Here is a 57811-nt window from a genome sequence, read left to right as displayed (position 1 = left end):
AAGGAACCTTAAAATGAAACATTTGGATTAAAATGCAAGTGAATAAAATTTTACAAAGAAGCTAGATTGACTAGAATTTATTTAATTCATTTTGAAATAATATGAGAATTATTTTAAATTAATTGACTAACCTTTTTGAGAAATTGACTAAGTAAGTAAATTTTATTTATTTACACTATTAGATTAACTTTGAAAAAATAGTTAAACAAATAGCAAATTTTTATTTTTTAAGAAAATGGGACCTTAATTGAGACAATTGAATTAGAGGCAAGTACTTAGAATTTTAACGAAACTAAATTAATGGATTTTTATTTGAGTCATTTTTTGGTTCATGAAAAAAAACTATTTTAAACTAATAAATTTTATTATTATTATTTTTTATTTTTTATTTTTTTTGACTAAAGATTATAAATGAAAAATACAAGAATTGATAAAATAAGTTTTGTTAGAAAACAAAACAACTCAGATGAATAGTTCGTCTTTTGGGGAATTCAACTAAGTTAATCAAAAATTCTAAAGTTAGAGTTAAACAACAAATAATAAGTAATCGCAATTAAATAATTAAAGCGTAAGGGAGAAATTGAATTTGGGCCTTTCTTGGGCCAAATTCGCTACTTTTTTGGGGTTTAAACAAAAACCCGTTTTTGGTATACAGCTGATGTATATCCGTGTATATGAGCATGTATATCAGCTTTTTTCGTGTATCTCCTGCTTCCGAACACCTATATTTCACCTTAGCCCTGTATTTTTGCATTTTTGACCTGTATATATTGACGTATATTGAATATATATAATGTATACATGCTGTATCTCAGCCTGTTTCAGCTTTCTGAGACTTTTGTGTCTGCGTATTGTTTTGTGGAAGCTTCTGAAGCTCGAACAAAGATGAAGGCCGACTCAATAAAAGAGGAGTGAAGGAGAGAGTCCCGATTGAACTCCGCCAATATCACATGTAGAGCAAGCAAGGGAAAAGATTAATATGGATGATTCAATATTATCCGCAAATAAAGAGCAGTTGCGGACATGAACTTATCAACTTTATACATGTACAATAGTAACACATAGAGGGAGATATGAATTAATTAAATCAACTACTAAGACAATCCACAAAAACAGAAAAAAGACTCCACGTTAGAGACTTCAATGGGAGTAGCATTATGAATATATAGACAGAGATTAATTATAAACATGCTAATTCTTAAACATAAAACAGGGCTATTTTATATGCAATGGATCACTTACTGCAATGAGGAGATAAAAATTGTTACATGAACTTTTGATATAAATAANGGGAGGGGGTGGTTTGAGGGTAGAGACAAAATAAATTGATTTTTTCAACAAAAAAATAATTGTAATTTGAAGTTGGAAGAGAGTTTTGGAAAATGTTTTTCTTAAATTTTGAAGAGAAGTCATTTTTCCTAATTGGTTTTTGGCAATAAAAACAGACCTTCACGCGCATTATGTGTGTGTTCACAAACATAATGAGAAAATGGGTCAAAATGGTCCTTTTATAAAAATATTCAATACTTTGTGGGGTAATAGGACACCCTCAAAGTTAAGACGTCTTTTTGAAAATCCGGGAAAACTTTAATGGTGATTTTATGTCTTTCTCATTAGTTTATAATAAATATAATCATGTTTAATTTATATAAAAAATAATAGAAAATATGGAGGGACTAATACAATATAACTTGCCTAAAGTAATAGAAAGTATACATTGACTATACAATATAATTTATATATACATGAGCTATACGTTTGAAAATTTGAATATAGTTTAATGAAGTATACAACGACTATTTAATTTTAATCAATTCAAAATTACCTCTAAATAGTCCCAAAATTTAGAATTGAAATTATCTTGATATTTCGAGTCTTGTGATCTATAATTCGCTCGAAACAACAGAAAGTAGAAACTGACACGACGATAACGGAGGTGGAGAAAAAATTGGCTGTTTTTATGTAATCAAATTGACCTTATGAGTTATGGGCCTCCACTAAAAGCTTTAGTACCATTTCTTCTTTGAAAAAATTATCATCTTGTCTAGGTGATAATTATTCATGATCTTTTCTACAACCAATCACAATATTTTTTGGTACATTGAAAATAAATAAAATTTATAATTTTTTTCTTTGATAAGCTACCTGACTTAAGTTTAGGAGGAAAATAAATTTCACACGTCTGCTCAAATTAACATATCTAAAATTTCAAGATGATTTGACTCCCTTAGATGTGTATGTTTCGGTAAATATTTATCATCTTAAATAATAATTTTAAGAAAATGACACTATAGGTCCTCTTTGATAAGCTACCTGACTTAAGTTTAGTAGGAAAATAAATTTCACACGTCTTTTCAAATTAACATACCTAAATTTTCGTAATGATTTGCCTGTATGTTTCAGAAATATTTATCGTCTTAAATAATAATTCTAAGAAGATGACACTATATGTCCTCCTCTTTGATAAGCTAGATAACCGATAGACAATGTCTCTACTTTAAATTCTTTTTAACACCTTATTTTTACTATTTTGAAACTTTGTTTGATACTTCATAGTTCCATGATGAGACTTGAAGCAAACTTCATCTTACTTTGAATATTTCAATAGCCACTTTCTTGCATTGTCAAACTAAGGTTTTTTTAAAAGAGATAATTCGTAGCTTTTAGGTATTCGATACTTAGTAGTCTGATTAGTTCGAGTTCAAATCTTGTAAAGAAAGAAATATTTCTTGTTTTAATATTAATTTTTTTCAATTTCAAAACTTAAATTTGCGACCTTCAATTAAGAACGAAAGAATCTAACTATTCTATTAATCTCACCTCAAGAAAGTTCTACTAACACAATTTCAAGATGGTCCTAACTCCTACCTACTTTGGACAAAGTAGTTAAGTCACATCAATTCTCCCTCTTTGTCAAATTTATCACATTACTGGCTAGAGTCTACTAGACCAGTATATTACTCCCTATGTCTTACTTTATATGACATTTTTCATTTTTAAAGAGTCAAACAATTTAAATTTGATCGGAAATTTGTGCATGAAATTTTTATTTTTTTTGAAAAGAAATTTATATATTTATAAACTATATAAAAAATACTATAACTCACAATAATTGATAATTTAAAATGTTTAAAAAGTTTATAAAAAATTTATGATAAAAAATAGACTTGTTTGAATCTCAAAATCCAAAAAATATCACATAAAATAAAACTGAGGGAGTATGTTATTATTGCTTCCACTCCATACATGAAAATTAAAGATAGATTAATAATGGAGATATTTGTGTGTTTTGAGTGCTTGGTGAGTGGTCACTAGTCACACCAAGCACCCAAATTACTTCCACCACGGGGAGCGGTAAATCATCGAGGAATATGATAAGATGAATTAAATCACTTTAACTTTAATCAAAGATTTCAAAGTCGAATTTTAGTAATAAAAAAGTTTCTAACATAGAATGCTTTCCTCTTAATACACCTTGTTTGTGTGACTCAAAATTTATCGAGCCAGTAAATTATGAATATCAATTGATTTAAGTCAACAAAAAGATTTGCATAAGGACTAATATGTACTCTATTATTCCCTCACACATGATCATTACCAAACAATTACCCCTCTTTTAACACAGGCCAAATACATTGACATCCCTTAAACTTATCAGTAGATTTCATTTAGACACTCGAATTATGATATGTTACAAATTTGAATGTGGCCACATGATAAAGTGGTCCTATTATACACTTTCGACTCAAATTTTGAGAAAAGTTTTACGAGTGTTTTCAAGCGTCCATTATTACATAAGTTAAAGTTTAACCATCTAAAATACATTAGCGTATATGAATGACACATATGTTGGGACATATACTATTAACTATATGTTAAGTTATAATATTTAGGCATAATACATATATTGGCCCCTAAACTTGGCTTCAAATTTTAACTTTGACCTCCAACTTTCATAATGCACAAATAGACACTTTAACTATCCTACCTTTAAATAAATAAACACGCGATTTTTGGAGCCAAAAACGTGAAATGCAAGCGCTGCCACGTGTATTAGTGACCCACTCAATGGCTGCCAACTATTCAATGCATGTGGGCTCGTTTTCCTGTCTATTTGACACTTTTTCAATTTGCCATGCATTTATTTTAATGGATATGGACCCCACCTCACTAATTCCATTCCCTTCTCTTTATTTTTGCCTCACAACTTCTTCCTTCACTTTCATTTTGTGGTAAATTAATATTTGAAAATGTCAATTATTCAATTTATAATTTATTTGTCTTATTTCTTTTTTTAATTTATGTGTATTCAAAGATTACATTTAAGATACTATAAATTATTAGACTTAATATTTAAAAAAATTTATTACAAATTTGAAAATTACGTAATATACACTATTAATTACAATAATTACTAATTTAAAATATTTTTTCAATCTAATAAGAGCCTACAAACACACTATACGTTATATTTAAAAGTACTATAAATCATAATTAAAATATATTTTTTTTAGAAAATTTTTTGTTGACTCTTGAAATTCTATCGGTGACACATGAATTTGAATAGATGGAACAATATATATTATTGAAAGTTAACAATACTATAAGTTATTCGAAAATGACGTTAATGATTTTTATAAATTATAACAAATTAGCAACTAAAATATTTTTGAAAAAACATACAAAAAATTAGTTGATGAATCAGCCACCACACCGTGGACATGTATGCTTTTTTGTGATTAAAATTGAGTTTAAGGGTTATTTTGGTCATTTAAGGATTTTTCTTTAAACTTCAAGCTTTATTAATAGTGATGTATTCATTTTAGAGTTAACATGAACATTTACTACCATATAAATATATAAAATTTATTCAAATTTAAAATTTAAAACTATTTATTTAACGTCAATTAAAAATTAACTTTTAAATTAATTATTAGCACGGGCTCTTCATCACTAGTATATAATATAATAAGCGGGAATAGAAAGGACGTTGGGGTCGACACGTGTTCCTTTTTCCTTCTGGACAAAAAAAGACTATACAGGCAGGAGGTCAACCTGTAAAAAAAAAGGGGGACCCTATATTGAAGGATGCGTGTTTCTTTTAAATTTCTTTTACCATACTAAATAATTGTATAAAATATTATAAATCACGATAATTAATTAACTTAAATATTTAAAAGATATAAAAATATATAAAAGATCTGATTGACTCTTCAAATTTTACCGGTGACGCATAAATTCGGACAAATGAAATAATATATATTATTTGAAAATTTCTTAGAAAGTACTATAAATTACAGTAATTAACAACTAGAAATATTTCAAAGACAAAAAAAATTGATTGAATCTCAAAAAAAAAATTTAGTACTACATGTGTTCCTTTTTCCTTCTTGCCAAAAAAAAACTTCATTATAATTTTTTTCATAATAACAAATTTTTTTATTAAATGTCACTTGCATTTTGCAGTAAACAACAAATAATGCAAAAAAGAGGGGGAAATTGTTGAAAAAAATATAAAAAGGGTTTAATTGTCCTTTCAATACTTTTTTTACTGTTGACCCCCTGAATTTTTACATTTGACGCGCCTAATTTGAGTGTATTTCATGCATTTTGCCAGGTAGGATCCGAGTGTTTTCTTGTTTAAGTTTTGGATAGTTAAAGTGCCTATTTGTGCATTATGAAACTTGAAGGTCAAAGTTAAAATTTAAAGCCAAGTTTAGGGGTCAATATATGTATTATGCCTAATATTTATTATGGAATAAATATTTGATCAGTTTTAATAGATCATATATTTTTTTATGGTGTCTGTTTACTTATATAGTAGATGATTTAGTGTGTAGAGTTTTAGCTTATACACAAATGATTAAATCACCGGTTCTTATAAGTATAAAGTTTTTTGTTCACAATCTAGGATGGAAATTGGACATGCCATCGGTACGATTGTAGCACAAGATTAGATGTAATTTATCTTGACTATGGGAATGGTATAGTTCCAACTTCTTGTGCTAGTGCATTTTGTATGTATTGAACGAGACCAAGTAGAGATAGTTGTTTAAGACTGACTGACAAAAATATATTCTCTAAACTATTAAATGTACTTATATTCTTAATTCTAATATAACTATTATGATCTGTATATATTAATTATCGTTTTGATTTATTAAAAGGAGAGATTCTGAGATGGGTCAATATGCCTAGTAGATTGGATGATAATAATGTATATTGCTGAAATAATAAGTTAGTATATGAAATTCATGTCTCGTTATAGAGATTGATTGATATGCCTTTTTGAGAAACTTATAACTTTTCATCGTGTCAAACCTTGTAAGTGGATTTATGAATTCGACAAATGATATAAGTTAAATAGTGCTCTAAAGGAAATTAATCATTGAATTAAATTCGTTAGTAATTTAATTTATTGATTAGTATCTGTAATCTTAACATGGGGAATCACATAAGTGTTTGATGGGGAATTTTGAAATATAAATAGACGAGTGCAATTACAAATTTCTAGTAGAATGATTTGTAATTTATTATGGTATGAATAAATTCAAATTAATTATTTGGAATTATTTCCATAATAGGAAGCCTCAATAATTAATTACTAGAACTCAGAATTTTTAAAAAAAAACAGATTGCGTTTTGTTCTCCTCTTTGGATTGGGAAGAAATTTCTATAAATATGGATTCTCCTAACCTAACAAAAAGATGAATGTTTTCTATTCATACTTACCCACCCAAGTATTGAGAGTGTTTGGATGTGAACTTGAGATCACTGTAGAGGACCATAGTTGTTGTCTAACTAGTGAATTCGCTTGAAGGTATCTGCTCACGTTTCAAGAGGTATTTATCAAATTAAATTTCAGCAAGTTTATGTGTTCTAGCATGATTATGTGTTCTAGCATAAACAGATTTGGTTATCTATTATTTATGTAAGCAGTAAAGATTCTGGTATGCTTCCGCTGTGCATATAGTTTTCCAACAACATATTATATAAACAAAGTATTATAGTAAGTGAAAGTGTTCCAAAACATCCAACACAAAACAGAGTTACAAACTTGTTAAAAGATGGCTACTCCTCATCAACCTCTCTTAACAAAAACACACAAACAAAATCCCATAATCAGCTTGAAGATCCTCACTTTTGTCATAACTTTCTTTGTTGCTCTCTTCTTAGTTGTGTTTCTTGTTGTTCCATATCAAGTTGAGATTAAACATTCTAATCTATGTAAGGCTGCACAAGATTCCCAACTCTGCCTTAGTTATGTCTCTGATTTAATGTCCAATGAAATTGTCACATCAAATTCAGATGGACTAAGTATTCTGAAGAAATTCTTAGTTAAATATGTTCGTCAAATGAACAGTGCAATTCCAGTGGTGCGCAAAATAAAGAATCAGATCAATGACATTCGTCAACTAGGGGCTTTAACTGATTGTCTTGAGCTTCTTGATCTGTCAGTTGATTTAGTATTTNNGCACAAGATTCCCAACTCTGCCTTAGTTATGTCTCTGATTTAATGTCCAATGAAATTGTCACATCAAATTCAGATGGACTAAGTATTCTGAAGAAATTCTTAGTTAAATATGTTCATCAAATGAACAGTGCAATTCCAGTGGTTCGTAAAATAAAGAATCAGATCAATGACATTCGTCAACAAGGGGCTTTAACTGATTGTCTTGAGCTTCTTGATCTGTCAGTTGATTTAGTATTTGATTCAATTGCAGCAATTGATAAAACAAGTGGGTCGGGGAATGCCAATGCGCAAAGTTGGCTAAGTGGTGTGCTTACTAACCACGTTACGTGCTTGGATGAGCTTGATTCGTTTACTAAAACTATGATAAATGGAACAAATGCTGATGAGTTGATCTCGAGAGCTAAGGTAGCATTGGCGATGCTCGCGTCTGTAACAGCTCACGATGAGGATGTTTTCAGGACGGTTTTAGGAAGAATGCCATCTTGGGTGAGTTCGAGGGATAGGAAGCTGATGGAGAGTTTGGGTAAGGACATTAAAGCAAATGCAGTGGTGGCACAAGATGAAACAGGGGATTATCAAACACTTGCTGAAGCAGTTGCTGCAGCACCAGATAAGAGTAAGAAGCGTTATGTAATTTATGTGAAGATGGGAATTTATAAAGAGAATGTTGAGGTGACTAACAATAAAATGAACTTGATGATTGTTGGTGATGGAATGAATGCTACCATTATTACTGGTAGCCTTAATGTTGTCGATGGATCAACAACCTTCCGCTCTGCCACTCTTGGTAAGTTTTCAACTTATCAGTTTATTTGTATAACTGTGGTGTTCGTGTCAGCTTGCACTCAACCTAGGTACATATATTATCAATCAGACTAAAGCTTAGACCCCTTCATGATTTACCGATATTGGTCCTCCATCTTATATTGGGATGTAGTGTATTTGCCTCTTTAGTTGATCTTGAACATCTTCACATGGGGCGGAGCTAGCAAGGATCAAGGGAGTTCATTTGGTGGAAAATTACACTGTTTATACATGGTTAAAATATATTTTATGTATATATAGTAGATGTTGAACCCCTTTAGCCTCTTCATATGTATACTTTTGATATTTCGAACCCCTTACTGAAAATCCTGGCTCTACCATCATGAGCTAGTTTTAATGAACAAATGTAACATATACTAGTGCATTTTCATCATATTGCAGCTGCAGTTGGCCAAGGATTTATACTACAGGACATATGTATACAGAACACAGCAGGACCAGATAAACACCAAGCTGTTGCACTTCGAGTTGGAGCTGATATGTCTGTCATAAACCGTTGTCGTATCGATGCTTATCAAGACACCCTTTATGCATTTTCTCTAAGGCAATTCTATCGAGACTCCTATGTGACAGGTACTCGTGAAGTAGATTACCCCAAATGTGCTATGCTTTCTATTGAACTCAGTATTAAAAAGTTTAAATCTTGAATCCGTCTATGCAGGGACTGTTGATTTCATATTTGGTAATGCAGCAGTTGTATTCCAGAATTGTCAGCTCGTAGCTAGAAAACAGAATAAAAATCAGCAAAACATGGTGACTGCACAAGGCAGGACGGACCCAAATCAGGCTACAGGGACATCAATTCAGTTATGTGACATAATAGCAAGTCCGGACCTTGAACCAGTTGTGAACGAATTCAAAACATATCTTGGTAGGCCATGGAAAAAATATTCAAGAACTGTAGTGATGCAATCATACTTAGGTGGTCTCATTGATCCAGCGGGTTGGGCTGAGTGGGACGGAGATTTTGCGTTGAAGACATTGTATTATGGTGAATTTTTGAACAATGGACCTGGTGCTGGTACAAGTAAGCGTGTCAAATGGCCTGGTTATCATGTCATTACTGATCCCGCTGAAGCTATGCCGTTCACTGTGGCTGAGCTGATTCAGGGCGGATCATGGTTGAGTTCTACTGGCGTGGCGTATGTGGATGGATTATATGATTAGAGTATTATAAAATTCTTCTTTGTTTATGTAGAAGACATTTCTAAAAAGCTCAAAATAAGTAGTAGTAATATATATATATATATGATGTGCCACATGAACAAGGCAGAGCCGGGATTAAGAGTTTAAAGCATGAAAATAAAGAACACACAACTCTAGTGTGACAAGCATTTACATGGCTGATTCCTTACACTGAGCTGTCAATCAGCTTAGTTAAGGGGTTCATAAGTTTATATACATATATATTTATATAATGAGCTTATGTTGGCGATGAAGCTGAAACTGGTGATGCTTGAATGTAATTATAGTTTTCTAAAAAAGGATATGAGTAATATTAGTTTTTTCCTATACGAGTATGGTTGTGGTGGTGGTTATGATGAAATTAGCAAGGGGTAATGAATAAAAATCTGCAAGATGAAAGTCATTGTGTTACCTTTTGGCTGTTTCAAGTCTATTCTTCTTTTTCTTTTGATTTATTTCAGTTTCGTAGTATACTAGTTAATTAGCTAACATGACTACAGTTTGTATTAATTACAGTTCGGAACTTACTTCTAGCTATAATTGCATTCCTCTCTCTCGCATCTCTCCTCTTTTTCAGACATCTCTCCCTCTCCCTGCCTAGTCTCTCTAGATTCTCTTCGGTCAGTCTCTCTCTTACTTTATACAAACATAAATTATACAAATACAAATATATAATTTATGTTTGTGTTTGTATAAAGTGAGAGAGAGACTGGATATACAAATACAAAATATATATCTCTTCGCCCTATACACTTATATTTGTACAAATACAAATCTTTCCCAGCCCAGTTCTCTTCTCTCTCTTTCTCTCGCTTTATACAAACATAAATTATACAAATACAAATGTATATTTTGTGTTTGTATAAAGCGAGAGAGAGACTGGATATACAAATACAAATGTGTGAACCCGATTCAATTGTATACGGGTACAAAATGTAAGCAGATATACAAATACAATCATTGATACATATACATAGTAGTTACATATAAACAATTATCTAATCGATATACAAATACAATTCACCTCTCTCCACTTCTGCCCTCTCTCACTTGTCTCTCTCCTCCCTTTCTCAATCTCGCACGTCTCTCTCCTCCCTCTAACATGTAGCTACAAATTGTAATTAACATACTATAGCTATGAAGCATAATTAAGTTATTTTTGAGTGGCTAGATGCGAAAATTCTTAATTTTTGAGTGGCTATATGCGAAAATTCTTAATTTTTGAGTGGCTATAAATCTTTTCTAATTTTTTGTTCAAGTATTCAATCAAAGTTGATGATAATTTGAATATTAGCAAATTTTAAGAAAATATCAATATATTTTGGCTAAAGTTTATTGCCATACAAATACAATCACATAACAAAGAATTAATGCATAATTAACTTCGAGGTTTTGGGCCTAACTCACACCCCAAAAACTAGCTCAAATCAATATGAAACTTTTGTCATTCTTTAACTACTCCGCCTCACACCCGATGCCTAACATATCTAGTGTATAGACAATTTTTATTTTGGGGGACTCAACATTGAGTGAGATAGACCCGACTTTGATATCATGTGAAATTAGGTCTTGAGCATAAGTCACACCCCAAAAGCTAGCTCAAAGGGAGGAAGATTGTTCAAGCCTTATAAGTACATACATCACCGTCTCTTTAACCACCAATGTGAGACTTTTGTCGTTCTATGTTTCAGTAAATATTTATTTTCTTAAATAATAATTCTAAGAAGATGACACTATATGTTCTCCTCTTTGATAAGCTACCTGACTTAAGTTTAGGAGGAAAATAAATTTCATGCGTCTTCTCAAATTAACATATCTAAAATTTCATAATGATTTGCCTGTATGTTTCTGTAAATATTTATCTTCTTAAATAATAATTCTAAGAAGATGACACTGTACGTCCTCTTTGATAAGCTAGATAACATGTAGACAATTCGTCTCTACTTCAAATTCTTTTTAACACCTTATTTCTACTATTTTGAAACTTTGTTTGATGCTTCATAGTTCCATGATGAGACTTGAAGCAGACTTCATCTTACTTGAATATCTCGACATCCACTTTTCTTCATTCTCAAGCTATAGTTTTTTTCTAAGAGAGATTGTTCGTAGTTATTAGGTATTCATTACTTGTTTGATTAGTTCGAGTTCAAATCAATTAAAAAAAGAAACACTTCAAATCTACGACCTTCAATTAAGAATGAAAGAATGCAAACGTTCTAATAATCTCACCTCAAGAAAGTTCTACTAACACAATTTCAAGATGGTCCTAACTCCTTCCTACTTTGTACAAAGTAGTTAAGTCACATCAATTCTCCCTCTTTTGTCAAATTTATCACAATACTGGCTAGAGTCTAGACCATTATATTATACTCCCTCCATCCCTATTTACTTGTCCATATTTCCTTTTTTGGTTGTCCCTATTTAGTTGTCCATTTTGACAAATCAAGAAAGGACAACAAGTTTTTTCCTATTATACCCTTATTTACACTTCTTAAAAATTGTAAAAGTGTATGTTNTGATTAGTTCTAGTTCAAATCAATTAAAAAAAGAAACACTTCAAATCTACGACCTTCAATTAAGAATGAAAAAATGCAAACGTTCTAATAATCTCACCTCAAGAAAGTTCTACTAACACAATTTCAAGATGGTCCTAACTCCTTCCTACTTTGTACAAAGTAGTTAAGTCACATCAATTCTCCCTCTTTTGTCAAATTTATCACAGTACTGGCTAGAGTCTAGACCATTATATTATATTATTATTGCTTCCATTCCATACATGAAAATTAAAAATGGAATAATAATGGAGATATTTGTGAGTATTTTCAAGCGTTCATTATTACATATGTTAAAGTTTAACCACCTAAAATACGTCAGCGTATATGAATGACACATATTATATAAACAAAGTATTATAGTAAGTGAAAGTGTTTCAAAACATCCAACACATAACAGAGTTACAAACTTCTAAGAAAATGGCTACTCCTCATCAATCTTTGTTAACAAAAACACACAAACAAAATCCAATAATCAGCTTGAAGATCCTCACTTTTGTCATAACTTTTTTTGTTGCTCTCTTCTTAGTTGTATTTCTTGTTTCTCCATATCAATTTGAGATTAAACATTCTAATCTATGTAAAACTGCACAAGATTCCCAACTCTGCCTTACTTATGTCTCTAAAATTGTCACATCAGATTCAGATGGACTTAGTATTCTGAAGAAATTTTTAGTTAAATATGTTCATCAAATGAACAGTGCAATTCCAGTGGTTCGCAAAATCAAGAATCAGATCAATGACATTCATCAACAAGGGGCTTTAACTGATTGTCTTGAGCTTCTTGATCTGTCAGTTGATTTAGTTTCTGATTCAATTGTAGCAATTGATAAAAGAAGTCACTCGGGGCATGCCAATGCGCAAAGTTGGCTAAGTGGTGTGCTTACTAACCACGTTACGTGCCTTGATTCGTTAAGTACTAAGAATGGAACAGTTCTTGATGAGTTGATCACGAGAGCTAAGGTAGCATTGGCGATGCTCGCGTCTGTAACAACTCACGATGAGGATGTTTTCAGGACGATTTTAGGGAAAATGCCATCTTGGGTGAGTTTGAAGGATAGGAAGCTGATGGAGAGTTCGGGTAAGGACATTATAGCAAATGCAGTGGTGGCACAAGATGGAACAGGGGATTATCAAACACTTGCTGAAGCAGTTGCTGCAGCACCAGATAAGAATAAGACGCGGTACGTGATTTATGTAAAGATGGGAATTTATAAAGAGAATGTTGAGGTGACTAAGAAGAAAATGAACTTGATGATTGTTGGTGATGGAATGAATGCTACCATCATTACTGGTAGCCTTAATGTTGTCGATGGATCAACAACCTTCCGCTCTGCCACTCTTGGTAAGTTTTCAACAACTTATGTATATATAGTAGATGTTGAACCCTTTGGCCTTTGTCATATACCTTTGATATTTCGAACCCCTTTAATGAAAATCCTGGCTCCGCCATCACGAGCTAGGATTAAGGATTGTGTTATTTGTAGTTCATATTTGATTAATGAACAAGTGTTACATATGTACTAGTGCATTTTCATCATATTGCAGCTGCAGTTGGCCAAGGATTTATACTACAGGACTTATGTATACAGAACACAGCAGGACCAGAGAAAGGCCAAGCAGTGGCACTACGAGTTGGAGCTGATATGTCTGTCATAAATCGTTGTCGTATAGATGCTTATCAAGACACCCTTTATGCACATTCTCTAAGGCAATTCTATCGAGACTCCTACGTGACAGGTACTCGTGAAGTAGATTACCCCAAATGTGCTATGCTTTCTATTGAACTCAAGTATTAAAAAGTTCAAATCTTGAATCCGTCTCTGCAGGTACTGTTGATTTCATATTTGGTAATGCAGCAGTTGTATTCCAGAAATGCCAGCTCGTAGCTAGAAAACCGAATAAAAGACAGAAAAACATGGTGACTGCACAAGGCAGGACGGACCCAAATCAGGCGACTGGGACATCAATTCAGTTATGTGACATAATAGCAAGTCCGGACCTTGAACCAGTCGTGAACGAATTCAAAACGTATCTTGGTAGGCCATGGAAAAAATATTCAAGAACTGTAGTGATGCAATCGTACCTAGGTGGTCATATTGATCCATCAGGTTGGTTTGAATGGCGCGGAGATTTTGCGTTGAAGACATTGTATTATGGTGAATTTATGAACAATGGACCTGGTGCTGGTACTAGTAAGCGTGTCAAGTGGCCTGGTTATCATGTCATTACTGATCCTGCTAAAGCTATGCCGTTCACTGTGGCTGAGCTGATTCAGGGCGGATCATGGTTGAATTCAACTAGCGTGGCGTATGTGGAAGGATTATTTGAGTAGGGAATTATAAAAGTACTCTTCGTTTATGTAGAAAACATTACTAAAAAGCTCAAAATAAGTAGTAGTAATATATATAATGTGCAACATAAGCAAAGGCAGAGCCAAAATTAAGAGTTTAAAGCATGAAAAGAAAGAACACACAACTCTAGTGTGACAAGCATTTCCATGGCCCATTCCCTAACACTGAGCTGTCAATCAGTTTTGTTAGGGTTTCACAAGTTAATATACATATATATATTTTAGCGAAAAAAGTGGCAGATTGTAGTTTTGATCTTTGAATAATCCTATGGGACTTTTGGGCTTAGTTTTGGTACTTGATGTAGTTTGGGCCTCTTGGGAGAAGTCATGTGAATGAACATAGGAAAATTGTGATTGGGCCAATATCTTTCTTTCTAGTATCTATTGAGTAATTGTTCAAATGGTAAAATGATGTCTTTGCACTAATGACCTTTTTTGAGGTCAGTTATTTAAGATTCTGTATCTGCTATTCTAGTGGGTATTTATTATCGGGAAAAAATAATTTGACTTGACATGTAATTTAAGAAAATATATATTTTTTTAATTTTGTGGTTCCTAATTAAAGTTATGACAAATGTATCAAAATGTCATTTAATCCTGTGGTTTGAAACATGTCACGTGGAAAGCTGAAATTAAAGTGTTGTAAAAAAAACAAAAGGATCATTCTTTTTAAAACAGTCTAAAAAAGAAAAGTAGGATATTCTTTTTGAAATAGAGGCAGTAATACATTTAATTATTACTTTCAAAAGCCAAAGTTTCTCCATTTGATTAACATGAAAAAAAATGTAAAGTGTGACCTAAAAGAGGTCATATGTTGTAAATAATTCACTTCTAAAGGCAAAATTAACACAATAGAAGTAGAACGATAAAACAAACGTGAAATTTACTCTCAATGCCCTTGGAATGGTTGATTTTGAATTTTTGACAAATTGTTCGAATGAGAATCTATATCTCCTTTTTGAATCGAGAGTTAAACAAAAATAATCTTTTTATTCCACAAAGCTATGAATAAAGTATGTGTACATCTTATCTTTTTCAAATCCACTTGTGGAATTACATTGATCATATTATTGTTCTGTGTTTGTACTTTAATTCATTTGTCGTCAATAAAATATCATAATTCGTCATAAAAGAGTTTTAGGAATGCCAATTAAATTACCTAAATTTCAATCAAAATTTTTAATTTTAAAATTATTTTAAAAAGTTAAATATGTAGAATTTTGCACATTGAAGAATAGGAAAATATATTTTAAGAATTTGTGATTGAAAATCATTTAACTTTCATAAATAGTGATGTTACTATATGAAATGGACATATGATCAATATTATTGTATAGCCTATAAATATCATAAATTGAGTGGTCTGATTTTGAAAAAATATTGACCTATGAGTTATGGTGCTCCACTGAATTTTTTAGTGCCATATCTACTCTTTCATTTTCTAAAAAAAGATATCTTCTCTAGGTGATAATTTTTTGCAACCAATCACATTTTCTTTGGTACATTGAAAAAAACTAGATAATTTTTTGCTATCTTTCTTTGGTAAGCAACATGACTTAAAGTTTAGGAGAAAAATAATTCCATTTTCTTGAGCGCTTCTTCTAAAATTAGCAATTTCTTTTTCATGTTTGTGGTCTTCGGTCATCAAAAATCTCATATTGATTTGCCTCCCTTCAAATGCGTATGATAGCAAATTTGTTCAATTTTAATAAATATCTATTGTTTGCTAGTTTGAAAATTTGTTTGCTGCTTTATAGTTTTGTAATGAAATTTGAAGCAGATTTCATCTTACTTAAATATTTCTAACATCCATTTTTATTGATCATCCTTCAAGATTATGTTTTTTTTTTTTTTTTAGATTATGTTATTAAAAAAAATAGGAAGTATAAATTGAAGAAGAAAATGCTTTGAGACGTGAATAATCATTTTTCTTAAAGAGATATTGCGCATATACATATTGGAGAAATTCAAACAATTTCCTTCAAGATACGACAAAGCCCTTATATATATATAATTTTTCAAGAATTTAGAATCACCAATCCTTTATTTTATTTTATATATTTTCAAATAGTCATTTTGTTAAATAGTTAACTATTGTTAACTTTAACGATCAAAACTGCACACTTCAAATAATTAAAAGTTAAATCGACATAATTAAATAACACAAGGTTTAAAATTAGAATTATGCAATAATACATGAATTAAAACAGTTATTTCCCCAATTAAAAAAGAAGGAATCAACTGTCATGATAATCTTAATTCTTACCTTAAAAATGTCACACTATGACAATTTCAAGATGGTCCTACTTTGGACAAAGTAGTTGAGTCATATCAATTCTCCCTCTTTTGTCAATTTTATCACATGGGAGATATTTGTGAGTATTGAGTACTTAGTCCAAGTTGGGGTGCGCGTTCTGTATTTGGTTTAAGTTTTTCAAAATTTGGGTTTCGTAATTTGGTAATTGATAATTAAAAGTATATACTAAATATCATTTTTTAAAATTTTGATTTGGTAATTCGATAAATGGTAAATTAAACTTCGATTTGGTACGATATTCGATAATACCGTATTGAAGTTATAGCTAATTGCATTACAAAGTTAATACTATTTCTCCAATCATTTCTATATTTTATGTGGAGGCACGATATGATAGAAGATCAAGTAAGAAGACATCAGAAAAAAGCAAATTGATACAACTAAAGGACATATGTATTTGGATTGTTCATGCTTATTATTTAACTTTCTGTTGGGAGTTGTACTAATGAGTAATGCATATGTTGATATTTTGACCTTCATTAAGTAAATAATTTGGCATTTGGAAAATACCGAAGACCAAATGGTACTAATGTCTCATACCAAACCCAAACCCGAATACCATAATTCTAAAATCTTACTCTCGAATACCATATCAAATACCGAATTACCGAAGACCAAATTACCAAAAAAAATTATTCAATTCGGTAATTCAATTTTTGATATTTTATGTTCAACCCTAGTCCCAAGTACCCAATTTTCTTCCACAATTTATGGAGAGCGGTAATTTATCATGGATTATTATGAGATAAATTGAAACACTTTACTTTAATCAAAGATTTTGACTACAACTTTTAAAAATGAAAATAATATCTGATACAGAATGCTTTCCTCTTAACAACCCTTACTTATGCGACTCAAAATTTATCGAGCCAGTAAATTACGAATATCAATTGATTTTAAGTAAGAACAAAAATTTGCAAAAGGACCAACTTGTACTCTATTATTCCCTCATTTATGCATCCACACACATATAGACAACAACATCACTACCAAATAAGGCATAATATATAAATATGCCCTTTAACTTGGTTTCAAATCACATTTATGCCTTTCAACTTTGGATGTGCACAAGTAGACACTTAAATTTGTATGAAGTTGAACAAATAGACACACATGTCTAACATGACATCTTACATATCATTTTTTATCCTACGTGGTGTCCTATGTGTATTGTGTCATGTAAGACTCATGTGTCTACTTGTTCAATTTTATACAAGTTTAAGTACCTACTTGTGCATACCCAAAGTTAGAATTACGCAATAATACATGAATTAAAACAGTTATTTCCCCAATTAAAAAGGAAGGAATCAACTGTCATGATAATCTTAATTCTTACCTTAAAAATGTCACACTATGACAATTTCAAGATGGTCCTACTTTGGACAAAGTAGTTGAGTCATATCAATTCTCCCTCTTTTGTCAATTTTAAATTTTATCACATGGGAGATATTTGTGAGTATTGAGTATTTAGTCCACGTTGGGGTGGGCGTTCTGTATTCGGTTTGAATTTTTCAAATTTTGGGTTTTGTAATTTGGTAATTGATAGTTAAAAGAAGATACTAAATATCATTTTTTTAAATTTTGATTTGGTAATTCGATAAATGGTAAATTAAACTTCGATTTGGTACGATATTCGATAATATCGTATTGAAGTTATGGCTAATTGTATTACAAAGTTAATACTATTTCTCCAATCATTTCAATATTTTATGTGGAGGCACGATATGATAGAAGATCAACAAGTAAGAAGACATCAGAACAAAGCAAATTGATACAACTAAAGGACATATATATTTGGATTGTTCATGCTTATTCTTTAACTTTCTATTGGGACTTGTACTAATGAGTAATGCATATGTTGATATTTTGACCTTCATTAAGTAAATAATTTGGCATTTGGGAAATAACGAATACCAAATGGTACTAATGTCTCATACCAAACCCAAACCCAAACCCAAACCCAAACCCGAATACCATAATTCTAAAATCTTACTCTTGAATACAATACCAAATACCAAATTACCGAAGAACAAATTACCAAAAATTTTGATTTGGTTCAGTAATTCGATTTTTGATATTTTATGTTCAACCCTAGTCCCAAGTACCCAATTTTCTTCCACCATTTATGGAGAGTGGTAATTTATCAAGGATTATGATGAGATGAATTGAAACACTTTACTTTAATCAAAGATTTTGACTATAACTTTTAGAAATGAAACAGAATGTTTTCCTCTTAACAAGCCTTACTTATGCGACTCAAAATTTATCGAGCCAGTAAATTACGAATATCAATTGATATTAAGTAAGAACCAAAATTTGCAGAAAGGACCAACTTGTACTCTATTATTCCCTCACATATGCATCCACACACATATAGACAACAACATTACTATCAAACAAGGCATAATATATAAATATGCCCTTTAACTTGTCTTCAAATCACATTTATGCCCTTCAACTTTGGGTGTGCACAAGTAGACACTTAAATTTGTATAAAGTTGAACAAATAGACACACATGTCTAACATGACATCCTACATATCATTTTTTATCCTACGTGGTGTCCTATGTGTATTGTGCCATGTAGGACTCATGTGTCTACTTGTTCAATTTTATACAAGTTTAAGTACCTACTTGTGCATACCCAAAGTTGGAGGACATAAACATAAAATGATGTCAAGTTAAAGAGGCAATTACCCCTCTTTTAACATATGCCAAATACATTGACAATTCCTTAAATTTATAAATTTTATTTAGACACTCAAATTATGATATGTTACAATATTGAATGTGACCACATGATAAAGTGATCCTATTATATACTTTCAACTCAAAATTTTGAGAAAACTTTTGCGATTATTTTCAAGCGTTCATTATTACATACATAAATATGACCTTTAACTTGGCTTCAATTGACATTTATGCCCTTCAACTTTTGGTGTGCACAAGTAGACACTTAAACTTGTATATAATTGAACAAGTAGACATACACGTCCTACGTGGCATAATACACGTAGGACTCCACGTAAGATACAAATTTGTCATGTAGAACACCATGTAAGACGAATGTGTCTATTTGTTCAGTTTTATATAAGTTTAAGTGTCTACTTATACACACCTAAAGTTTGAGGACATAGATGACCATTGAAGCCAAGTTGAAGGGGCACATTTATGTATCATGCCTTCTTTTAACGTAGGTAAAATCAGGGGCGAACCTACAATGGTTCAAGTGGGTTCATATGAACCCACTTCGTTGAAAAATAACACTGTATATATATGTATATTTAATCAGTTTTTAAAATTTTATATGTATATATTAAATTTTGAACCCACTAACACAAGTCTGAAGCTTAGCCGAGTGGTTGAGGGGGTTCAGTTTCCCCAACCAACCTGGGATCGAATCCCCATTGCCACATTTTAGTTTTAATTCGTTTTTTTGATATATTTCTCAATTCTAAAAACCATTTTGTCTTCTTCTTTGTTGAAATCTTCTTGAACGTCTCTTACTTTTCCCCCCAAAATTTTGAGCATATTTTTTTGTTGAAGGAAAAAACTCTCCCCGTCTCTCAAATCTTGCATCAATAGTTAATATTCATCAAGTATGTTTTTCGCTCTTGATTCTAGTCTTTATATATACATATATGATTATTGTGGTTATTTTTTATTTCTTCAACTAAAAAATCCCTTATCATTCTAAAATCAACAAAAAATTACAAATAATATTAGGTATATTTCTATGTATTCGATTATGAAACTAAGGTTATAATTATTTTGTTTAATATTTTGTTTTTATTTGTTAAATGTTGAATGAAGAGAAATCATTCATAATATTCTTTTATCTTCTTAGTTTATATTGAAGCCTAGTTTTTCGTCTATCTTGTTATTTACCGTCTCATTCATAAGTTCAATGTAATTGTTTTTCAAATGTATTAACATTGTTTAGTATAGTCAAATATGTATGTTGTTAGCCTCATAAAAATTACAAATAATATTAGGTATATTTTTATATCTTGAACCTACTTCGTGAAAATCCTGGGTCCGCCACTGGGTAAAATACATTGACAATGCTTTAAATTTATCAGTAAATTTCATTTAGACAATCAAACTATGATATGTTACAATTTAGACTCTGAACACATGATAAAATGTCCTATTAGACACTTTCGACTCAAAATTTTGAGAAAACTTTTGCAATGTTTTCAGCCATCCAATATTTAGATATTTTAACTACCTAAAATATCTCATTCTATAGAAACTAAACCTATTATATAAACAATGTATTATAGTAAGTGAAAGTGTATCCAAATATTGAACACACATAGTTGCAAACTTCTAAAATGGCTACTCCTCAACAACCTTTGTTAACAGAAACTCACAAACAAAATCCAATAATCAGCTTCAAGATCCTCACTTTTGTCATAACTTTCTTTGTTGCTCTCTTCTTAGTTGTGTTTCTTGTTGCTCCATACCAAGTTGAGATTGAACATTCTAATCTATGTAAGGCTGCACAAGATTCCCAACTCTGCCTTAGTTATGTCTCTGATTTAATGTCCAATGAAATTGTCACATCAAATTCAGATGGACTAAGTATTCTGAAGAAATTCTTAGTTAAATATGTTCATCAAATGAACACTGCAATTCCAGTGGTTCGCAAAATAAAGAATCAGATCCATGACATTCGTCAACAAGGGGCTTTAACTGATTGTCTTGAGCTTCTTGATCTGTCAGTTGATTTAGTATCTGATTCAATTGCAGCAATTGATAAAAGAAGTCGTTTGGAGCATGCCAATGCGCAAAGTTGGCTAAGTGGTGTGCTTACTAACCACGTTACGTGCCTTGATTCGTTAAGTACTAAGAATGGAACAGTTCTTGATGAGTTGATCACTAGAGCTAAGGTAGCATTGGCGATGCTCGCGTCTGTAACAACTCAGAATGAGGATGTTTTCAGGACGGTTTTAGGAAAAATGCCATCTTGGGTGAGTTCGAGGGATAGGAAGCTGATGGAGAGTTCGGGTAAGCACATCAAAGCAAATGCAGTGGTTGCACAAGATGGAACAGGGGATTATCAAACACTTGCTGAAGCAGTTGCTGCTGCACCAGATAAGAGTAAGACGCGTTATGTAATTTATGTAAAGATGGGAATTTATAAAGAGAATGTTGAGGTGACTAGCAGGAAAATGAACTTGATGATTGTTGGTGATGGCATGAATGCTACCATCATTACTGGTAGCCTTAATTATGTTGATGGAACAACAACCTTCCGCTCTGCCACTCTTGGTAAGTGTTCAATTTATCAGTCTATATTTCTTATAACTGTGGTGTTCGTGTCATCTTGCTTTAATACTAGTGCATTTTCATCATATTGCAGCTGCAGTTGGGAAAGGATTTATACTACAGGACATATGTATACAGAACACAGCAGGACCAGAGAAACACCAAGCGGTGGCACTTCGAGTTGGAGGTGATATGTCTGTCATAAATCGTTGTCGTATTGATGCTTATCAAGACACCCTATATGCACATTCTCAAAGGCAATTCTATCGAGACTCCTACGTGTCAGGTACAGTTCAACTGAATTCAGTATTTTTAACATAACAAATTATGAAGGTTGAATCATCTAAGTTTAAATCTTGAATCCGTCTATGCAGGGACTATTGATTTCATATTTGGTAATGCAGCAGTTGTATTCCAGAAATGCCAGCTCGTAGCTAGAAAACCGAGTAAAAATCAGAAAAACATGGTGACTGCACAAGGCAGGACGGACCCAAATCAGGCCACGGGGACATCAATTCAGTTCTGTGACATAATAGCAAGTCCGGACCTAGAACCAGTCATGAAAGAATTCAAAACGTATCTTGGTAGGCCATGGAAAGAATATTCAAGAACTGTAGTGATGCAATCATACTTAGGTGGTCTCATTGATCCAGCGGGTTGGGCTGAGTGGAGTGGAGAATTTGCGTTGAAGACATTGTATTATGGTGAGTATATGAACAATGGACCTGGTGCTGGTACTAGTAAGCGTGTCAAGTGGCCTGGTTATCATGTCATTACTGACCCCGCTGAAGCTATGCCGTTCACTGTGGCTGAGCTGATTCAGGGTGGATCATGGTTGAGTTCTACTGGCGTTGCGTATCTGGATGGATTAAATGATTAGAGTATTATAAAATTACTCTTTTCTTTGTTTATGTAACAAGACATCTCTTTAACTATGTATTTTTGTGTTCCAGTATTCCTAAAAGCTCAAAATAAGTACTTATTAATACAACGTGCCATAACCTATATTGGATGGCTATTTGGTTGAGCTACATTGAGGCTGCAGCAAACATAAACCAAACATTAGTTTGTAGGAAGGAAGATTCTTTGGTAGATTTGAAAGTTATATACAACAACAACAAGAATAAGAACATACCTAGCGTAATCCACAAGTGGCGTCTGAGTATAATAGAGTGTGAACAGATCTTACCCCTACCTCGGTGGATCTGAAGTTATATGAGTTCATGAATGAAGCAATTGTTCATGGAACAAGTAAAGTCACAAATAATTACTTTTCAACGCTTTTAATTGAAAAAAAATTATTGTCATGATGTTTTAAATTGATTGTCACGGATTTACATCTATGAAATTTGAAATTCTATGATAGTGGTTATTTTTTAAAGACATGGTGCGAATGAATGTTGTTTCTACTCGTGAAGGCAAGACTAAATGTAATGGAATTTCACCTTATATAAAGTTTGAAATTTTAATTAAGATAGTGACTACTTTCCATAGACATGATGAAGAAGGCAAGACTACTTTCATGTATTTATTTAAAATTTTAGAAATCTTAATTGATTCTTGTTCTTCCACGTTCCCTTTCCAATAAATAACTTACCATTCAAAAAATAATTAAAATAATATTATTTAATTAATTAGATGTTTAATTTAGTGTAGAGGTAAAATATTAATCCAACTTCTCATATTTGGAGCTAGAAGATAAAACAAAGCCACTATGATGATATGAGGAGGAAGAAGGAGGAAGAACGTGAAGCTAAAGAGCGAGCACTGGTGAATATATATATGCATCTTTGATGAATCATTTAATGAGCTGCAGCATTTCCTAGTCTGAAAATTGAATATTAAATTGCTCGGACTCGGTTGTGAATCTAGAGGTCAGATCCTCCATGATCTAAATTTTAAGATTTGGGGATACGGGTGCGGGGATTCAGCTAAAAATAATTCAAATATCTAAAAATAGAGCCTAAATTATGAGATATTATATGGATAACTTGTGGAGAAAATATTGATCAAGAGGAAAATCCTAGAAGGAGATAAAAGGAAAGGAAGTGACAATAGAAATTTATATATAAAACGTATCCCATTTTCTTTAATTTCATATTAGTTTTTGTTTTGGTTACAAAAATTATTGAATTTGTCCAGAATTTTTCCCTCGAATTTGGTCAAAGTACCAAAAATCGGTTGACCAGATCGGGTATGGATCCCACCACAACCACACCCAGGTCGGGTCGATACGGGTGCGGCACTGAAAGTGAAGAACTTAGGTTTAATATATGATTGAGCCTGTTTATTGAAAGTTTGAAATAGATATTATGGCACTTGATTTACAGTTCAGTGAAACCTAGTTTGACATAAATAATCTTGATACATGGCTTGAGGATGTTCCTTATAACTGTATCATACTTCAGAATACATGAGTTATAGTTAAGTTCTACTCATTGACACATGTCGGTCTAATATATTCCTATACTGTTGCAGACACACAAATGTGTGCCGTTAGAGGATCTTGCCGCAGATTTTAAGTTAAGGATTCAAGTAAGCACCTTTTCCCGCTTTTACCATTTCTGAGTTGGTTATCCATCCAGGTATTTGGTAGAATATTGCTTCTCTGTATAGTTCTTAGCAGGAAAAAGGATCCAGGAGGATTGTTTGTTTTGAATTGTTCTTTTTAACAGATTACAGTATAAATTGCTCATTTTATATGAATAGGAACATAAGCTGTGTGTTTTTTACCAATGTAGAATTCTTTCTTCTCTCTTGTCATTGTTGATTACAGCCTGTATCTTTTATTTGACAGGAGTGCATCAATCGGATCAATTCACTCGAAGAAATGGGTAAATTTTCTACTTTTTGCTCCAACAACTTTTTCGATATAGTTTACCTTTCAAGGCTCCTTGTTTCCACAGTTTTGGCCACACTAATCATGAGGCAGTGCATGTTTTACTTTACTATAGTGAATTTTAACTTCTTTATCCATTAGGGAGCTATAGTTACCATGTCGAATTTACTTCAAACTTTAGTTCCCACGTCTTTTCATTATCCTGTTGCTCCTCAATGCATAATATCTGAAATGTAAGTTATTTAGTTTAATACTAGATAGTTTAGTGGTTTCCCTGCTTGATCGAAAACATTCAGAGTGGAACTTACATATAGTAGGTAAATGTTTGTTGTTCAGCTTCATTCAAGTTAGTTGCTTCCTAAAGTGTTGCTGAAAATGACAATGTGAATGTGTTTTCATCAGGGAGACTATCTGGTGTCATGGGAAATACATATACATTTCACTGGAAGAAATGAATGCTGTGGCTGAATATATCAAGCGTGTAATGTAATAAACTCATAAATAACCAATGAAACTTCTGTAGTATTACAATTGCTAACTGGAATTACAAGAAAAATAACAACTGCTAAGGAAGAACAGTTAAGAAGGAGAAGAAGAAAGAGATGAGATACAAAAGAAGATAAAGGATGAGAAGATAGTCAACTTTACACCAAAAATAGCTTTTCTTACTGTGCCTATTCACTGCTACTTATATCAACTCACACTCCTTGCAATATTTCCCTGCACCACTTGCAATTCACGTGCTTGTCGTCAGAGCTTGACAATGAAATCTGCCAACCTTTTGGAGGGAATTGACACGCGCTTGCTTCTTCTAGGTTGAGTAATAGTCTTGTCCACTGTGGCTGCCAGGTTGTCCTCCATGTCACCATTTGTGTTCATAACATAGGTAGGGTTAGTATCTCACACCTAGCTGGAAAGTCGAATCAATTCATAGACTTGAAACCAAAAACACAGGTGGTTGAAGATAGAGTCAGCCTTGAGGAAATAGCTGCTGCCTGATTTAGTGAGTATGTCTCCTCATGATTATGAATTCATCAACATTCCATGCAAAACAAGTGCTAAAATTCTTAGGGCGTGTTTGGTATGAAAGGAAAACATTTTCCGGAAAATGTTNACCAAACATGAGAAAATAAGTCAAAAATCAACTTGTTTTCCAAAAAAATATTTTCTAGGAAAACATTTTCCTTCATACCAAACACACCCTTAATCTTCTCATTTTTCCCAATTTATTCAGGTTATAGTAAATTCCTGTACTCGAAAATTCACAGACATAGAGTTGATGCTAACGAGCTACTTCATTTGGAGTGGATAACTACCTGTTTTTTCTTGTATTCTCCTTGGGGCTAGAACAGATTATAGTGTTTTGCTGATGCCTTGGATCAAGCTTTTATTGCGACATGTTATGCTTTTTCCTCATTCCATTGTTAGTAGGTTGATTGGTTGGCTAGTTTTTCCATGTATATAATTTGATTGAATAAATGCAAAAAATGATCCCTTATGTTTAAGGGTACAATTAAAATGGTCCAAGAAAATTTTATTTGATTGATCAACTAGTACAAATTAACTAAGACAAATAAGCTGAAATAGATGGAGACCGGAGTCATGATCGAACATGACACTTAATACCACCGTTGACTGCACTGTACAAAAGATATAGGCATAATACATATATATGACATTTAACTTGACTTCAGTTGACAACTATGCCCTCAAACTTTGAGTGTGCACAAATAGACACTTAAACTTGTATAAAATTTGAATAAATAGACACACATGTCCAACATGGCATAATATACGTATGATGCCATGTAGGATACAAAACTGCCATGCAATGTGCCATGTAGGATGAATGTGCAATTTTATACAAATTTAAGTGTCTACTTGTGTACACCCAAAGTTAAAGGTCATAGTTGCAAGCTGACGCCAAGTTAATAGTCATGTTTATGTATTATGCCAAAGATATATATTGCCATGTCAATTTCTCTCAGTATATATGATTAACATAGCCAATAAAACTTAGCATCCATAGAAGTTTTTATTACATTTCTATGTGTTCTCCGCAATAATAGCTAAAATTAGAGGAAGAGAGCAAAGTTGAAAAGGTCTTCCAATCTTCTCTTTATTATTATCTCTGTTTTTCTTCTCTCCATTTTCGTCCATTTTTCCCTTACCACCCCACGCCGTTGTGTCATTTCACACAACGGCATTAGCTGGTGGTCATTGATCACCGGTCTCTTCTACTTTCATCATTCCCGTGAATGTGATCCGAAATACGCAAACAAAATCATTTTTAAAAAAAACCCAGATATATTCCTCCATAATTAAAGGAATGCAAATTCCATGGAGGAATATCTCTTGGGTCTTATTAGTTTTGTTTGCGTACAATTGTCAAACATGTAACGGGCAGGATTACGGTGGAGAGGAAAAACCGGCAGCACCGCCACCGGAGCAAGAGACTTGCGATGGAATCTTCATCACCTACAATTTCGATGGACGAGAAAAGATATATCCATTAGTGAAGAATGTATCTGCACAGGGATGGTCATTTAAGTCCATGTTAACGGTGTTGAATGCAGGGATTTTTGAGCTGAAATCATGGCAAGTTTTCGTCGGATTTCAGCATAAAGAGCTTTTAGTATCGGCCGACGGTGCGGTTGCAATTGACGGCGATGGATTTCCGGTACGAGTGGGTAAAAATGGTACAACATTGGCTGGGTATCCACAATCCGATTTGAAAACGGCGATTGATACCGCCGGTGATTTTACTCAGATGTCAGCTCAAATCAATATTAAGGGGACGCAATTTGGTCTTAAAGAGAAAACAAATCCAATGCCTTCAACAATCAAGCTCGTCAATGAAGGATACAAATGCCCTGCTCCTAAGCGCTATAGTACGTATGTCTAACACTTATCTGCATCAGGTGTTTACATCAAATTAACAAATGTATACTTGTGTTCAATTTGGTGTTCGAGCATAACTAATGATTTCGATGTTTATGTGTAGATTATACTGATAGTTAACTCTTTTGCAGAAACTTACATGCATGTTTGCTGCAAGAGGGATCCTAAATTCAAGCCCAAGAAGGTGATCACCAAGTTCATGCCTCGTCGTTATGGAGACCTCTCCATAACATACGATGTTCTATCAGCATTCGCGAATAGGTACCAAGCTCAAGTCACAATTGACAATCTTAATCCTTTGGGTCGTCTTGATCATTGGAACTTAACGTGGGAGTGGATGAGGAACGAGTTCATTAACACCATTAAAGGTGCACATACTCACAAAATAGATCCTTCTGAGTGTATTTACGGACCACAAGGACAATATTACAAGGATTTCGATTTCACTCCTGTGATAAATTGCCAAAAGAAACCAATCATTTCCGATTTACCTAAGGAGAAAGCAAACGATGACAAAATTGGGAAGTTGCCTTATTGTTGCAGAAATGGAACTCTTTTGTCACCTATCATGAATGAAACAGAAGCAAGGTCCATTTTCCAGATGGAAGTTTTCAAACTTCCACCTGATTTAAACAGAACCGCGTTAAATCCACCTCAAAACTGGAAAATCGTGGGAACAATTAACCCGTCTTATACATGTGGACCGCCAGTCAGAATTGATCCATCAGCATTCCCGGATCCTAAAGGAATCGGAATTGCTACTGCTGTTGCTAGCTGGCAAATTACTTGTAACATTACTCGTCCTAAGCCCAAAGCAGCCAAATGTTGTGTTTCTTTCTCAGCTTATTATGCTGAATCTGTTATCCCCTGCAACACTTGCGCTTGTGGCTGTGAACAGACGTCTAAATGTGACGCGAACAAAAAGCCACTACTTCTCCCTCCAGAAGCGCTACTCGTCCCTTTTGAAAATAGGGACCTAATGGCGAAAGCTTGGAGCAATATCAAACATCTTGGTCCTATGCCTAAGAAACTACCTTGTCCTGATAATTGTGGAGTGAGCATCAATTGGCATGTTGATAGTAACTACAAGACAGGATGGACTGCGCGTATAACGCTCTTTAACTGGGGAAACAACGCGTTTGAAAACTGGTTTTCCGCGATCCAAATGAAGAAAGATGTAGCTAATGGCTATGAAAACGTGTACTCGTTTAACGGTACAAAGTTACCTAAAGAAAAGAGCAACACTATATTTATGCAAGGTTTACCTGGTTTGAAATTCTTGGTTGGAGAGGTTAATGGGACTAATCCTAATAAGGATCCAAGAGTACCTGGAAAACAACAATCAATTATTTCATTTTTGAAGAAGAATACACCACATATTAATGTCAATGGTGGCGATGGATTCCCTTCTAAGGTGTTCTTCAATGGGGAAGAATGCGCGCTTCCACCAGAGTTTCCTAAAAACACTGCAGCATTCAAAACCAAATTTGGTGTTTTACCAGCAGTTTTGCTTTCCCTCTTAACTTTCCTTCTTTTGACGGATTGGTTACACTGATCATCACTCAACATGACGGTATATATAACTTAAATTATTTCTTTAATATACTTTGTGGTGCGCTAGCTTATACTACTCTCCTTCTGTCCCATTTTACATGGTACATTTTTAAAATGGTCACATTTATATATATATATATTATTACAAGGTACCATTACATTGAGCTTTGAAGTTGAAGAGTACTGTAATCAAGTTGTGACAGCAAAATGAAGAAAGAAAGAAAAAAATGTTGTATGATCATAGCTTTGTTTATATCTCTTTAAATTTATATTCAAATGAAAAGTCCATCTTTTTTCATGTTTATTAATTAACTTTGGGTGATGAGATATAGCTGGTTAATTTGTGTTGACTCAATTTTTAAAAAAGAAAGTTCAAAAGGTGGATGATAGGCTTTAGAATTTGATTATACTAACTATCATTACTCTAAAACGCGGAATTAGCTATGAAATTTGTCAGTAATTCCCAACTAATTAGTAGTTAAATAACTCTTAATTAGCTAATTGAATTTTCTTATAATTTGTCGCTAATCCGTAGCTAAATAGGATTAGCATGAGATTTTTTATATTTATCTATGAAATTTTATCCATCACTAATTCCAGTATTAATAATAAACAATAGTACATAGTATTTAGTAATATATAGCCTATTAAACAATAATACAGTATATAGTATACTCCATATATAGCCCAAGTAAAAAATTTCAACTTGTTTTAAGTCGAGTCACAATTTATATTATTTTAGAACATTAATTTTACAAAAATAAAAATAAAATCAATTTGCAAAAGCATTGCTAAACAAAAGCGGAATAAATATTTCTACGTATTTATTGAATTTGTATAAGTACATGTACGAACTGGCCTTTGTTAGGGAGAGCTTACCCTCCAATATGAAACTTTTAAGCGCGAATTCAAATTTACATTATGAATTTCTAAACTTATCATTAAACATATAGCTCGTTATAGTTATTACACGTTTGTAATTAAATATTTATACATATTCACTAATATAAATATAAATTATTATTAAATTTATCTGAACGCGTACCTGATACTGTAACCCCACCCTTATTGATTGCGAATCCGAACAAAGAGCTTTTTCGGCATCATTTGCATGTTAAAATTGACACACGGAAGGTTACAGCCAGCCACGTTTAATTACTTTTTCTTTTGATGATTAACATTAATTAATTTTTTTCATCTACCTAATTAGCCTTTCACTCAACACGTACTTAACATGCAAACCATCGAATCAGCTATAAATACACCCTTAAAATCCACTAATTTCACCATCACAAGTATTTGCAAATTGCAATTAATTACCAAAAATAATTAGCTATGGGGAAGATTTCACTTGTTGCTGCTCTCCTATTGTGTTTGTTAGCATTTGCAAATGCTAACACGTTCTCCGTCACGGTGGCCGTGACGGAGGACAATATTGACAATCCACAAAGTTGTCAAGAGCAGATTCAGAGTCAGAAACTTAACCACTGCAGGTAAAAACTACTTAACTATACGTAAACGTTGTTTTCAAAAGTTAAAAAGAAAAATAGTTTTTAAAGAAGTTAAAGTGCTCTTTTGAAAAATATCTTTGAAAAATAAGTTTTTAGAAATTTGGTTCATATATCATTGTTGCTCATAAATGTTGTCAAATTGATTAGCTAAATATAAATGGTTTCTTTTGAAAAGTACTTTTTTCCATAAGTACTGCTATTAGAGTTACTAATCGACCAAACAAGCTACTTCCTTTGTCTCATTATGTGACACATTTTAGATTTTGAGATTCAAACAAGTCTATTTTTTACTATAAATTTTCATATATCTATTAAATATTTTGAATTATCAATTATTATGACTTATAGTACTTTTCACGTAGTTTACAAATATATAAATTTCATTTTAGAATTTATACCACGTTTTACAAAATAGACCAATGACACATAATAACGTCTTCACACAAACATACAACTTTAGTTATAATATCGACTCAAATTTTCTTAAAAGTCCATTCATAACAGTAAGTCAAATTTTCACATACTATATATTATAAAATTCTACGTACGTTACTGATTTCAGGATGTATATTTCAAGAAGCCATCAACACTTTAACGACGAGTTGAGCATGGTAACAGATGACGATCATGAGATCAACCAAGCACAAGAACATCTCCAACAATGTTGCCAAGAATTGAGGAACATGGACACCCAATGCCGGTGCCCGGCGCTTAAGAAAATGGTGATGCAGGATTGCGGTAGACAAGGCGAAGAGGCACAACGCATGTTAGGGAAAGCTCGTTATATTCCGCGTATGTGTAACATTCAGCCTACTCAATGTAGCTTCTAATTGATATAGAAGCTCGATCAGTATAAAAATTACGTTGAAAGTACTATAATAATGAACACACCATCGTGTGTATGTATGGTAATAAAGCCAGAGTTGATTTGGTTTTATCTTATGGGAAATGAAAGAGACTTGTTTTATGTGCTTGTTAATTAATTTTAGTCTTAATGGTCATGTGCATTTTAACTAATTGCGAATTTGCCGCTAAAGATAGATTTTGAGCCTAACTCAACTCAAAAAGTAGCTTATGAGGGGAGGATTGTTCAAGTTTATATAAGAAGATCAAATTATCATCCCTTTTCTGATGTGGGAATTCTTAACATTTCATCGTACAATCAGACCTCATTAACTAAAGAGTGAACACTATAATTTCTTAACACTCCTCCGTGCACCCAGACCTCATTAACTCAAGCGTGAACACTATAATTTCTTAACACTCTGCCGCACATTCAGACCTCGTTAACTGGAACGTGAACATATGGGGGCCGTACATCGGTAAATCGTTAAATCCTTGTTAATTGGAGCTTGAACGCTATAATTTCTTAACACTCTTACACACGTTCATACCTTGTTAACTGAAGTGTGAACATTATAATATGGAGGCCCAACATCGAAAAATAGTTACCTCCTCCTTAACTGGAGCGTAGACACCATAACATGGGGCCCAACATCGGTAAATCGTTAATGGGAGTGTGGACACTATAATATGGGGATTCAATATCAGTAAACAAATAATTATGATAGGTCTAACTCTGATACCATGTAAAGATGGATCTTGAGTCTATTTTAACCCCAAAACCTAACTTATGAAGGAAGGACCATACAAATCCATATAAGGAAAACAAATTCCCATCTATTTTTCGACGCAGAAATTCTTAGCACAAACAAAGAACTTTTTCGGCAGCATTTGCATGTTAAAATTGACACACGGAAGGTAAAAACCAGCCACGTTTAATTACTTTCTCTTGCGATGATAACTTTTATTTTTTCATCTACATAATTTGCAGTGATGCAACACGTATTTAACATGCAAACCATTCAATCAGCTATAAATAGACCTTTAAAATCGACTACTTCACCATCACAAGCACTTGCAAAAAAATAAATAATTAAACACATCTGATTAATTATATTGTTGTCATGGGGAAGATTTCACTTGTTGCTGCTCTTCTGTTCTGTTTGTTGGCATTTGCAAATGCCAACAAGTTCTCCGTCACGATTGCCGTGACGGAGGAGGATGATATCAAAAATCCACAAAGTTGCCAAGAGCAGATCCAGACGCACAGGCTTAACCACTGCAGGTTTTAAAAAAAGTGTCAAATTAATAATATAGAGTATATATTACACACTATATAATCAGTCTGAGTACACTAATTGAAAAATAATACAATGTAACTAAAAATTTGAGACAGAAAATAACGTCTTAAAATAATTCCCGTCCCCTCTACGACATGTGGTCAAAAAATTATTGTGTGCCACATTATTACTAGTCCATATATTTAGAAAGTCAAAGGTTTCTCTTTAAATCTGTTTTTTCATATATCTTCTAATATTTTAAATCCTCAATTGTACCTTCTACTACTAAATTTGTTTTATGTAGTTTCTATATTCTAATGGGAAAAAGGACAAATATATTCCTGAACTATCGTAAATGGTATGCAGATATCCTCTGTCATACTTTTGGGACATTGGTGCCCCTGCCATCCAAAAACTAGAGCATATATGCCCTTCACTCTAACGGAAGACTAAATAGGGACACGTGGCGCAATCTTATTCATCGATCCAATGTCGGGTCGGTGGATAAGATTATGACACATGTATGTCCCTTTGTATAAAGGGTATATATGCTCTAGTTTTTAGACAACAGGGGCACCAATGTCCCTAAAGTATAACGAAGGGTATCTGCATACTATCGTATGTACGATAGTTTAGGATATATTTGTCCTTTTTCCCTATTCTAATTGACATTGACATTTAAATATTTTAACCATCATAGTACTCTGAATTTTAGTGTAACATATAGAGTGACGAATAAGACTCTACGTACGTCACTGAATATTGCAGGATGCTCCTTTCAAGAAAGGAGCTAAGCATGGTGACGAAAGACGACCATGAAATGCGCAACCAACAGGAACATCTCCAACAATGCTGCCAAGAATTGAGGAACATTGACACTAAATGCCGCTGTCCGGCACTTAAAACGATGGTGACGCGGGAGCCCGAGCTCATGTCACAGAGAGCTCGGTCCCTCCCCCGCGCCTGCAACATCGAGCCTACTGAATGCTACTTCTAATCAGTACGTATAAAAGTTCACGAGTACTAAAACTAGCGCGTTTAGTATAATAATAATAAACAACATCGTGTGTAAAGCTTGTTTACCATCTGAGCAACCCTTTTATCGCGTTTTGTCCGTCTAGCTATAGCTAGTGTATGCTTTATGTTGAATAAATGGTCGCTCATAAAGTTGTGTTTGGTACTAAGGAAAAGAAAATGTGTACAACCTATTGAAGAGTGTCTTAGTATACAAAAAGACTCCCAAATTGGAGCTGGTGGATGACAAATGGAAATATGCATTGGCTTCAACAAAATCAAGCCATAGTAATGTATTCGAAAACAGTAACTCTTCCTCAACATAGCCAAAAATATCTGAATTAGTATCGAAAATCGAGATAGCATTCTTACCCTGTAGCAATATTGTTTCAACATTGAACTGGGGAAATACCATCACAAGCTTCATTTCACATTAGCTCCATGGCTTATTGAATTGCGTAGCGCGCTTACTTTGGCTTTTGTGTTTTGTTACCTGTTGGCATTGGCTGCCTGTTTTAAGCAATCATCGTTAGAAAGTGAAATTCACAACATATTTGAGTAGCAAGGATATCATTTTGATTTTCTAAAACGACAAGTATTATTGGAACGAATTTTAGCAGGAGTAATGAGTTATCAGGACGGGAGAGAGTAGTACTTGTAGTGTTGCATCTGAGTTAGATGTACATTACCTTTTTAAGATATTGCTTGTGAAGTTTCATTGCACTAGTGCAAGCCTTTTTCGCGTCCAGGTTTCCGGTCATGTCATTCAGTATCTGTTATAGTTCAAATATATTATTACAATACGATTCGAAAGATTTCTCTTACTATTTGAGTTGGAACTTGGAGATCAAAATAATGTTTAAATTTATGTACGTTTGAAACCAACCTGAACAACGTCATCTAGTCCTTTAGCTTCTGTAAGCAACTTTGTGCTCTTGTCTTTAAGGACACTGGCTACTAGGAAAACGGAAATTGGGAGGGGAGCTTCAGCACCTTTGCTTCGATTTTTCAGATTTTCTCTCTCAAACTTCCCACACTGGCGTGTCGATTTTGGTCTTCCTTTAGATCCTTCAGATTTTGCAGCAGCTAAGTCAGGGTCTTCATACATAAGAAACAAGTCGGGATCGTATTCCAAGGCCCACATCATCTATTGCAAAAAGGTGATAACCGAGAAGTTCAAAATTTAGAGACTAAGAAAAGTGAGTATTCAGGAGAGAAATCCTACCTCCCAAAGATATAATGAATCAGCAAAAGAGAATTCTCGACGAAACAAAACCATGAGCATCCGGATAGCAAATAGGTAATCACCTCCACCTAACGTCTCTGTGAGACGTGATCAGAACGATATTCATTTCACGAAGAAATAAGACGATAAATTGTTCCTTTACTGGACTCGGTGTGTATAGATTAAAGGGGAAAGATCATACCTAAATGGTGATGAAGTTTAGGATCAATAACTTGTGTTACTGAAGCTAGATTACTCAGCTGTGCCTCTACTCCGACAGACCTCTCGGTGCATCTGAAATTTCCTCTCTTTAAAATTTCACACAACAGTTGATATTAGTCACGAGAACTGCAAAAAGCATAATCCATACAGTAACACCAATAATAGAAGCTGCAAATCGAAAATATAGCTATTGAAGTACAACATTCTTCCTTGATAAGGAAAGGGAAATTCTTCTTCTATTTGATTCATGACTAATTTTCCTAATCTCATAATAATACTTCCCTTCAACTGGAAAGGGTGACGGAATTGTCCTAATCGTACAGTACAGTACAATACAATGCAGACAACATCTATTGCTGATTGAATTATGAGAAGCTAAGGCATTTCAAAAATATGATTCACAACATTAGAATGATGAAACAGTTTGTATAAGAGTAAAGAAATGTTAATATATACCAGTCTCCTCATTAGGCGTTCAAAGCACCAAAATGCATCGGCTTCATCATCAAGAAGAAGAATCATAGGAGAACAGAGATCGCTCATTCCTGCTCAGCATTGTCAAGAGCTTAATATTCAATAGAGAAAAAGGATAAACAACTGTAGAAACAAAATAACATAAGGAGACTCTAATGCATGACAAAGAAAATGGAAGGAATGCTGTTTCTTTTGTTCCTTTTTTTCCATTTCTCTTTCGGTTAGTTGGAAAGATTTCCGATTCTATGCGCTGATAACTTGACATAAATAATGCTGATGATATCACACACAATTTGCTGAGGAAAATGGTTTCACCTTTTTTAAATTATAAATCAACAAATATGCATGCATTTGACCGGATCAAAGAAGCTAAAAAAGGGCAGCACGGGGAACAAAGTTCTTGCTATGCGCAGTATCCAAGGAAGGACCGGACCATAAGGTTCAGTTATCGGATCAAAGAGAAGCTATAATGTACACAATTTCATATCAAGAAGATAATATGACAACCCACCTTGACAATAATTGATATCTTTGTCAAACCAAGCATAAACAGACAGAATATCCCAAAGTTTGGATAGATTCTTCTGTTTCTCATAAAAGACAAGTGTCCTGTCCGTCCGAACAACATCGAGTCCTAGCATAAACACATAAACCAAACTGAATGGTTACTAGATAAACAACCTGAAAAGAAAGAGTACTGACAAGTGATTTTGAAGAGAATGGGATAAACATGTGATGCATCCAAAGTTAAATTACTACTCCCTCCATCCCAATTTATGTGAAAGTATTTGACTAGGCATGGAGTTTAAGAGAAAAGGGGACTTTTGAAACTTGTCATTTCAAATAAGTCATAGAAAATTTGGGCTATAAATCATTTCATTAAGAGTAAAATACAAAGATTGAAATGGTTGTTACTAAATATGGAACATGTCATTCTTTTCGGGAATGACTAAAATGGAAAGAGCGTCACATAAATTGCAATGGAGGGAGTACTTGATTTGCCAACAGAAATATGTCGGTAGGTACTAGGTAAACACTTTTTAGAGAAAGAAAACATTACAACAAGTTGTTGTTTAGCAATGCAATCTATATAGATAACCAACCTATCTGGTGTAATGAGAGTTTCCACTGGATTATTCTTTTGTCATGCTCCTTTACCATTTCACATCCAGGATTACTGTTTTGTTGACCACCTGAATTTAATTCTTTTGCTGCTTGTGCCTCTTGGAGAGTAATAGGATCTACAATAGGGTCACCGTTTTCCGTAATTACAGGGGCAGTAATAAAACTACCACTTCCAATCATGGGAAACATCGTGCGGCATTCTTCTTTCAGTACAGCATACTGGACCCTGAGCGTACACAACAGAAATCCAGGTCAACAATAGGGTATGGAAATTGCTTATGGATCAGTGTTAGTTTATACTCAGGAATGGTAAAATTATCCTCATTTTACATGTGAAGATAATTTGAGCCAAATTATATCAATGAACGATGATCAGCTAAGCCTCATTCCCAAACATTTCTCTTGCCATTAGTAGTGATGATGTAGCAATGTGTATTCTTATGATGAATAACAATCTCCTAGCTGTAATGAACTTGTCAAATTTGGTAACGTCTACGTACAGAGTTTAAACCATTTTGATGAGCTACTGGTTTTTTAATTCTGTCACCAATGATCCTATATGGAGCCGTTTTCAGCTGAAAACAATTTTCAGGTCACCTCCAACAGTATAAATAAAATAAAATACCATGCTACCCTACTGAAGTCAAGTGATGAACTTGCAATTATCAAGTGTTGTAAAATGGAAAAATTCAAGTGCTATATATGTTTTCCAAACTTAGGTAATAAAGAAAGTAAATTACCTCCTCCGTTGTCGTATGTGCTCTCGTTCTTCAAATGTGCTCTTTGGATCATAACAACCCAATAAAAATTCCCAAACTTCACCTCTCATTGATGGATGAATCCCCTATTATGTCATAGAAATTTGATGGTTAGCAGACTTCTATGCTAATCATCTTTTCAGGAATTTATGTGTAATGGATATTCATTGAATCAGTACCACAAAAACTGAAAAGAGTATCGTAATCCTTCAAAAATTTTGACATCAATAAGTCAAACTTACCCCACGATAAACTCGACTCAGTGTTTTGCCAATATCAAGATAACCTTCTGATGTAAATGCAGCACGCCATTTCCTTGCACTTAAGGTTTTCCCAGCCTGAATAAGTAGATCAATAGATAATATATATCCGGCAACACAGATACAGGAGATAGGGGATTTTTAGTAAGGAGTTCAACTTATTCAAGGGAAATGTAGGAACTACTTCTGAACATTATTATAAGATTGATAACGTAGATAGTGTTTTTGAATTCTTATTTGTGATATAAACAGATAAATGAAAAATTCAATTCTTTTCACGATAAAAAGGCGGCATCTGCCAAGGTCTGCACGCATCAGATGTGACACAAGTGAGGACTTGTATATACTCTACACTAGATTCCCATAGTTCAGACTTAAGATATAGCTCAAACTAGTTCACACCACATGTACCACGCACATTATGGAACAAAGAAGGAGATATGTTCTGTGCTAATCATCATGCAGAGTTACTCATTAAATGTTGCACACCAGCCTCATGAGTTTAAAACCCAGAAATGTCATCCAATTGAATTTACTGATTTGCCAGGTTAAAGAGTGAGAAGAGTCTAAGAGTAAAGATTATTTGTCCAGATTGAAGGAACAGGATAACATATACTCCCTCCGTCCCAATTTAAGTGTCTTACTTCCCATTTTGATTTGTCCCAAAAAGAGTCTCTTTCTATATTTAGCGAGATTTCCAATTCCAATATTCTACACGACAAGTTTAAAACCACAAGATTTAAAAGACTATACAAATCTTTAATTTAAGACCACAAAATTCAAAAGTCTCTCTTTTTTCTTAAACTGTGTGCCTAACCAAACTAAGACACTTAAATTGGGACGGAAAGTGTAGTTTAATCTGCAAGTACAACTTATGAAACATGTAAAAGGAAATTCAGGTGAACATCCACCTTCCCCAACTTAAAACCAGGTAATCTTGGACCAAGTTCCAGTCCCAACTACTAAAATTGGAATGCAAACCGAAAAAAGTTTCAAACAATAAGGCTTTGTGCCACTATCAAATTCTGAGGAGCAAACCGCAAGCAAAACATCTATGTTCTACTATGAAGTCTTTATTACTTCCAATGGATATTTGGTTCTACATTTTTGTTACCATGAGAGACATTGGCAGCCGCCGATCATTTGATTTGGCTGATGCTATAGAACCCAAGTATAAGGTCTGACAGCTAAACATCTTCATCTCAATAAAACACATGATCTTTTCAATCATCTCAATGCATCCCACAACATAAAGACAATAGACTACCTCATTCATTCATATCACTAGTTTTCCCAGAAAAGCTTCTAACACACAACAACTACGCCTCAATCCCAAACAAGTTGGAATCCCAACTTCTTCATATAAGCTCATACCAAAAATCTATTAAAAAATACAAAATGTAATACAATACCCCTTACCATACAAAATTGAAAAAAACTAACCTTGATTCTGAATCTTGTTTTGGGAACATTTGTACATTCAGGGCGAACCTGGTAGAAAGAATCAGCAGGAGCTCCAGGGTCCCTCCACATTCTTGAAAACTCCTCAAACCAAACAAAAAAAAAAAACAATCTTTGAACCCAACAGCTGCAGCTCAAGAACCCAGATCAGATTTTCAAAAAGAAAAACAAAAATGGGACAACCCCAGATCATAAAACTTGTTTTCCCAGCTACCCATTTGACAGAAATTCAAGAAACACACAAAAATCAACATAAAAAAGTGATCTTTTTCCTAATTTACATATGCTTGGCTAAACTTTTTTTTTCTTTTTTTGGAAAGTATGGTGTTTTACAGTTTTGAGTATTGGCGGTGACATTTTCACACTCAGAGCTAGCGAGGAAGACGTGGGATCCAGCGAGAAAAAAATAGAAAATCAGAAGGCTGTTTGTTTATTGAGACATTTTTTGACGCGCTGACGGCGGCGCGTGTGTTGGAAATATTGATGTTTTTTTGCAGAAAATAATAGTGTCGTGGATTTGTTCATTTGACTTGGTAAGTTTAGAAATGGTCAACCATATTTTTGGTCATAAATCATTAAGATTTTGTGTCAATTATTAAATTGACACATTAATAGTTGAGCTTAATAGATGTAATTTACTAATTTTAAAGTAATTATTACACGACTCGAGTGTGTTAGTTTTTTCTAATTGAGCTCAATCGAATAGAATTTCGATGAAATTTTAATTTGTTGGTTTGTACAAATAGAATTTGTTATTTAACTCTTGTATATTGATAATTTCATAACAGACAAAGCACGATTATAAGTATAATTTTCATTTTATTGAATTTTAATCAAATTTCACTCACATCAAGATGGATCAAATCAAAATCCAGCCAATCCAAATGAGTTAAAGAGTCGAGTTTCAAGTCGACTCAATTTTATACCAAGCAATGTTTGAAAGGAAAAGATTTATGAATAGGCATTTTCAACTTTTGTAATCGAATTTCATGATAATAATTGTTCCTTAAAAGTACGATAAAAATGTGACTAGTAAACGCTATTTTTGTGATTGGAACTAGGGTTTGAAATAGTCCACCTCACATTTGGTCCAAAATCATTAGGACTTTTGGTCAACAATATGTAGCAGTCAACATTAGATATACAAGCTTAAGTTAATATTTTCCTTTTCGTTGTTGAAAATATTAGTTTCTCTATTACTCTTAATACCAAACACAACCTTTTATCACAAAAATACTCCGTTTACCTATATACTCCACCTTCTTTTTCCACTTTTGTGTAAAAATTTATCATGTATGATAAAAGAGATTTGTGATTTTCGTAGATTCATCGTTAAAGATTGTATTGGAATAAATAAAGTTTCTTCATTTTTAATCAAAAATCTCAAATTTGAATTATGAATATGAAAAATCTTGCTAACGAGTGCTTTTTCCTTTAAATGGATTTTACACAACATGAATTCGGATTAATCGAAACCTCAATACAAATAGACAGAAAAAAAAGGTAAAAAAATTCCTTCACTTCTAACTCGAATTTGAATCTTGAATATGAAAAACCTACTAATGAGTGTTTCCCTTTTAAATAGATTTTACACGGCATTAATTCAGATTAATCGAAACCTCAATGTGAATACTAGAATAAAAAATCGGATTTGAATTTGGGATATAAAAAAAACTTGTATTTCTCCTTTATATAGATTTTACATTGCATGAATCCAGATTAATCAGGGCCTCAATACGAATACCAACAGAAAAAACAAAGAAAAAGGAAAAGGATTCCTCAACTCAACACACAAGACTTGAAAAAATTCTTGATAATGTTGAAGAAAAGAATAATCCCAAAAATAAGTTTACTAAAAAGTACTCAAAAACAACAAGTTCCTCTCTTTGGCTTTATGCTTTGTCATAGTAGTTAAGAAATCTAAAGGTGAATAAGAATAACTAAAAGAAACAAAAGCTTCACTGACACAGCTTGTAAAGTTCATCCAAATTTGCACCTACAAATATCCCACACTTTCATTCTATATTCTCATCAACCATATAGTTTTCATTTCATCTAACATTTATTTTATTTTATTTTTTGTGTTCTTTATTTTTTTTTCCAATGGCTCAAATAACAAGTTCAAGATCAAATAGAAAAGTTTTTTATATTTTTGGCTTGGTCAATATTTTGATGTTGTTACAAAATGCCAGTTGTTATGAGTTTAAAATTGGAGGCTCTGGAGATTGGAGTGTCCCTATGGATGCCAATGCTAATAATTACAATCAATGGGCTGAGAGGAGTAGATTCCAAATTGGTGACACTTTATGTAAGTTTATATATTCATTTCAATTTTGTCCTTTATATTAGTCTATGTATAGAAAAAATAAACAGTAAATCTGATCGACTATTTGTGAAAAGATCACATATTTGTTTAGGGAGTGTCTCTTATTCTCGTCCTGTTTTCAAAATTGATCTCTCTGAGTCAGAAGCGGATCTAATACGGTCCTACAAATTCATTTTAATACATTAGTTTTGGCTCAAACTACATATACATATAAAAAGAACTCTAAGAGTCAAATCCATGATTCATGATGGTTCAATCTTAAAGCTCTACCACTATACTCACTATACTTCAAGTTCATGAATCATGACGGCTCAATCTTTCATGTAAAAAATATAGGGTTCGATTAAACCTATAGTACTTATAAGGATATATTCTCGTATTCGTTCAGAATCCACTAACTCTAGATCGTGGATTCACCTCACTCTAGACAATGTATAAGTTTAATTTGATTCTGACTTCTGATACCTTCTTCTTTTTTTGGCAGCTTTTCACTACTCTGCTGATAAAGACTCAGTGCTTCTTGTAAACAAGGCAGATTTTGACAATTGCAACACTGCTTCTCCTATTGAGAAGTATAGTGATGGACACAGTGTGGTTAAGTTTAACCACTCTGGTCCATACTACTTCATTAGTGGTGTTCATGACAACTGTGTCAAGAATGAAAAGTTGTACCTTGTAGTCATGGCTGATAGAAGTCACCACAACCAAACAGCTTCTTCTCCCCCTCCTTCCCCATCAGTAGATGAAGTTCCTCCGTCTCCGGCCCCGTCTGGTGAGGAGGCACCATCACCACCATCTGACTCAGGTGAGACCAACCCAACTCCAGCACCTTCTCAAGAATCATCACCTCCTTCTCCTCCGAAGAATGGTGCTTCATCGATCGTCATGAGCTTTGTTGGCTCTGCTGCAGCTTTTGTTGGATCATCTATACTGTTGGGATTCTGATAAAGAGTTGATTGACTTGTTTGTAATTGTTTTGTTTTGATTGTTTTCATTTTTTGGGTTTTATGTTTCATGATTTTCCTGCTTTGTTCTCAGTGAATGTAGCTGAGAGTAAAAGGGTGTATTGATTTGTATTGGTTATTATGTGATGAAAAATAAATAAACTGAATGTTTGTGTATAGACTCTGAATGTACAAAAATGAAAAGAGAAATACACTTGTGTGGATATAGAAGAGAAATACCGTGGGTCTTTCAGAAACAGATTCTCTACCTTCACGAGGTAGGTAAGGTCTGCGTACACGAGCCAAGTTGACTAGTTCTTATTTTTGAGAAATCTGATGCTCATATTGATGAATGAACCTACACCAAAACAACATTCTACATATTTAACTGGGGATATCACCAGAACTCTTGATGCAAGAAACATGTTTTCACGAAGAGAATATCTAATATAGTATAATTTTAAAGCATATAATTGTAGTGCACAAACTAAATTTCTATCATCAGACTACGCTCCTCAAAAATTCTTTCCTAGCTCAACTTTTTTCACCATTCTCATTGTGTTGTGCAGAATCGGCAACCTGTACCAGCCAAAAAAGAACGATATTAGCGGGGAATGAAGGTGTGAAACAACAGGAGAAGCAAGTAGGAGAGACTGACCACAAACATTGGTAAGAAAATGTGAACAGGACTTGGGATTTTCTGTAATCAAGACCTCATGGCAAAGGACAAGTAATAAGAATAAGAAACCAAAATAAGATGTATTAAGCTCTATCACATAATCATGAAATGTAGTGATGCAAAACCTGCATTGGTGATGGATCATAATGAAATTTCGCTACTGGTATATATATGAAGACTATGAACCAAACTACTATGCGTTGTGTACGATCTGTTATCTCTTGTATTCAGTTAGTAAAAAAGAAACAGAAATAAGATGAAATAGACAGAATGCTTTTAATCCGAGTCCACAGAAACCATTGTGTTTCCTTAAGAAATTTAATCCCTCATTGTACCCAAGGTTACAGATTAATTTCTCCCAAAATAAAACGGATTAACCTGTTAGAGAAGTAGCGGTACCTCAAACTTCAATAACTTCAGTGAACTCAAGAACAACAACAAGAGCACACACACTCAGTCGATCGACAATTTTGTTTATGTTAGAAAATGTATGCAGAGAGAAAAAAAATTCAGTGTTTGAAAAAACGAAAAAGACCNGGAGAGGCAAGTAGGAGAGACTGACCACAAACATTGCTAAGAAAATGTGAACAGGACTTGGGATTTTCTGTAATCAAGACCTGATGGCAAAGGACAAGTAATAAGAATAAGAAACCAAAATAAGATGTATTAAGCTCTATCACATAATCATGAAATGTAGTGATGCAAAACCTGCATTGGTGATGGATCATAATGAAATTTCGCTACTGGTATATATATGAAGACTATGAACCAAACTACTATGCGTTGTGTACGATCTGTTATCTCTTGTATTCAGTTAGTAAAAAAGAAACAGAAATAAGATGAAATAGACAGAATGCTTTTAATCCGAGTCCACAGAAATCATTGTGTTTCCTTAAGAAATTTAATCCCTCACTGTACCCAAGGTTACAGATTAATTTCTCCCAAGATAAAACGGATTAACCTGTTAGAGAAGTAGCGGTACCTCAAACTTCAATAACTTCAGCGAACGCAAGAACAACAACAATAGCACACACACTCAGTTGATCGACAATTTTGTTTATGTTAGAAAATGTATGCAAAGAGAAAAAAAATTCAGTGTTTGAAAAAACAAAAAAGACCTCTTGTTTATAGTCATTTGCAGCAAGGAACGCGTTTGTTCAGACCCATTTTTTCCAGAAGGTTGTGTCTTTTGGGAAAAGTAACGACTTTTCAGAAGGAACAGGTCCATTCAGATCGTTATTACCGTTGCACGCAAATTTCAAATAAATTATGTTGCGCCAAATTAATTATGTTATTTAACTAACATTCTGAATTAATTTATAAGAGAAAAGATTAACAGGATTGATAGATTAGCAAGATTGATTAAATAAATTTTGTCCAAAAATATTATCAATCAAATCCGAGGCCGAGTGACGACGGCGCGAGGGGCACCTTCTTCTTAACCTTTTAAGAACTAAAGGAAGTGTTTCCTAATATAAGGACAACAATTTCCTTTCTTCTACCAATATGGGAGAAATGACTTTTCATTTGCACTTTTGCAATGATTTTTCATTTTCCCTCCAAAATTGGTTCCCCACTTTTCCATTTTTCCTCTTCTTATTTTCCATTCAAACCTTGCTAAAACCCAACACGATCTTGTCATCACCTCTGTTTTCACCACTTGGTGATGGATCATAATGAAATTTCGCTTGCCATATATACAAATACATATGTATAATATACAATTATCTAATTGATATATATATATAATTCACCTTTCTCCCACTTTTTGCCCTCTCTAGCTCGCCTCTCTCCGCTCTCTCCCGGTTTCGCTCGCCTCTCTCCTCTCTCTCCTGGTCTCTCTCGCCTCTCTCCTCTCTATAACATGTAGGTACGAATTGTAATTATCAAACTATAGCTATGGAGAGTAATTAGGCAATTTTAAAGTGGCTTTCCCTATAACATGTAGGTACGAATTGTAATTATCAAACTATAGCTATGGAGAGTAATTAGCCTATTTTTAAGTGGCTATATGTGAAAGTTACTTAATGAAAAAAATGAATTTCTTTTTATAAACTTTTTTTTCCTTTTTTTTTATCAAACTTAATAAAAATTATGCTAAATTTCATATCACGGATTTAGAGATCTTGTCATCCATATCGTTTCTGGAGAACTTCATATCACAGACTTAGAGTCTTACTAATTTCGTTTCCGGAGAACTTCATATCACGGATTTAGAGATCTTGTCATCCATATCGTTCCCGGAGAACTTCCTATCACGGATTTAGAGTCTTACTAATTTTTCGTTCCTAGAGAACCTCATATCACTGACTTAGAGTCTTACTAATATTCCGTGTGGCACTTGACAACTTACTCACGAATAAGCTCAAGTAAGCCCGCTTTGTATTACTTGGAAGAAAGCTTTACACTTGAATGATGCCTTGTTTCAAATGAATGACACATTTATTTATACTACAACTTAAGGACTAAAGTGTAATTTAAAATTACTTTACAAGTCCCTAAACTATTTACACTTTGGTTCCTCTCTAAAAAATTCTACATAATCTAAGGACATTCTATTGTCTTCTTGAAATATTTAAGGGCTTCTAGAATTCTAAATAAACCTCTCCACAACTCTATTCGGATGCAAAATTTGACTTGTGAAGTGGAAATGAACTATTTACATACAATATGTGTTTGTCAATTGATTCACTTTGACAAGATATCTTCGAATCCAACAAAGATATCATAATCGTTAAATCCAAATGAAACTCCTCTTCTGCATTTTCAACTCCTCCAGATTCTTGATTTCCACTCGCTTTTTGTTCAGAATCATCATCATTCAGGGGAGGACCCACATGGACCATTTCGGGTGCTCGAGCACCCATTAACCTCATATCGATTATATATACTTATACAGAAATTAAGACAGTATTGTATAAAATAAAAGGCGAGCACCCAATAAACAAATGGTTTAGTTGGTGTGGTGGTTGATTTCGGATCCTAAAGGTTGTAATATTGCTCTTTGTCCAGGTTCGATTCCCACCGAGAGCAATATTTTTATTTTAAAATCCAGCTTCTTTCTAGCTTTTTATTTCAACTTTTTTTCTCCCTGTTCTTTTTTTCCTTTCATAAACTACCTTTTTGCTAACTTTTTTTTAAAAACAAATTCTTATACAAAATTCCTTTTTCTTTTTTCAAAATAATTCATATTCTAGGTTTTTTTATTAATTTTTTTCCGCTATCATATTCAAATATAATTGTCTTTGTTTTGACAAGTATTAAATTTGTACATTTATATTTTATGATTGATAACTTAAAAAGTAACCATGATCTTCAAATCTTGAATCGGTCACTGCTCATGTCTATTTATGCAACTTAGTCTCCCGGAAATATAAACAGTCGTGATCTTCTATGTCTATTAACTCTTTCTTCCTCATCAATCTAATTAGGAAAAATGAAAAGGGAAGGAGAAAGATAATTTGTTCTAGCGCGTTCATTTCAGTTCTCCAATTCAAAAGGAAAAAAATTCTCCCTCTCGTTGGTTTGCTTTTTTGGTAATTACGATGGTCTGGTCTGTTCTTTTTTTCTTGAATCAATCTGATTGACTATTGCATTGAATTGATAAAAAAAAATCCACCCTTGTTGAGGAATTTTAGCTCAAAATTACGCTCTTTGATTGATATAAGATTATGTTAAAAATAGTGAGCACCCATAATCGTAAAATCCTGGATCTGCCACTGTTATCATTGACTCCCAATACAACATTCACTCCCTCTTCTCTTTCACTTTGTTGAACAATTTCTCCTAATGGATTCTTTTTCCTCTTTCTTAGAATTCATTCCATCTGCATACTGACGCTTCATACGACTCCTTACTTTTTCTAAATGATTCTTGCCGGGCTTTACAAAGGTTCGCCCAACTGACTCAGGATACGGTACAGAAACCGACCACCACTCCATTTGCTACGTATTAAAAAGAATTCATTTGAATATATACGAATGTATATGCTTGATTAGTTTTTTTTTGTGTGTGTACTCGAAGTCGTAATAAATCAAATCACCAGCACTTTCTCTTTTTTTTTCATTTTTTTAGTTCCTTAATCCTAGCTCATATTTGACTTGGAAAATACTAATGAGATTAGTTGACCTACTTAGATATATATAAATGAACAACAAAATTGAAATAATCAAAAGGATTACGCGTAAATAAACCAACAAGTATTACATGAACATCAATTAAGGAAATTAAAATCTTGCAGATGTTAATAACACGTTTAATCTATTTGTAAAGTGTAAAAGCTACAACATTAAGACTAATTTTACCACAAATTCATATATTTTGGTGGGTTGGGCCTTTGTTACACCTAGGGGCATGGGCCAACAAACAAGTCCATTTTAGAAGAACCAGCCTTACTACAACTTTCAAAGGGTGTTCTGCAAGAATCGCCCCGAATAGGATTGGTCTCGAACTTTTGGCCTCACTTAAAAAGTAGTCCATTGAGTTTTAGTAATGGGCCTAAATTAGTCTTACCTATGACGTAGGAGTTCAGAACATCTCAACAAGTCGGAGATAGTGAACCTATTCAATTGACAACAAGTTTTGTCTCACATGCAAATTTTTTAAGTGAACCTATTCGCTTGAAACAATTCATGAGGCTAAAAATTCATGGTATGAACATTTGATCAGTCAGCATGACATGCGTGAGAAACATGAATAAAAATGAGTGTTTTGGAATGCAATCAATGACAACTTGGCCTAAGAGTCAAGTTATAACAACCTTAAACGTATTATCATACGCTAACACCTAAGTAATATATATACACAAACTCAACACTAAGAAGAAAGCCTCTGAGGAAATTGATATCGTGAAAGTGGATGAACACATGCATGAAGGTCCATGAAGATGTTGTAACCCGTCTAGATGGAACAAAAGCCGTCATTCTGACAATTGATGAAGAAATCGTGAAAAGGGAGAAAATCAAGAAGGGTGCACTAGGACAATTGGGAGGCGAACATCTTGATGCTACAAACACTACGGCATCATCATTTAATTCAAATAATCACAATCATGGCCATAAAGGCTGATAAAATTTGCAAAAGATCGACAATCTCCGTTCATATCGTTCTTTGTATCAATGACACAATAATAATAATCATCACATTATTATATATAAAGATGAGAGAAAAATGTAACAGGGCAGAACAAGTTAACCAACTTGATGTTTGTTAAATAACCAAAACATGGTTTTTCTAACTCTAGTGAATGTTGCAATGCAACCTTCGCTCCTTGCTTTAAATAACTATAATCTGATTCCTCCATTCTATTCACTAACTCAACTCAGACAGCTACTCCAGTATGACCCTAAAGTCACTCAGCATTTCAAATTGAAAAAACAGATCATAAAGACGATAAAAATTGAATCTTTGGTCTAACTCAAACTCAAAAGCTAACTCACTAGTCTTTAAGACCATACAAAGAAACACATAATTCTCATTCCCACACATGTATTAGTCATTAGAACATACGTAGGACTCAACAGCACGAACAAGATTTTTTGACAGTTGGAATAACATGCTTCTGCTCACTACCTTCCAATTAGTTTGCCCTACCTCGTTTTCTAGTCCGTCGTTTCACAAAGAATGACTTTTTATCCTAAAATAAAGGATAGAAAAGGAATCAAAAAGTATTTCATTAGATGATCAACCAGATATATGCTTCATAGAAGCTCAGCACAGCCAAATTTGGTCACAAATCCATACCTGCTATATATAATTCAATATAAAACTTGGAAAAACTAGTATCACAAGACATTCAGTATAACCAAGTAGAGAAAAACAAACCAAATTTGAAAGAGTAATAGTTTTTGGTCCTAACTGCTAGGTAAAATCATACTATCCTCTCCCCCACAGTATCATGCAAAGATCAAAGACCTGTCTTTCCATATGATTACCCATCTTCGGATTATCCCCTTGCGATTTTCGTGTTTCTTTGAGTGTTACTGATTTTTCGTTCCTAGAGAACTTCATATCACGGACTTAAAGTCTTACTAATGTTCCGTGCGGCACTTGACAACTTACTCACAAACAAGCTCAAGTAAGCCCGCTTTGTATTACTTGGAAGAAAGCTTCACAAACAAGCTCAAGTAAGCCCGCTTTGTATTACTTGGAAGAAAGCTTTACACTTGAGTGATGCCTTGTTTCAAATGAATGACGCATTTATTTATACTACAACCTAAGAGCTAAAGTGTAATTTAAAATTACTTTACAAGTCCCTAAACTATTTACACTTTGGTTCCTCTCTAAAAAATTCTACATAATCTAAGGACATTCTATTGTCTTCTTGAAATATCTAAGGGCTTCTAGAATTCTAAATAAACCTCTCCACAACTTTATTCGGATGGAAAATTTGACTGTGAAGTGGAAATGAACTTTTTACATACAATATGTGTTTGTCAGTTGATTCACTTTGACAAGATATCTTCGAATCCAACAAAGATATCATAATCGCTAAATCCAAATGAAACTCCTCTTCGGCGTTTTCAACTCCTCCAGATTCTTGATTTCCACTCACTTTTTGTTCAGAATCATCATCATTCAGGGGAGGACCCACATGGACCATTTCGGGTGCTGAAGCACCCATTAACCTCGTATCGATTATATATACTTATATAGAAATTAAGACAGTGTCGTATAAAATAAAAGGTGAGCACCCAATAAACAAATGGTTTAGTTGGTATGGTGGTTGATTTCGGGTCCTCAAGGTTGTAATATTGCTCTTTATCCAGGTTCGATTCCCACCGAGAGCAGTACTTTTATTTTAAAATCCAGCTTTTTTCTAGCTTTTTATTTCAATTTTTTTTCTCCCTGTTCTTTTTTTCCTTTTATAAACTACCTTTTTGCTAACTTTTTTTTTAAAACAAATTCTTATACAAAATTCCTTTTTCTTTTTTCAAAATAATTCATATTCTAGGTTTTTTTATTACTGGTGATTGTTTAACATATCTCACCACCCTTAATGCTGCATTCACATGGGATGTCTTGGGGCTGTGCATAAATTGACTTAGTAGTTGCACTGCAAATACAATGTCTGGCCTTGTCATTGTCAAATAAAGCAATCTCCCAACCAATCTCTGATAAATTTCAGGCTCACTCAACAACTTATCCTGCTCATCAGTATGAGGGAAATGTAAATCAAATTCTGCAGTTGTGAGCTTCTGATTCAACTCAACAGGAGAACCTATAGGCTTTGAACTAGATAACCCCATATCTGAAATCATTCAAGGCAATACTTTCTTTGATGCATAAGGATCCCATTATTGTTTCTAGCAAATTCAATTCCTAAGAAGTATCTCAACTCACCTAGATCTTTAATCTTAAAGTTGTCTTGAAGAGTCTTCTTTGTTTCCAAGATCAACTTGTGGTCATTGCTTGTGATCAATAGGTCATCAACATAAACAAGCACCATCATTAACCTTTTTTCTTGATGTTTTGTGAACAAAGAATAGTCATAATGACTATGCTAGAAGTCTGAGTTGGCTAATGTTGTGGTCAGTTTGATATTCCACTGTCTGCTGGCCTGTTTAAGTCCATAAAGTGACTTTGTAAGCTTGCATACTGTCATTGTCCCCTTCCCATTTTGATGGACAAATCTCAAGGGTAAATCCATGTAAACTTCTTCAGTCAGATCTCCTTGAAGAAAAGCATTGAATACATCAATTTGGTGTATCTGCCAATGTTGTGCAGCTGCTAAGGCTATGACTGATCTAACAGTCACCATTTTTACAACAGGAGAAAAAGTTTCCTGATAGTCCAAGCCTTCCTTTTAATTGTAACCCTTGGCTACCAACCTTGTTTTGAACCTATCAACTTCTCCATCTGCCCTGTATTTGATCTTGTATACTCATTTGCACCCTATTACCCTCTTATCCTTAGGTAGGGTAGTAATCTCCCATGTATGATTGTCTTCTAATGTTTGTATCTCACTTTGCATAGCTGTAATCCATCTAGGATCTTGTATAGCCTCATGATAAGAAGCATGTTCCTTCTCTTGTGAAAATTTGGTGACAAAACTTCTGTAGGCAGATGTGATGCTTTGGTAGTCCAGCACATATGTAATAGGATAGGAGCAATAACCTGCAGCTTTGTTCTTTGATAGAATGTAATTTGTATGCCAGATTAGGGGCTTTGCAAGTCTATTGGATCTTCTGGTAGCAACAGGTAACTGAGTTGTTAAAATGCTTGGTTCAGGAGAAGAAACCAAGGGTACCTGATCTTGAGATTCAATGGCTGAACCGTGACAAGAAGAGTCGGTGACAACAGCATGTTGAGTTACAGTTGCAGGGCCATCCACTGTATTTCTGAATACAACACAAGGTGTAAGCTCACAATCTTCCATACGTGAATGAGACAATGAAACACCTTGATCTTTGTCTTGTCCTAAACCTGAAGTTTGAAAGGGGAACACATCCTCATGAAACTTGACATCTCTGCTGACAAAATGTATTTTGTATTCAATATCCAATAGCTTATATCCCTTTTGACTAATAGCATATCCAAGCAACACAACTTTTCTTGCCTTTGGGGCAAATTTATCATTCATGTTTAAGTTTGTAGCAAAAACAAGACAACCTATCACCCTGAGGTGTAACAAGGAAGGTTGTTTACCAGAAAATACTTCATATGGTGACTTGTTTTTCAGAATAGACAATGGGATCCTATTGATAATATAGGTTGCAGCTTCTATACACTCTCCCGAAACCTATTTGGCAAATTTCTTTGGAATTTGATTGCCCTGGCAGTCTCTAATAAATGTCTATGCTTCCTTTCTGCAACTCCATTTTGTTGTGGAGTGTGTGGGCATGATTTCTGATGAATGATCCCAAGAGACACAAATAATTCACAACAGCCGGAATTCAAAAATTCACCTCCATTATCAAACCTGAACACCTTAACACATTTTCCAAACTGATTCTTTATCATTGTCAAAAAATGTTTCAATACAACAATTACATCAGACTTCAAACTAAGTAAGAAAGTCCAAGTCCACCTAGACTTATCATCAACTAGGGTGAGAAAGTATCTCATACCATTGTTAGTAGTGACTTTGTATGGACCCCAGACATCCATATGCACCAAGTCAAAAATATCATCCATTATGGTACTACTCTGAGAAAATGGAATCCTAGTTTGCCTAGCTTGTGGACAAACAATACAATGATCAATAGTAAAACTACTACTAGCATTAAACTCATTTATTCTTCTAAGTACTCCCATAGGAGCATGTCCTAGTCTCTTGTGCCAAAGTTCTGGATCTGTAGTTCCCTCCTTAATTGCAAACATTGTGTGACTCTTCACATTTGGTTGCTTTATTGGCCAGTGCATCACATATTCTACTTTACCAATCCCCTTGACCTTCCCAGACAAGAGATCCTGAAAAACACAGTGAGTAGGGAAAAAGGAAGCATAGCAGTTTAACTCTTTTGTCAGTTTTTGTACAGACAATAGGTTAAAATTGAATGTTGGTATGCTCATAACTTCACTAATCATGTCACCTTCATTTAGCTGTACACTTCCAATATGTGAAACTATGGCAGATTCTCCTGTAGGCAACTTCACCTTCCCTCTACTATTTACTAAGTTCTCATTAATCAAATACTGATGATTGTGTCTCATGTGATCTGAGGCCCCTGTATCTATAATCCACTTCAAATGAGAGTTGGAATTACCTGCCATGTTGACACTGCTTCGAGGGTTGCATCCCTACAATGTCTCAAGCATTTGTTGAAGCTGCTGTGGTGAGGACTTGTGTAGCAGTTCTAGCCACCACTCCTGTGTGTTCTGAGCACCAGGTGATTGTCCTGTTGCAGTTGTGTGTGCTATCTTGTCCATAGGGACCTGCATATGAGTGTCCTGCTGTTGCATTGATCCACCTCCAATAACTGCATTGACCTTCTTCTTTCCTTTGAAATTTTCAGGAGATCCAATTAGCAAGTAACAATCCTCCTTCACATGTCCAGTTGAATGGCAATGATCACATTTTTTCAGCTTGTTGCAATCTCCCCTAATGCCCCTTCATGTTACAGAAGTCACAGTAAATGGATTGACAATTCATCCTTAGATTTTGCCTATTGTTGAATTGTTGTGGTCGATTTGTCCTGTTTGTATACATTGCCAAGGACTCCATTCCTTCATTAATATTGCCAGCAATTCCCTTCTGACATTCATCCTGTATAACTAAAGCATATGCTTGATTCACATTCGGCAAAGTGTGCATCATGAGAATTTGACCTCTTGCTTGTGAATAGCTATCATTCAAGCGCATCATGAATTGAAGTAAACGTTGATATTGCATTTGTTCCACATATTCCTTAGACTTAGAACAATCACAACTATTCATACTCATCCCACAATTTTTTCAATTTTGTGTAATAAGCAGAGACAGACAAAACTCCTTGTGTAAGTGTAAATATACTTCTATGCAACTGATACAACCTCGATCCATTAACCTTATCAAATCTCTCTTTGAGATCAAGCCATACCTGATGTGCACTGGAGAAATAAAGGATTCCACTAAGCAATTCCTTACTCACGTTATATGTAAGCCAAGAGCTAACGATAGCATTGCAGCGATCCCAAATCTTCCTCAATTCTCCTTTGAAATCAGTGCGCATCATAGATCCATCGACAAATCCCAATTTGTTCCTTCCAAGCAGTGCAATCTACATTGCTCGACTCCAAATTGTGTAATTCTCCATTCTGGTCAATTGAATCCCAATCGATAAAGCTCCTAGTACATCAGAAGAACTCAAGTACAACAGATGATTATGATCAATAGTAATTGAGCTCCCATTAATGGCGTCTCCTGTTGCTCTGCCACTCGATCCTCCTGCAGATGCATCCTCGATCACCATGAATTAATTCCTGTAAACTTTGTTGTAGCAAAGCTGTAAAATCCTCAGAATTAAGCCCTCAAAATCGTTTCCAATTGCTCTGATACCATGTTAGTTTCAGTAATTCTTAACAAGGTAAAGCTGAAGAAGAGAGAAGAAAGAGATTATATATTGATTGAATTATGAATATACAGCTTAACTGAAAGAGATGCTTTACAATGCTTTATATAGAAGTGGCTAGCTATCTAACTGAATAACAAACTCTAACTAACTCTTTATTGTTAATTAAAACTAACTGTCAGCTAACTAACACTAATCAACAAATGTACACTTAACTAGCTGCTCAACAGGGACATCAATATGATCCTGGAGTGCACACCAACAATAAATTTATAGCACTATAGGACTAATCAACAAATGTACACTTAATTAGCTGCTCAACAGGGACATCAATATGATCCTGGAGTGCGCACCAACAATAAATTTATAGCACTATAGGAAAGACACCAACAGGATAGAAGAATCCAAGTTAGCTATTCACACAAAAACAATAGGAACAATAGTAACACAAAACCTTGGAAAAATAGTGGGAACAATTGTAACATAGAACAACAAAAACACACCGACAGAAGTACCGATATATACTAGAGAAAATCGAGGAGAAAATTTCATAGGGTATAGAAAAGATCTCTGTTAAATAATGGGTTGAAAAAGATCTCTTCTAAACAATGGGTCAAAAACACTTTTGGCAAACAACAATACTAAAATAGAGCTCAAACCAATGGACAAGGTAATGCCACTGGTACAACAACCAAAATCAACAGTGGACAAGGTACTGGTCAATACACAAATAATAGAACAATCACAAAGGACATCAACAATACACATATCAACAACTCACATGACTTAGAAATAATCACTTGGGATATGGGAATAAAAAGTAAATAACATAAAGTTGTTAGTTGGTAAGACCCTGATGAAAAAATCCAAAAATTGAGATGAGGATGAGAATAAAGAGGTGGATAATATGAATGAAGTGATGAATAGCAGTTCAGATGAGATTCACAATGTCCTAAAAAACTAATAAAACTATTAAAGCAATAAGTGGAGGACCAACAAAACTCCTAAGTATTCTGAAAACTAATAGTGAAGCTAAAGATAGGGTTATGAATTGTCCACACCTAAAAGAGGATATAGACTTGACCCATCCACTCACATAGCAGTTGCAAATCATAAAGAATTCATAATAGGATGAATCAGAATAGAACATTGACCAAATCATCAAAGATGGATATTTATCATCAAAACATGCAAACATCTTAAGAAATGGCCATCAAAAAATAAATAAAATAATGCTTTATTTCCACTTCAAGTCACAACAATGATTAATTAATCAAGAAGCATAAAGTGTTTCCAACGATAGACAAAACGTTATTATTTGGAGTATACAACATCCAAAGCTCTTTTGAAATATTAACATACCTTCATAAAAGACATCACTACTCGTTTATAGCATTAATGAAACATTTCTATGATACTGAAGATATAGAAGAATATATATAGAATAAAATTAGTAATGCAGAACCTCTAGTAAATGCCTATTGAAAGATATAGTGTTTTGGGATGAGGATTGGAGGGGGAAAGTACTAACAGACATAATCCAACAACAAATAACTTTTGGACTTGCTAGTCTAGATAGCATTACTGGATGCCAAGCTATTTAAAATTTGCCAACCTATTTAAGAGTTGCACTAGCTCATCATATATTTTCTCAAATGCTTGTCCACTTGGAGCTGAATGATGAAGAATCTTAAGAGTCAAAATATACTTTCAATAAAAGTATGATCTTGAACTTCCTTATTTCTATTATGATGGGTACAACTGAGCAACAATAAATATCTTAAAATGTTCCCAGTCTTAAGCAAGTCTTCTCTTTTGCTTTGTCTGAAATCCAAAATCTTACTTCGTAGTTTAGTAGTCTTTCACAATGTGATGAATCTATGAGCTAAGCCAACTTGTGAAGTGATATAGTTTGGTAGTTCCGCTTTAAGCCATCATTTAGCTTCCCCTAAAAGTGAGAACAAAAACAATATGAGTCTCACATAGTCCAAAGAGACAATTAGTGATAAAAGTGTCTGCAATCACCAAGAATGTATAGAGATGAGCATGTGAGTTCACATGTGGTAGACATGTGAAGTGCCCACTAGAGTGGAACAATTATCACAATTTTGCTTTAGCTCCCATCTTTCTGTAATGTTAGGCTTCACAATACTGGAGTTAACATTCACTGCGATTGGGATTACCATTTCATGCACTGCTAATAGTGGGATTGGTGGTGAGCTTTCCATATTGTTATTAATGGTTGGTTGCTATGTGCTTAAAAAAAGTCTCTCTCCTTCAGATGAGATGGAGTTATGCTATCACTGGTCTCAGTAAGGTATGTTTCGTTGTCAAGAACTTTGCATACACATGTCACATGCACTACACACCTAAAACCAAGTTGTTGTCACTTATAAGGACAAAAACAATAAGTGAAATCTTCGGTTTTTCAATTCTTTAAGTCCCCATCGATGGCGTCAATAAATTTTTGTCCTTCCCACACATACTCAAGTGTACGTGTTAGCAAGTGATAAGTGATTGTTAGATAATTGGGTTTATCGATCCCTCAAAAATTTAGTTGATGACAAGCTACAGATTCCACTACTATCGTTATGAGAATAAATGGTATTTAGTTCAAGAGAGAGTTGGTTGTTGTTGTTTAACCTATTAATTATACTAAGTAATGCAAGTAAGTAAGAATGATTGTGGGTGTTGTTCCTAGAGTTATTAAAGCCTAGGGCTATGATGCTTGTGTAATTCCATCATATTGTTTTACTGTTGTTAAGCATGACTAAGATATCTATTGACTTGCTAAGTCACTTGGTTGATAATATGACCGTGGTCTCCCAAGACTCTAACCACCTACCTAGATTGGCGTCGCACCTACATCATTGAGAGGGGATGTGGTAAACCACTCAGAATACATTTTTATATCGTGTTGTATTTAAGACAAGTAGAAAAATTTAGGTACGACTTAGTCCTAGCAGTTGATCCATCACCAGACGAATCCTACTCCCCTTAATTCATATTCTATTTCTAGATTTATTCTCTCAAGTTTCCCTAGGAATTATTCATTTTTCTTATGGTACACGAAACCACAAAATAGTAAGCATAATATCAAGGAATTAAGACATGTATGGTAGAATTTACAATAATAAAGGATTGAAAACTATTATGTTCATACAATGACCATAGCCTTAGAATGAAGGCTTTTAGCCACTTACAATCTTACTACACAATATTAACTTCAAAAACAACAAATAAGGTAATCTATCTTAAGAATTTAGAAATAACCCTAAAATAATAGTATTTTGTCTTCTTTCTATACTCCTACATCGTTTCTCTCATCAATATGGTCTAATTCTTGTTTTAAAATTCATAAATATTGTATTTATAATGTTGAAATCATCTTTGAGGGTCCATCAAATTATAAGACTAGGAAAGGG

General features: G+C 33.7%; 9 protein-coding genes across 9 annotated transcripts; 7 read left to right on the top strand and 2 right to left on the bottom strand.

Annotated features, from left to right (window-relative positions):
• Positions 1–7501: 7501 nt before the first annotated feature.
• Positions 7502–9562, top strand: LOC125869493 (pectinesterase 1). The gene is made up of 4 exons (XM_049550037.1): positions 7502–8261; positions 8681–8872; positions 8961–9471; positions 9544–9562. Exons 1-3 carry the CDS (start codon positions 7517–7519, stop codon positions 9464–9466), a joined length of 1443 nt encoding a protein of 480 aa, XP_049405994.1. The 5' UTR covers positions 7502–7516; the 3' UTR covers positions 9467–9471; positions 9544–9562.
• A 2762-nt stretch (positions 9563–12324) lies between these two features.
• Positions 12325–14371, top strand: LOC125869477 (pectinesterase 3). The gene is made up of 3 exons (XM_049550036.1): positions 12325–13381; positions 13585–13776; positions 13866–14371. The coding sequence occupies exons 1-3, from the start codon at positions 12457–12459 to the stop codon at positions 14369–14371; spliced, it is 1623 nt and encodes a 540-aa protein (XP_049405993.1). The 5' UTR covers positions 12325–12456.
• Positions 14372–20994: 6623 nt separating this feature from the next.
• LOC125869461 (pectinesterase 2.1) lies at positions 20995–23010 on the top strand. The gene is made up of 3 exons (XM_049550035.1): positions 20995–21982; positions 22074–22265; positions 22354–23010. Exons 1-3 carry the CDS (start codon positions 21043–21045, stop codon positions 22857–22859), a joined length of 1638 nt encoding a protein of 545 aa, XP_049405992.1. The 5' UTR covers positions 20995–21042; the 3' UTR covers positions 22860–23010.
• Positions 23011–26987: 3977 nt separating this feature from the next.
• On the top strand, positions 26988–29599 carry LOC125853253 (COBRA-like protein 10). Its single transcript, XM_049532921.1, has 2 exons — positions 26988–27709; positions 27851–29599. Exons 1-2 carry the CDS (start codon positions 27148–27150, stop codon positions 29272–29274), a joined length of 1986 nt encoding a protein of 661 aa, XP_049388878.1. The 5' UTR covers positions 26988–27147; the 3' UTR covers positions 29275–29599.
• A 1009-nt stretch (positions 29600–30608) lies between these two features.
• Positions 30609–31614, top strand: LOC125850909 (2S sulfur-rich seed storage protein 1-like). Its single transcript, XM_049530741.1, has 2 exons — positions 30609–30766; positions 31347–31614. The coding sequence occupies exons 1-2, from the start codon at positions 30609–30611 to the stop codon at positions 31612–31614; spliced, it is 426 nt and encodes a 141-aa protein (XP_049386698.1).
• A 1137-nt stretch (positions 31615–32751) lies between these two features.
• Positions 32752–33904, top strand: LOC125860391 (2S seed storage albumin protein-like). The gene is made up of 2 exons (XM_049540338.1): positions 32752–32912; positions 33676–33904. Exons 1-2 carry the CDS (start codon positions 32752–32754, stop codon positions 33902–33904), a joined length of 390 nt encoding a protein of 129 aa, XP_049396295.1.
• A 202-nt stretch (positions 33905–34106) lies between these two features.
• LOC125853270 (rab GTPase-activating protein 22) lies at positions 34107–39861 on the bottom strand. The gene is made up of 11 exons (XM_049532938.1): positions 39429–39861; positions 37968–38063; positions 37708–37811; positions 36946–37193; positions 36354–36476; positions 35825–35913; positions 35349–35454; positions 35147–35244; positions 34808–35068; positions 34611–34694; positions 34107–34431 (listed from the first exon to the last, which is right to left on the bottom strand). The coding sequence occupies exons 1-11, from the start codon at positions 39516–39518 to the stop codon at positions 34411–34413; spliced, it is 1320 nt and encodes a 439-aa protein (XP_049388895.1). The 5' UTR covers positions 39519–39861; the 3' UTR covers positions 34107–34410.
• A 1610-nt stretch (positions 39862–41471) lies between these two features.
• LOC125874448 (early nodulin-like protein 1) lies at positions 41472–42895 on the top strand. Its single transcript, XM_049555346.1, has 2 exons — positions 41472–41754; positions 42257–42895. The coding sequence occupies exons 1-2, from the start codon at positions 41550–41552 to the stop codon at positions 42715–42717; spliced, it is 666 nt and encodes a 221-aa protein (XP_049411303.1). The 5' UTR covers positions 41472–41549; the 3' UTR covers positions 42718–42895.
• An 8382-nt stretch (positions 42896–51277) lies between these two features.
• LOC125860353 (uncharacterized) lies at positions 51278–51976 on the bottom strand. The gene has a single exon (XM_049540297.1). It carries the CDS (start codon positions 51974–51976, stop codon positions 51278–51280), a length of 699 nt encoding a protein of 232 aa, XP_049396254.1.
• Positions 51977–57811: the final 5835 nt, after the last annotated feature.

The sequence above is a fragment of the Solanum stenotomum genome, chromosome 1, assembly GCF_019186545.1.
Source record: "Solanum stenotomum isolate F172 chromosome 1, ASM1918654v1, whole genome shotgun sequence".
Taxonomy (NCBI): domain Eukaryota; kingdom Viridiplantae; phylum Streptophyta; class Magnoliopsida; order Solanales; family Solanaceae; genus Solanum; species Solanum stenotomum.
The sequence above is the reverse complement of the archived record's forward strand: the minus strand, read 5'-3'. Positions and strand labels throughout refer to the sequence as shown.

Coding starts and splice junctions, on each gene's coding strand:
- LOC125874448 (XM_049555346.1), top strand. CDS start 41,550: ATGGCTCAAATAACAAGTTCAAGATCAAATAGAAAAGTTTTTTATATT. Junction 41,755..42,256: donor CCAAATTGGTGACACTTTAT/GTAAGTTTATAT, acceptor TTTTTTTGGCAG/CTTTTCACTACTCTGCTGAT.
- LOC125869493 (XM_049550037.1), top strand. CDS start 7,517: ATGTCCAATGAAATTGTCACATCAAATTCAGATGGACTAAGTATTCTG. Junction 8,262..8,680: donor CTTCCGCTCTGCCACTCTTG/GTAAGTTTTCAA, acceptor ATCATATTGCAG/CTGCAGTTGGCCAAGGATTT. Junction 8,873..8,960: donor TCGAGACTCCTATGTGACAG/GTACTCGTGAAG, acceptor CCGTCTATGCAG/GGACTGTTGATTTCATATTT.
- LOC125860391 (XM_049540338.1), top strand. CDS start 32,752: ATGGGGAAGATTTCACTTGTTGCTGCTCTTCTGTTCTGTTTGTTGGCA. Junction 32,913..33,675: donor CACAGGCTTAACCACTGCAG/GTTTTAAAAAAA, acceptor TGAATATTGCAG/GATGCTCCTTTCAAGAAAGG.
- LOC125869461 (XM_049550035.1), top strand. CDS start 21,043: ATGGCTACTCCTCAACAACCTTTGTTAACAGAAACTCACAAACAAAAT. Junction 21,983..22,073: donor CTTCCGCTCTGCCACTCTTG/GTAAGTGTTCAA, acceptor ATCATATTGCAG/CTGCAGTTGGGAAAGGATTT. Junction 22,266..22,353: donor TCGAGACTCCTACGTGTCAG/GTACAGTTCAAC, acceptor CCGTCTATGCAG/GGACTATTGATTTCATATTT.
- LOC125853253 (XM_049532921.1), top strand. CDS start 27,148: ATGCAAATTCCATGGAGGAATATCTCTTGGGTCTTATTAGTTTTGTTT. Junction 27,710..27,850: donor CCCTGCTCCTAAGCGCTATA/GTACGTATGTCT, acceptor ACTCTTTTGCAG/AAACTTACATGCATGTTTGC.
- LOC125860353 (XM_049540297.1), bottom strand. CDS start 51,976: ATGAATGATAAATTTGCCCCAAAGGCAAGAAAAGTTGTGTTGCTTGGA.
- LOC125850909 (XM_049530741.1), top strand. CDS start 30,609: ATGGGGAAGATTTCACTTGTTGCTGCTCTCCTATTGTGTTTGTTAGCA. Junction 30,767..31,346: donor CAGAAACTTAACCACTGCAG/GTAAAAACTACT, acceptor TACTGATTTCAG/GATGTATATTTCAAGAAGCC.
- LOC125869477 (XM_049550036.1), top strand. CDS start 12,457: ATGGCTACTCCTCATCAATCTTTGTTAACAAAAACACACAAACAAAAT. Junction 13,382..13,584: donor CTTCCGCTCTGCCACTCTTG/GTAAGTTTTCAA, acceptor ATCATATTGCAG/CTGCAGTTGGCCAAGGATTT. Junction 13,777..13,865: donor TCGAGACTCCTACGTGACAG/GTACTCGTGAAG, acceptor CCGTCTCTGCAG/GTACTGTTGATTTCATATTT.
- LOC125853270 (XM_049532938.1), bottom strand. CDS start 39,518: ATGTGGAGGGACCCTGGAGCTCCTGCTGATTCTTTCTACCAGGTTCGC. Junction 37,194..37,707: donor CACATACGACAACGGAGGAG/GTAATTTACTTT, acceptor GTGTACGCTCAG/GGTCCAGTATGCTGTACTGA. Junction 35,245..35,348: donor TAAACTTCATCACCATTTAG/GTATGATCTTTC, acceptor CACGTCTCACAG/AGACGTTAGGTGGAGGTGAT.